The sequence below is a fragment of the Eumetopias jubatus genome, unplaced genomic scaffold, assembly GCF_037043125.1.
Source record: "Eumetopias jubatus isolate StellerSeaLion01/CBP00866 unplaced genomic scaffold, mEumJub1_p1.0 scaffold_10, whole genome shotgun sequence".
NCBI lineage: Eukaryota > Metazoa > Chordata > Mammalia > Carnivora > Otariidae > Eumetopias > Eumetopias jubatus.
The window spans coordinates 114,575,999-114,647,891 of NW_028274816.1; the positions used below are offsets into that span (position 1 = coordinate 114,575,999).

General features: G+C 41.6%; 2 protein-coding genes across 13 annotated transcripts; both read right to left on the reverse strand.

The window, feature by feature from the left end:
- Positions 1-672: 672 nt before the first annotated feature.
- Positions 673-16,247, reverse strand: VEZF1 (vascular endothelial zinc finger 1). Of its 5 annotated transcripts, none has more exons than XM_028092992.2 (8): positions 16,079-16,247; positions 14,017-14,139; positions 13,233-13,453; positions 10,697-11,391; positions 9,863-9,926; positions 8,599-8,800; positions 7,214-7,333; positions 673-4,060 (listed from the first exon to the last, which is right to left on the reverse strand). In XM_028092992.2, exons 3-8 carry the CDS (start codon positions 13,236-13,238, stop codon positions 3,633-3,635), a joined length of 1,515 nt encoding a protein of 504 aa, XP_027948793.1. In that variant the 5' UTR covers positions 13,239-13,453; positions 14,017-14,139; positions 16,079-16,247; the 3' UTR covers positions 673-3,632. The 5 variants fall into 5 exon arrangements, with proteins under 5 accessions (XP_027948793.1, XP_027948794.1, XP_027948795.1 ...); XM_028092993.2 differs by lacking the exon at positions 16,079-16,247 and adding an exon at positions 14,917-15,259; XM_028092994.2 differs by lacking the exon at positions 14,017-14,139.
- A 796-nt stretch (positions 16,248-17,043) lies between these two features.
- On the reverse strand, positions 17,044-36,077 carry SRSF1 (serine and arginine rich splicing factor 1). Of its 8 annotated transcripts, none has more exons than XM_088028342.1 (6): positions 35,748-36,077; positions 35,161-35,345; positions 34,614-34,786; positions 33,734-34,414; positions 21,904-32,802; positions 17,044-17,797 (listed from the first exon to the last, which is right to left on the reverse strand). In XM_088028342.1, the coding sequence occupies exons 1-4, from the start codon at positions 35,939-35,941 to the stop codon at positions 34,220-34,222; spliced, it is 747 nt and encodes a 248-aa protein (XP_087884468.1). In that variant the 5' UTR covers positions 35,942-36,077; the 3' UTR covers positions 17,044-17,797; positions 21,904-32,802; positions 33,734-34,219. The 8 variants fall into 8 exon arrangements, with proteins under 8 accessions (XP_087884468.1, XP_027948779.1, XP_087884466.1 ...); XM_028092978.2 differs by having other exon boundaries at positions 21,904-30,693; positions 31,473-34,414; XM_088028340.1 differs by having other exon boundaries at positions 21,904-21,972; positions 30,644-34,414.
- Between the last annotated feature and the right edge of the window lie 35,816 nt (positions 36,078-71,893).

The following is a 71,893-nucleotide window of genomic DNA, read 5'->3' on the forward strand; positions in this document are numbered from 1 at the left end:
CCGTTTCCAGGCAAAAGCAACACTAGAAACTTTTCCTCCAGCTGTTTTCACTGAGTCAATAGAGACTAAAGCAATTATCAGAAAAAGTTTGGGAAGTCTCGATTCTATAGAAAACAGATGTAGGTATCCAAACTTTTTCACGAAATGAAGCGTCAGATTCATCTTGATCTGCTGTCACTTGAGTACTCATCGTGTTTCTCCTAACAGCCTCCTTGGAGTTAGCAACCACACCGGAATCGCCTTTACGGGCCCCTTAGTGCCCAACAGTGCCCAGCACATTGCTGGTACCCAAAGGACATCTGATGAATCTAGCTGAACACAAATGGGTAGGAGATCTAGGCTAAAGCCCTTTACGAGTAAAGAAACTGGGTTCTAGAGCATGAGAAATATTCTAAACCCATTTTCTCTTTTGGGTAGAACAGGGGCTTATGCCTGTGGCCACTACCCAAGGCCTGGCTTCCTGGCTTTTCCTCAAGCTGACAGGCAGGAGTCTCCTGCAGTCAGTCTGGTGTGTTTCCACCCCTCTGGGTAGGGGCTCAATACCAACCAGCCTGACAGCATCCCTCCCCCTTTCTCCAGCCCCATACCGAGACGGGTACACCTGGAGAAGCAGTGCGTTCTCTACCATCAGAGTGAACTGGTGAAGCTTCTGAGATATTAAGCAATCCATCATAACATTTGTGACCGGTTAACTTTAATTTGTCAAAATAAATCTGCAGTATTTTGCATGTTAGTAATACAGTGCTGGTATTGACAGGAAAAATCATCATCTGCTTACATAGAAACCTTCATTTAGGAGCACACCTTAGGAGGGAAGTGGATACACAATAAAAGGCAAATGCAGGCCAAGCAGCAAGCCTTAGAGCATAACAGGCTGGATGTCAGACTTGAGGATTATCTAATACAACTGTTTAGCTGCCCATCTGATAAAGGGAAGCTCTCAACCAGGTTACAACCAGAAAGGGAGAAACCAACTCTGCTTTTTCGTAGCGCGGTGGCCGTCGTGCCTTCAACACTTGGTTGAATCAGTTCATCAGCATCAAAACTCAATTCCAGTTCCAAGACACAGGAGAATCTCACCATACAACCTATTCGGCCCCCCTTTCAGTGGCCTGCTACCACCCCCTTCCTGCCAATTCTCTCCCTCCCAAAAGAAGACACGACGTGGCTTTATTATTGCAGACAAGCTTCTTAAGTGAATAAAGAATGCATACAAAATAGCATTTTAACTGAAGTCATACAATGAAGTCTCACTCCTGTTTATTATACAATGAATTGATAAAACAATCATTTCTAGTATATATATATATATATTTTTTTTTAAGAACTAATACTTTCAGGGTTCTGACGACCACACTCTAGCCTGGGGGTAAGGTCCACACCTGCCCCCACTGAGGACTGCTCCTTAGGCCACTGTGGAGGAAGCCTGGGCTGTCTGAATCATGGTGGATGGTGACTGCCAGCCCAGCCAGAGAGATGACAGGTCCCAGCAGGCAGAGCCAGAACCCAGTCCTGGGGCTGCATGCCAGGAAATGTGGGCTTCCTTCAAATGTGGCCACTACCTGCTCAATCCAGGCCTCAGCAGGGCCATGTATGGGCCTTCCCTACACAAGTCCTTCCAGTAGTCCACACATAATGCTCTACAGATTAAAAACAAACCATCTTTGTACTGTGGATAGGAACAGTTGTAACAAAGTCATAGCTACATATTTTTCTCTACATTTTGTTTATTGAGACAAACTAATTAAAAGGCACAAACATAGGGCATGTTTACATGGACATTATAACAAACATATACATTAAAAGTGTAGGAATGTGTTGCCTTCCTGCTAAACAGAAAGTTCCTAAGCTTTTATATATACAAAAGTTGTACAATTTAATGTCCTAAAGTACAAAAGATCATTTATAAAATTATTTTACACTAAGTACTATTTTATTTTTTACTATGTAGTTCAACCCCCTCGAACTGTTTTGTATAATGACACACAGATACCTGTCCCTGATGTAGGAAGTCTGCCTCGGATGTAAGGTATTTGATGCTTGAACTGACACAGTGGGGTATAAACGGAAGTCATCCAGTTTGATAGTCAGTCCTGCAAACATTCTGCAAGATTAATACAACTAAATTCCATTTCTCTTAACTGCAAGATTAAAAAAGAAAAAAAAAAACCCAAAAACATATTGCAACTTAAAAAAAAATCACAGCGTCTTGGTTTTAGTAACCTTTTTTTAAAAAAACCACAATGCTTTAAAAACATTAATGTGTGGCATGATGGTGTAAAGAGTATCTGTTTCCCTAACTTTTGGTTTCTACTTTATGTACAGAGATAAAACATCCTGCTAAGAAATAAAAAGCACATGTCTTAACGTGCACAATCATTGCTGGGTTTCTACAGGGAGTACAGAGAGCGTCTCCCTGAAAACACCACAAAGCTGATACAAGTGTTTTCTCAAAGAAAAAGAAAAAGTGATGTCCATATTTACAAAGTTGAAAAAATCTGCACAATACTTGATTAAGAAACGGAAGGAAAAATTAAAAAAAAAAAGATACACTCTGCTTGTTCTGAAGGGGCATACTACCTAGTTAGTGGTTAGAATAAAAACTGTATACAATTTAATATAAGACATAAACTCTAGTGAGCAACTAACACATATTTCCCTGTTGTAACATCAACAGGCTCTGATTGGGAGAGAGAGGGGCATATCACATCCCAGTGCCTCCAGCATCTTCCAATTTAAAGCAATATATTTTAACTGTTCCAAGTACTCCTTGGCTCCTGAATAGGAGGTCCCACTGGCCTCTATTTGTTAGGAGTCTGCCTGTCCACACGCTTGACTTCTCCTCCGTCAGTTGAGGCCTTTTCTTACCAAAACACAATTTGTATATTTTGGTTTTTTTTATTTATTTTTTATTTTTTTAAAAAGTCAACTACAATGCTATATTCCATCAGGATTAATATGCTGAGCAATATTTACATCTCCAAATATCAGGTCACAATCCCTATTATATGTTGAAGTTAGAATGATAAATTATCATATGCTTTGCATATCAGAGCTGGTATCACCTTTCCCATAGGGAATGCTGCCTGAAATTAACATATTCCCAAAGGTAAAATGCATATTCTCTGAAATGCATTTTATTATGACAATGCATGTATTTACTCATAAAAACAATAAACACAGACAATGCTACACTAGCTCTCTGTGGATTTAGAACTTCAGGTTAAAATCAGCCATCCACCTTTTATAGGGAGAAGAGTTCTGCTAGTGTTTAGAATAAAATGATTTCTTGGGATTAGAAACAGTAATGCCGTTTTTTTATTTTGAAATGGGTTTTGCTTTTTTATGATTGGTTTTAATTCTGGCATTTTACCTTGCCAACTACTATCTTGTTTAAGCAATGCTGTCAGCTAAAAGGAATTTCTGATTAAACTAAAGTGGTCCAGTGATAAGTTACATACACACCCTACTTTGAACAATCCCAGCCAAATTGGAGAAAAATGCTACTACACTATTATTAACTAATGTAATAAAATCTCCCAATTTCATGGTTTACTTTTTGCTTTAATAAACTAAAAGTAAGTTGCTGGTAAATATTTACTTTAACCCATATTTTGATTTTATAATACTGTTTACCAAGGTGGTGATGTAGGCAAAGCTTGGGGTAAGAAAGGCATGCTCTCTACAGGCCTCATTGCTATATTGAGAGGGGCAGCTAACGTCATAGGTGTGGGCAGGTTCATGGGAGACGTGATGGTGACGGGGTGTGCTATATTCACTGGAGCAGTCACAGGGGTGGGGAGGTTGACTGGGGTAGTAAGTGTTAAAGGAGAGGTCATGGATAATGGACTGGTTATAGTTACAGGGTGCCCTATGTTCATTGGGCTGGTTATGTTAACTGCACTTGAAACATTGACTGGACTTCTCATGCTCATTGCAGCTGCCACTGTGACTGGGTTTGACATCGTCCCAGACGACACAGAGGACGTGATATTGAATGGAGTAGTGAGAGTCACGGGTGTCGTAGCAGCCGTGGAGGTTTGGCACAGGTTAGCAGCTTCTAAAATAAGAAGACAAAATGGCCTTTAGACTCCCCAAACAATGAACAAAATTCACAAACAGCTTCTGAATCAACTTTTTTTTAATTAAAAAGGACAAACATTTAATGAATGAAATTATAGTTCTCTACCAAGCGGTCAACAGGAAGGGAGGCTCTTTCTGAGCACAGGACTGGGGGTATGTGAATCTCTTTTCTGACACTATACCTCCCACAAGGCCTTGGGCAACTTGTTTAGCCTGGCACTTTTGGTTTCAAATTTAGATTTACTTACCTACCTCACAGTGATGCTGGAAGACCAGTTAACTTCCGCAAGGCACTCTGGGGGGCAGAGATATCAAGCAGGGCTTAGTATTCTCACTACCACTTCATGCAGGCAGAGCCAACCATCGGCAGACCAGGAGAAAGAGCTTGTTTACAAAGAGCTGGGCCGATGGTCACACAAGAACAGATAATCAGAAAAATCTTCTGGTAAGGCACACTGTAACTAGCGGAGAGAGTTGTGTGTCCTCAATGCTATGTACTCTAAAGCCTCAAAGGTAAAGCTACATTCTGTTAAGGTGTTACAGATCTGTTAAGTAGGGACTGACAAGCTATTTTCATATCTGTTTATTTCAGTCTTAGAAAAGTCGTTTAAACAATCCTGTTGTGGGGCGCCTGGGTGGCTCAGTTGTTAAGCATCTGCCTTCGGCTCAGGTCATGATCCCAGGGTCCTGGGATCAAGCCCCGCATCGGGCTCCCTGCTCCGTGGGAAGCCTGCTTCTCCCTCTCCCACTCCCCCTGCTCGTGTTCCCTCTCCTACTGTGTCTCTTTCTGTCAAATAAATAAAATCTTTAAAACAAAACAAAACAAAACAATCCTGTTGTTTCTGGTTAGGTTTCCTAAGTTAAGAAAGACAAAATCTCTCTCAGTGGGTTTGTATTCTCCTCTCCATTCCCATTTCTTCTTCACTTTCTGATGCTGACAGAATCACCTACTCTATGCCTAGTGTCATCTAACTGCACATATTATACACATCACCAACCATACCAAGGAGGACTAATTAAGCAAGAAGACCCTGCAGTGATGTGGGGGACCCTGGTCCTTGTTACCCAGCAAAGCCTGGGCACTTCTTTAAGAAAACTTCCCTCAGAGGTGACACCCCCACCCCACCCCTCAACAAAATTCAGCACCACCTGCTGGTGTGTCAGGAAACAGCAGTAAGAAGACAGATGAGTGGGCTAGTTGTGTGTAACTTGGCTGTCAAAATGGAGAAATACATTTGAGACTAAACAAAGATAAAGGTCTGCACACATCCCACACATATGGGTCAAATCACCTCATGCTGACCCTGGAGTCAATAAGCAGCTCTCCCTTGATCAATATGATGAAACTCTGGCAAACTCTATGTCAGGAATTCCCAAACCTGGCTGATGATCAAAATAATTTAACTAGGGAGCTTTTTTTTTTTTTTTTTTTTTTAAATGGCTTCCCAGGAAATTCAATAGTGAGATTTAGATGAACTTTGGAAATGTGTATTTTTAAAAAGTTCCCGAGATGGCGATCTGAATGTCACTCAGGTTTGGGAACTTACATTACCTTATTTAAAAAAAGAGACCTGCTGACTCAAGTTTAGGTTTTCAGGGCAGAAGTCTCCTTTCCCCCGAAATGTGACATTTTACTAACATGAATACAGAAGTTTCTAACATCAGTGGTCGTTTCCAGAGAGATTCATGCTACAAATGGGAATACAAAAGCATTTTGTTTCATGGAGGTCAGAAGATGAGCTAAACAATTGAGTCTTATTGTGCAAGCAAAATGAAATACAACACCAAATAGAAAAGTGCAGAAAGAAAGAGAAAACCAACTCACTTTTGAGGTGATGGTAGCACTGTTAAGGGTATTCTTTTTTACACCAAAGAAGGGGCTTTGACTCTCACATGTGCCATCACCACCCCTGCCGCCGTCCTGCACTTTTTCCTTTCAGTCTAACATCATCCTTTTCTAGGACTTAAATAATTTTACTCTTACTCCTTCTCTACTGAAACATCCTTCGTAACATGCTTTCACCCACTATGCGACTGTCCTAGCATATATACGTCTTCCTGCCCGCCCCCCCCCACCCTTACCTCTTCTCCTAACGATAAAACATTTTATTAAATAATGACAAATCTTCATTTGGAAGAGAGGAGGAAGCAGCCGTTGAGGAAAGATAGAAGGCCTATCTGGCTGCAATGCCAGTAGATGTATGAAAACAGACGCTATTCCTTTTATCTTTATCCAAGTACAGGGTGTTTAGAAGGGATCTGTGGAAGGGAATAGCCGTACTACATGAAAGCAAAGGAGTGAAGAAACTACACAGCAAAGGAATTACAGAGGAGCCTACAGGCAGAGGGTTCCTTATGAATTTAAAATAAAACAGTAAGACAAAGAGGTCTGGAAGGGAAGAAGGAATTTAAGAATCTCTCCCGTGGCTGATGGTACGCTGACAAAATCATTGATTTGAAATGCCCGCACAACAGTCCAGAAGCCAAAGCTCTAAGTATTAAGTTAAAAAGCTGTGTGGAAGACGGATACTCCAACAGATTCTTTATACGATATATGAGAGAAAAGCCAACCATTCTCAATTTTAGTAAGAATTACAGTAAAGTCCCTAACAACTTAAGTACATACTTAAGCAAATGCCAGCCCCAGTGACAGACTGAATGAGATTAAGGGTGAGACCAAAAGATACCATGCTTGTAGAGCCAGAAACATGTAATAAATAATACACTGAAGAGCAGAAAGTAGCAAAGTTGTAAGAAAATAAACTTATGTACCATAAGAATATTTCATCCACCCCCAAAAGTGGGAATGTTTTAGAAAGGAAAAAGAGGAGCCCATAATGCATGGAGGTTGACATAAAAATGAGCTCTAAACATACAGAGGGAAGGACCAAATCTGGCTCCAAATTTGTAACAAAAGGAAAATCAAAAGAACACGAAAAGAAGTACTAAGGATTTTTATCTGTTAAAGTAAAAAGACTTATCTGGAAGCTTGGAAATTTGTTGCCGACATAGTGTTTCCAAGTTTCCACAAAGCTAGACCCCCTAAGCTGTGGCTGCCTCACTCAGAGCCGGGCACACTCATGAGCACCCCGGTCCAGCCGTCCTGGGAGCTCTGGCCACCTCCCCTTACCTTTCTTTCTTGCCTTGACAGCTTCTTCCCACAGTCTCAGCGTCTCCACCTGCTTCCCTGGCCAGCTTGTTACATGCTGCTGCTGCTGCTTCTGGCTGCCGGCCTCCTCGCTCATGCACGCTGCCCCAAAGACAAACCACACACGCTACGTTACCTTGAAAACGTGCAGCCAGGTGCTCAAAATCTGAAACTTAGATACTCTGGCTCCTCGTGCTTCTCTGAACTTTATCATTTGTCTTGACACAGTTTTTACTACAGAGCATCTTCCTTTGCTGCTTCTGTCTATACTGGTCAAAATAGACAAATTAATAAAAGAAAAATCGAGAGAGCTGGGGAAAACCAATATAAAAGAGAAAAGAATTCTTTGCTATATTAAAAAGCAGGTGTCTTTTAGAACGGAACTTGGGTAAAATCAGCATGGACTCATTTCTGCTCATCAAAATATGATAAAGTTGGTCACTTGACCACAACAAGGTACACTAAAAGGAAATTTTTGTAAAGTTAACAAAGTTTGGCGTGCTAGATAATAAACCCAATGTACTGACAAAGAAGCAAAACTGGATGAGATTAGAACACTTTAAACGTTCTTTCCCCACTCACTTTTGGCCACCTATTCTGAGAATTTGATGTTTCTGCTGCATATAGTACATATAGAATAGAATACAGAATTAGGAATAGACTTTCTTCTGGTGGCTAGGGCAATCTCAAAGACAAAGCTGGGGTAAATGTGAGTACTGAATTCCGTCCACGAGTCCCTGAAACAGTCTATCTTCAATTCTGAATTTAAAGTAAGTAGAGCACTTACATCTTCGGATGGATATGATATCCCAACTCCACAGATTTGGGTTTGAAAAGCAAACTTAATGATGCCGCTTTCATCTTTAAGGTTATTAAGGGCATGCTATTAACTCAAACAGGAGTTAGGAGACACCAATGCTTAAGAATCTTCTTAACGTTAAATAAAAACAATGAAAATTGCCTCGCAGCAGCTGCAGCTTCCTAGTGCGGCTCCTGCTGCCACAATTCTGAAATACTAGAGCTTTTTATTGGAACTCCATAGAAGAAGGGACACGTTGAAAAATAGTTACAGGGAAATTCTGCTTTTCTAACTTGGGTGTTATTAGTAGACAAGCACAGGACTGAAAGCAAAATTCGTGGAGGGCTTGTCAGTCTGTTTGTATCCACGCAGGTGAGGTATATTTCCAACACCAGTATATACTCTCCACTGACGTGTGTTTACACGCTTTAGTGATAGGAGAAAACATGTAAGATGAATATGAATACAGTGCCGAGAGCATACTGAAAATACCTTCAGTACATTATAAAAACATCCAGATTTCATTAATCTGAAATGCAACAGAAATACAATCTGAAGTGTCACCTACTTTTACTGATGCCTTGTTTACATGTATTACAGTTGATACTTTGGCTCTGCCCATGTGTCTTTAAGTGGCTGGTGATGTACGCTGCACTCAGAAGCTTCCCACAGATGTTACACGATACCTTGCCTTCGTGGCGCACCATGTGTGTCCGCAGTCTGTCTTTGGTGGCAAAGGCAGCAGTGCACGTCTGCATGAGGGAGGAAAACTTTTTTTAAATATAGACTATCCTGTTCTACTCATTTTAAAGTACGTTATATTCTAGGCATTACCCTATCCGTGTCCACAAGCAGACTGAGTTAGTTGAATTTTAATTGCATGTGTTACCTAGAATCATAATCATAACAAAACATTTGGTGAATTTTAGACCCTTACATTTTGGGGGAAGAATAAATATCAACACAGAGTACTGAAAAGATGTGAGGTATAGAGTCAGTTAAACCTGGATTTAAATCCAGCTCCTTGATTCATGAAAACAGTGTAACACTGAGCAAATTAACCTATCTGAATTTGTTTCTTCATCTGTAAAATGAGGATAAAAATACCTACCTCCCAAAATTATTGGTGGGATTAAGAGTCTGGCCCAAGGCCTCGCACATAGCAGGCACTCGCTCAAATGACCCTAGCTTCCTTCCTCAGATTGGATTTTTCTTAGGATTCAAATCACTTACTTAATAAAGTCAGTCATTAACACATTTAACTGAAAGGAGCACAGAAAGACTTCCAGCAATAAACTAAAATTACTGATGTCTAAAAAAGTCATTTGATTTAGCAAAATTCTTAACCTTTTCGTTATCACAACTTAGGTCAAATAAAATCAACAGATTTTCAAACAACTAGAAAATGCTCCAATTTGGCAGACAAACATCCAATAAGTGGTAACATTTGGGAGAAAATTCCTATTTTCTTCTATTACAGTTAAAATCATCAACCCAGAAAATAATTTAAAGCATTTTATTCATTTATTCATTTCAAATACATAATGACCTTTGCAAGACTCTAAATCTTTTTCCTGTAACGATAAATACTGTTGCCTAAGGAAAGGGAAATGTAGCTTAACAAAAACAACACATTTATATTTTTAAATGCTCTTGCCTCACAGAAATAGAAGCTGTCATTTATATTGTATAAAACCAGAATTCAAATGGACCACATTTACTCAAGTCAGTGATTTTAAGACTATTCAAGAACGGTGAGATTTGACTGGCTCAGACCTTCTGGATAATGTGCATTAAGTGCTACACTAAGGATAAGTCATTTTAACTCTTACTTGGCATTTGAAGGGTCTTTCTGTTGAATGGACATGTTTTACGTGACAGCTTAAGTGGTCAGGCCTGTGAAAGAGAGAGTTTCAACAGAAGATGTAATGGAACACACATTGAGAAATGCTACTCACGGTGATGTTTACATGCTTGGCAGCTTTGGGTGGAGGGCATTTTAAAGAAAGCTAGCAGAACTACCAACTCCCCCTCCCCCCAGTGCAAGCCTCCTTACCTCTCTTACCATAAACAAAAATCTTAGTCGTTTACCTGCTAATTTTTCTCTCCTGGTCAACATCAAATCATGTTAGGCCTTGGTTCTTTAAATTATAAAATACCCAAAGTTTTAGTCCTAACACCTGCCAGAGAAAGCTACTACTATATTAACTTTTCTTTAAAAGCCTTTAAAAATGAAAATTAGTGAAATGTTAGTAACCACAGAAAAATAGAAAAGCGTCCTCCTAAGTTATACTAACAGTATTCAAGGTCATCCCAACTTCCAAGTAAGTTTCTTTGATTTGCACAGTGAACCTCATGTCTAGTCACCCGACTAAATTGGAAACCGGTGGTTTTGCAGTGGTAAGAATTATAAATGTGCCAAATGAAGGCCTGAGTACACCAAGGCACTTCTTAACTGAAATATTAGGCGAATCACTGTCACCACTTGTCAACCACACCAAACTGGAATTAGACCTGGAAGTGTAATACTTTATCTATCAGCAATCTCCTCTAATAACGCAGGCCTGCCCACAGCTATTCTCCTATAAACCTTCTAGGTCACAAAGAGACAAAACTGAAGTTCACTGATACCTAATGAAAACAAAAAGCAAAGCAAAATGCAGTACCTCGAGAAGCCCTTCCCACAAACACTGCAAGTATAGGGTTTGGTGATGCCTCCTTCATGAGACCTCACATGGTAAGTCATCCGGTCCTTCCTCTTGAAACGCTGATTACAAACAGGACACTCGAAGGGCTTTTCGTCCGAATGGGAGAGCTTGTGCCGATTGAGGTGGTACACATCTCGGAAAGCCTTCCCACACATCTCACAAGCATGGTTCTTCTTGACAGGCTTACTGGGTTTCTTGACAGACTGGGTCACGGGCATAGCTGTGGTGCTGGCACTGCTGCTGGGGTTGGTGCCCGAGGAAGATGTAGTGACTGTTGATAAGATGCCAGCAATGGTCGAGACCAACGAAGTTCTGCTGCTGTCCCCAGCGATGGTGGAGATGAGGGGAACCACCGTGGTGGGGGTTTTCTTTGACCGGGACACCAACTTGATCCCTGTGTGGCAGGACTCGTGGCGCCTCAGGTGATAGCTGTCCCTGAAAGCTTTACTGCAGTAAGTGCACACAAATGAAGTTTTGGGTTTTTCTTTTTTAATCCCAATGGCATCTTTTAATGTTTCTGGCGCTGCTTGAGGTTTCTGAGTTATTGGTATTGGGAGCAATGGTTTCTGATCAGGGGGCTCCACAGCAGAGCTCAGGAGGGGCAGCAAGCTGTTCTGTGCTGCCTGCTGTTGGTGATGGGAGGCTTCATGGGCCTAAAACCAAACATTTACACTTCAGAAACTCAGCCTCGCAAAACGGCCTTCAAAATTCAACATGCTCCAGACAACAGAGACCAGAAGAAACAATCAAAGAGCCCATAAGCTACTCCCTGCAGTAGAAATCCAGCAACCACCTAGTTACCCTCAGAGCTCCCAATACAAATAAAATCACTGTGCACACAACAAAACTTTTATGACTAAGTTGCTCACAGTGATCTTGCTTTCAAACAGCTGACTACACACCATCCTGGTTCAGAAGGGACATACCAGCTGATGAAGTCAGTTTGCATTAGTCTGTGAGTGCTGAAACCAAGTTTAAATAACTTGTCAAAAAAATTACACTCCAGACTTAAGTATTTGCCAGTACCTTACTGCAGTAATGCACACACTATACACTCACACACATACACGTAATCATCGTCCCTTTCCATTAGAAAGGTCACTTAGTGACTAAGGAAGGAGGCTGTTGCTAGGTGATAAAAGAAACTTAGCTCTCTGAATATATGCACTATTTGTTAAGTTTACTTTTAAAGTTTTCACTTAACTTTCCTACTAAAAGATTTGATTGAAATGAAACCTGCTATTAATCAGCCTGGAAGGCATCTGTGAAGGTAGCCTACAGCAAAACACCTGTCAGTTGTTTCTCAGTTCATTTAATCTTACACTAGAAATCTGCATCCTTTTAAAACAACACTAGTTGTTCAAACCCTAAACTCTCAAAGACAGACTAGCAAGAGAAAACAAACTGTAAATAATTAAAATTCCTTTCATCTTCATCTTCTTCCAGCACTTATATGTTTCATTAAAGTATTAGACATTTGCTGTTATAATGTCCTTCTCCACTCCAGAACTGGACACTGTCTGGAAATTTTCTTTAGCTGCACTGAAACCAAAATTTCATTGTGGATCAGGTTCTTGGTATTTATGAATAGTTACTCTCTTGATTTTGATTCTTTCAAAATTCTCCAGACTGATAAAACATTTAGGAAATGATGGAAAAAATTCCTGAAATAGTTCTTCCTGATACGTTGTACTTTACCAACGTTATTTTTGAAACTTTTTTGACAGTGAGCCCAAGCCCCTATGCTTGAGTTCTGTAATCCTAAAAGGATACATGCACCCAGATGTAAGAGTTCCAAATATTTTAAGCACACAACATCCTAGGAGGGTCCCATCCTATCATCTTAAAGACACTCTAGTCACTTATTTAGCCTTCTCATTCTATAATCACAAGTCCTACAGTTAACTTGATTAAAACAAGGAGACAGACACACACATTCACACAGAGCTTCTTCTCCCCTAATGGATAAGAATATCTACCACACAGCTCCATATTTACTTGATGGCAGTACAACAGCTAAGCCTGGAACCAAGTCTCCTCCAAATCTTTAGGAGGTGTAGTATTCAAAGTTACCAGTTCCAATTTAATAATTTTGGTTGAATCCCCCTTTGAGTCCTGGAAGTACTCACAGAAATTGTGTGCTTGCCTATGAGTATCTTTCTGGACTCAGGGATTATACCGAATTACAGTCCACTTTTAATTTAATTTATGGAGCTCCTGTAAATCTGTCTGCCCGTGAGACATGAGTGGAAACTTCACAGAATTTGGATGCAAATCTTACCCCCTTTCCAACCTGGCTGTAGGATACCCAAGTTTCCATACAGTATACAAACAGTTAATAGCTGAAGATAGCTCAAGATATACAATTTCAAAGGCTAACAGATCAGATAATAGGGAATGCAAATCTTCTGGACAAAGTTCAGACTTATAGTGTTTAGAGGCATTTTTCAATTCTAAACAACCATTAGTTCGATGGAGTACTAAAAGCACTTACTGCCATTTTACCAATTCAGATGTCTGTGGCAACATAAAGTATTTTTACAGCATTGCTGAAGCTCACTCTCACACGAGGGTCACACCAGGTCCCTGCTTCTTGGGTGAAATGCTGTAGAATGCCTCGACCACTACGGGAATCACTCTCTGAGGATTCCTAGGATCCCCACACTTCTACATGAAGCCTTCTAAGAGGGGAACTGGGTTTCCCCAACTTGTTCTCTGAGGGAGAGACAGAGTAAAATAACAACCATGGCCTGCCTTCAGTTAAGTGATTAAAAAAAAAAAAAAAAAGAACTTCTGGGTAGACTTTTATTTGACTAGTATCATCAAACCAAAGCTTTTATTTTATCTCCCATCTCTTTCAACTTTAAGGCTTTTTTAACCCTGCCCAAGCTTTCCTTATTCTGGGGTTGGCAAAAAAACAAAACAGAAATGTTATTTCATCACCCAGGGTAGTAGGATATAGCACCATGAAATCTCCAGTGCCAGAGGGCAAAAAATTTTGTACTGAAACAAATTAGCATCAGTGAGTCATATCTTGAATGTCCTGTTAGGAGAATCATCCATCAAACATCTTAACAGCTATGGCTTTCACTTTCCACCAGGTTATCTGGAAAGCAAGCAGGTATTAAATTGTTTTAAAATATAAATTCAATAGTATGCTCTAGGAAACAAACAAGAGAGTTTAACTCTCCCATTTCCCCAGTAAAAATTACTTAAAACTGAAACTGAGTAAGTCTATTCATACCTTTCCATAGAAAAGACTGAAATATTCTCTTTACCCATTCAACTGTCCTCGGCTCTAAATTATTTTTCCAACAATTTTCACTGCACACATTGCCAAGCCCAGGATCAATTATTAGCTTTCACACTTCTCCATCAGGTGGAAAAAAAGATTTTAATTGCTGAAAAAAATTAAATAATATAAAATCGAATTAACAAGTTGATCAATAAATGCTTGGCATTTGTCTTATCCAGAAAAAGAATAAAAGTATTCCAAAAGATTGTTCAACTAACTTTCCAAAAATTAGTTATAGGTTTTTTTTTCTTTACATAAAGAACTCTCTTTTTTTCAATCTCCACGAAGTTTACGGACAGCAGGTTTAACATGGTAACTAATACGGTAAATCTAAATCATTCCTCACATGAAAATCACTTAGGTGGCCCGTTAATCCCATTTTTAAATGACCATTTGAAAGCTTTTTCTAGAGAGGGCATTTGCCACCTTTACACCAATCTGGATGCCAACTAGTTATATATCGTATCTTTCCCAATGCATTTTTAAGTTGACTTAAAGCATGATAAAACAATACCAGATCAGAATGACAAAAAGAAGTTTGTGAGTTCCATAATTTTGCGTATTTTCAATTTTAAGAAGCCAGAATATTTCAATTAACTACTTAAAAATCAAATTACTCACATTTGAAAGAAAATATGTCTTAAAACAATAAATCAGCTCTACACAATAGGTAATGTTTGAATTATCCAATTCCTGTATTAACTCCACTGGGATGGGTCCAGTGACTGGGAGGATTTTTTGAAAATTCTGCATCCATTTCTGGTTAGTTTCAAAAGGTCTCAAGCGCCCAAGCAACGCGTCTGGGATTTCACGAAGTTATTCAAAGAAGGAAAATAACCCAGAGAGGCGGGAAGAACGCATTTAAAGTGACAAGCTTCCTAACCTCCTCCGGTTCCGAAGTTTCCCCGTGAGCTCATCACTACTGCCTACTAAGTGCTTCCTTTGCAAATAGAAATGAAGCAGGGAAAAAATAAGCCTCGGTCTTCCCAACAGGGGTCCCCCACCTAAAACGGGCGGGCAAGAAGACTGCCAACGTATCGGCTACAGGCACTTTCAAGTTTCTTGCAAAAAGTGTAGACCAACACCCCAACGAATGACTCATCTGGGGGCTTTGTAAGCCGACTTTGTTTGCTCTCTCCACTTTCCGTCTCCCCCACTTGGCTGGAGGAAACGTTCGAGGTGGGACGAGAGGGAAAAGCGCTCCGGGAGAAGGTCGGGCCTCCTGGAGTCCCGGCCCCCACCGCTCCCCCCGGCCCGGCCCGGCTGGGGGATTCCCCGGGCTGAATGGGACGGCGGGAGAGCTGGACAGAGGGAGAGGGTGTCAGCTGCCAAAGCTCGGCAAAGGCTTACGAGAGAAAAAATGTAAATCCAGTAAAAAAGTTTGGGAGGGGATACTCACTCACAACACCCCCCAACAGGGTAAACACACGGGGGGGCGGCGGGAAGGGGGAGTGGCGGGGAACCCAGGGATACCCGCTATTCGCAGGGATGGGGGGGGTCAGAAAGTCAACACACACACACACACACACACACACACACACAAAAGGGGAGAGGGAGGTGAAAAGGAAGGAGAGCGAGCGAAAGATGGATGAAGTGCGTCTGTGTGTGGGGGGGGTCTCAGAGTAGGACCTGGAGACCCCCCTCGCCCCACGATGCGGGCCCGGGGCGGGCGCGCTGTGGCCAAGCGGCCCGCGCTATCCAGCGGCCCGGCGCCCTCCTTTCTCTGGGCCGCGGGTGGTGACAGCGACCGGCCTCCTCCCTTCCCCTTCAGGGCGGGAGGGAAGGGTGTGTGCGTGAGTGTGCTGGGGGGGCCCGGGGTTCACCCTGAGGCCTGCTTTCTCCCCCGCACCCCGTGAGGCCGCCTCCTTTCACCTCAGCAGCCCCGCTCCGCCGGGGCGGGCGGGCGGAAAAACAAAGGGGGATTAAGGCCGGGCCGGAGAGCGGAGCCGGGAGGGAGGGGAGGAGGAGCGCCCGCCCGCCCGCCCGCCAGCCCGGGGCCCGGCCCCCCTGTCCCCCCGTGCCCCCCCGGGGGGGGCCCCCAGTACCTGGAACAGGAACGCGGTCCAGTTGGCCTCCATGGCTGCGGCGGCCGACCCCCCTCCTCCCCACTCCCCCCGCTCGGGGAGCCTCCTCAGCCGGAGGAGGCGACAACAAAGCGGCGGCGGCGGCGGCGGCAGCGGCAGCGGCGGCTCAACATGGCAGCGCCGAGCGCGGCCACTTCCGGTAACCTCCGGGACGCACCACCGCCGCGGCGAGCGCGGGCGGGGGGGGAGCCCCGACCCGGCCGCCGCCGCCCCCAGCCGCCCGGACCCCTTCTGGGCGTCCCCGCCGCAGGTTCGCCGCCTCGGAGCTCAGCCAGTGCCCGCCGGCGGTGGGGTCAGGGCCCCCGCGGGGGGGCTGGGGTGGGGCCGGGGGCGGGGATGGGGCGCGGCGTCCCCCCCCGCGGGGGTGTGTGGTGCTGCGGTCCGCGGCTCAGGCAGCTGGAGCAGGGGGAGCGCAGGAGAGAAGATGGAGGACGCCAGGGTCTGGCGCGGGCTCGCTGGGCATGGCTGGGCCCTCTCCCGGGACTCAAACGCGGTGCCCAGCAGCGTCGCGTTCCTGTCAGACCCTCGGCGGAAGGCACAGGCCACGGCGGTCACCCGGCTCCTCAGTCCCATATGCACAGCACAGCCCGCGCCTCCAAATTGGGGGAAGCCCCTAGGACTTCGCATGTCCCTCCCCTCTGATATTTCATCCCCAGCCAGCCAAACTCTCCGCACTCCTGCTACAATATGCGTCTACCTCTGAGTGGCCTTCCAACTCTAGCAAGGAATCCCACTGGGGTGCAGCCTCAGATCCTCCCAGCTGAGGGAAACACTTCCCACGCGTCGAGATGTCATTACTGGCTTATTCTTGGGTGAAGGGCTGAGCTTTCCCATCCTCCCCTTAACTCCAGATAGGATATGAAATTTTACCCGAACATCCCTCTCTCCCGCCAAAAAAATTTAAAAAATAAAAACAAGCGAGAAAGTATAGACAAGAAATCATTTTAGTCCTTTAGTACAGTCTGCTCCCTCACCCCACAAAACAAAAATCAAACTTGTGGTTGGACGGCGTCAGATGTCACTGAGGTGACCCCAGCCTCTGTTTGCAGTTCCAAGTCTTCCGCGTAGGTGTCACTGCTACTGGAACTTTGTATGATGATGTCCTGAACGTTTGCTATCCTTTCCTCACAGGGAGGTAGCTACTGGGAATATCAGAGACAAGCTATTATTAAACAAGTGTCTCAAGTCCAAGAAGTCTCCTGTGGCGGGAAATGAGGGGGCAGGCTGTATCAGTGATATTTTTATAAACCCTGGCTTAAAAAAATTCCTCAGATGGTCACATTATTTCAAGACTTCAACATCTTTCATAACCAACTGTCTCTTATCTCAGACACTCCATTTATTCCTCTCCGGACACATTCTAATCAAGGTCACCATCTTGAACTTCCCCTATACTTACACAATAGAAATAATACGGTTGCAGAATTCTATTCGTAAAAGAAACTAAAGAGATATAGTAATCTGACAGTCTGTGTTTCCCTTCTATCCACTACACATGTATAACCCCTCCCACTGTTTCCTTCCCTCAGTCACCAGAATGAAGGGGCTGGAAACGTTGGTCTGGTTCCTTTTAGAGTCGATTCCCTATTGGACATTGCTTGGAGGCCTTGGGGATGAATGAGAAGTTCTGCAGTATGGATCAGTAGCAGAAGCAGGTAGCACATCAAGGACCAGGTCAGCCTAAGACAGGAGGGGACAGAAAATGATGAAATGTGTTTCTCACACATCCCTCAGCTAAGCTGCTACAGTGGCCCCTAGGTCTCCGATAAAAATGTCCATTCCTCTCTTTGGGGAGAAAAAATGTTTTAGGTTTATATGCACATGCAAGATAAGGAGTGAACTAAGATGTAAAACTAAGGAATTAACTAGGTAAACTAAAACCTTTGTTCCGACCTTGGACACTGCCTGTTATTTCATTTTCATTCAGTGAATCCAAGTCTCTGCTTCTTGCACACACATTCACTTCAAGGTCTATGTAATTCAACTACCAAGTTTTCTTCCTCCCCAGTTTAGCCTCTCCTACTTTGCTGCCTTTCAAATTGTGTTGAAAATGAAGCTTAAGGATAATGAAAACTAGTACTTATGAAGACCATTATCCTAATGACAATTGGACTCTCTTGAACTTCTTATTCTGGGATCTAGAAACCCTTCTCCAGCAATCTTCTCCCAGCACCTCTGGAGAGGGGTTTTCCCACTAACAGGAAGTAGAGGTCAAGTGAAAACAGTCCAGAGCTGGGATTCAGAAGTGTCACTTTTCTTGAGGAAAATGGCTAATTTTCTCTCTATCCATGAAAGGAAACCAGAATTCCTGATTGTTCCCCAAACTCTCTCTTAAAAAGAAAATTTAGTAACTTTTAAATTTAGATGGAATTTTAAACCTTAGGATACTTTCCAATGGGAAAATATCTAAAAGTTTGGAACAATTACTCAAAAATAATCAGCTCCAAATGTTCTGAGGAATATAATGAAACCAGTAAGATCAAAGACTCCAGCCTTAGAAGGGGCATTTCTACCCTTAGGACAGTCAATATCCTTAACTACAAACAAATGAGTCCCTTCACAAGCCAGCTTCCATAGACCATACTGGGGTCCAGTCAAAAGACTAGTGATGTCTAAAGACAGTAAATTCATCCTGATTATTGTAAACAACTTTCAGTGGTTGAATCAATGGTGTTACCTTCGGATATGAGAACTGAAAATCTGGTGCCTAAGAAAAAAAAAAGTGTGCCTATATCCACCCAAATAAAACTCAGATCCCCTCCCCATCTTGTTCAGGTTCCTCTTTCCCATCTCCTCTGCCCCAGCTTGTATAACCTGTCACTTAACCTCAGGGTCTCATTTCCTCATCTGGAAAATGAGGACAAAATAAGTACCTATCTCACAGGGGTGACTTGTGAATTAAATGAGTAATGTATGTAAAATGCTTAGAACATTTCCTGTAATATAACAAGTGCTAAGTAAATATTTTTTGGTGCTATTTAGTGGTTCTAGATTAACTTTGGGGCTGGGAACGGCGCATAACTGAGCCAGTTAATTATTCCTCTCTCTTTCAAAGTGACCAGTATTTTTTACCATGCCTCATCCCCCCCCCCGCTTTTTTTTTTTTTTTAAAGATTTAGAGAGTCACCGTGTGCAGGAGCCCTGTGTGGGGGTTGGTGGGGGGTGGGGTTGGGGAGATGGAGAATCCTGAGCATACTCCCCTCTGAGAAGGGAGCTGATGGGGCTCTATCCCAAGACCTGGAAACAATGACCTGAGCAGAAACCAAGAGTCAAACAACCCACTGAGCCACCAAAGCATCCCCCACCCCCACACCTCTTCCAAAGAGCCCTAAGGTAAATGGTCAGAAGGTTAATAAGACAAAGGACGATGCCTGTTAAGATCAGCTCTTCTAGGGGTGCCTGGCAGACTCAGTCCAAGAACATGCGACTCTTATTAATCTTGGGGTCGTGAGTTCAAGCCCCACATTGTGTGTAGAGATTACTTAAATACTTAAAAAAAAAATGATCAGCTCTTCAAAGGCAAGTTTTAGCAAACATTAGAAAGCAACAGGATATTTCCTTCCTATTTTGGAGAGGATTTTAAAATCTGTGAGTACTAAGGATTATAATTAGATTTAGAATCCTAGGAACAGAAAACATCTCTGCTGTTGTCAATTACCTGTCCCCAAGCAAGACTCCTCAACAAACTGAAAACAAATCAAATCCAAAACTTTCAGCAGGGAAGATCTACTTCAAAGAAGTTAGAAGAGCCTTCAAATCTGGCAAGTTAATGGACTAAATCTTCATGCAAAAAAAGCTAGAACTGACAATGAACCAATCTACTAGTAAAAACCAAGAATGCAATATTTGCAAATACAAAAAAAAAAAAAAAGGAAAAAAAAAACAACGACCAGAGAGAAATGTTACCCTTCATTACCAGCCTCAATGCAATCAGGGAGGAAAGGAAGTACATTTTACCAAAGGGAACACCCCCCTGTCCCCCCAATCAAAACAAAAACACCACCACCCAGGGAAGCTTCTGGGAGGAAAGCAGAAGTAATCTCCTCACCCCCCCTGCAGTCCACCCCAACTTCATAACCACACTAAGGGCTTAAACCAATTACCTGTGGCCCATGTGGTCAGATGTTGGGTTTGTGTTTCAATTCTACCACCTAAAGTGTCATCACTAGTTATTTCTGCTTTAACTGGTAAGGTGAGGAAGGGGAAACAATGGAGAATTTTTTTTCTGAATACCTATTTAAGTTCCTTGACAGCTGGACAGTCACAGAGAACAAAAGTACAGGAAGCAAATCTACCCATCTTCCTGGTAGACATTTAGTTCAACTAGTAGTTGAGGGTTTAAAACACAATTCTTTCCCTTTTTCTCTTTCTTTCAAGTAGGTTCAACCAACTGAGCTACCCAGGCACCCCTAAAACAGCTTCTAAGAAGGGTCACATACCTAAGGTGCCAAAAACAAGTCCAAAGCCATGGAAACGCATTTATCACTTTAACTCCTCTACTAGAAAGAAGCTACCAGAAATCAATGCTAAACCTATCGGTTCTATCCACAAAGCATTTGAGTAGAAATACTAACTTCCATTTTATAACTCCTGAATGGCTGACAGAGGACATCTAACAAATAGCAAGCAAAATAGCATAGGACACAGAAGGAAAGAAACTAAGACAGGTCAAAAATACACCAAGTAAGAAATTCAATACAACTGGAAAACGTACTCTCAGGCACCAACATTTCTCCTTTAGCCACCTGTTCCTCCCTGCCCTCAGATGCCCCAAGCTCAGGGTAATGGCTAAGCTTGAAAAAAAATTGATACCTAACAAGTCACACAAACTTGGTGGGCCTGAACCAGACTAAAAAGCTTAGCTCAGTTACATCATGCTAATATTAAAAACATAAATTAAATCCTTACGTGAAGTTATTCTGGTACAGAGATAAACCTCTTTTTCAGTGGCTCTAGCCTCCACCCCAAGCACATTCCTCTGGTTGAAAGGATGTAATGACACTGAACAGAATTGTGCTACCCATCTGCATTATCAGAAAAACCATTCATTTGCAAAGATTACTACTTGTTAGTGCCCATCCAAATGTTGTGAAGAGGAGGGGCAGAGCAAAAACATAAATCAAGTGAATATTCTCTACCCAAACCCCAATAGATACACCTCTTTAGTAATTTCTTCACACCAGATTTAGGGGTAGTCCAGAGTTCAGGAAGGATTTTGTTTCTTAAAATCTAAGAGTTGGCGTATTAGTATATGCGGATTTTATGGTTCCCTCTTTCTGAGTTATTAATCCTCCCTCTCCCTTTCATGGGCCTAGAATTAAGGAAAAGGCTCATCAGGTCAATTTGATGTTCTGCTGAGGATCCCTCCATTCCTAGTAAGAAAGGGAACAGAATAACGAAACAGGTGTTGAGGAACTGATGCATTATGTTCCCCGTGTGATGGAAGTGAGCAGTGATGACCGAAGACACAGATAAGACATCACAAGACTATCTAGACTAAGCTTTAGGAAGGCTGCTCTGTTCTAGAAAGCAATGCCAAAAGATGGCAACACAAGGCCAGAACCGCATAAAATCTGACTAAGGCTACACAGGGGAGGGAATTCACTCCTTTAAAGATGTTTCTTGACCCTGAGAAGTCTCTGAACTAGACACTGCCTAAAGTTCAGTCACTGGGCCCAGGCATAAAAGCAGGTGCAGGAACCTGACAAGCTGTTAAAGCTCAACATAGGGACAACAGCTGTACTCAGCATTTACCCCTGAAGCTGTGAATAAAACATCAAGCTTACCAGCTATCCACAAACACTACTGGAAGCATCGCACCCTTGACTGCGGGAGCAGCGGCAGGAAGCTCTTTCCTAGAATTGAAGAACAAAGACCAGAATTCCTAGAGGACAGTGTTGATTTTGACTTGAATGATTTACTATGGTAAACAGGGACGATGGGTCAGATTCTAGACTTTTCTTCTGAAGTAACTTTAGTCTTTTAAACAAAGCATACAAGGCTCTCCTCAACTAGTTCACAGAAATACATTAGCCCTCTACCCCCAAAGCCTGACCCTGTCCTCTGCTTTTTGTTTTACTGACCTAACATTAAGTGGCCCCCCTCAGCTCCCAGTTGTTTCCTCTTATTTTTCCAGCTTCCTCTCCCACTGCACCTTTCCTTTCACTTTCTCTCCTGTCATTCAGCAGTGAATACTCAGGGGAGCAGATGGCAAGTAGTCAATCCAAACCGTGAAAATGCTGCCTGAGCACTGGGTGTAAGGTAATCCCAGAAACAGGCATTCTAAGATACACATTATTTCTGCCTTTAGTAGTTTGCACTTTAGATAGTAAAGGCATAATATACTTACTCTTCACATATGGAAGAGGGTCTTCAGACCAATCTATTAGAACTAGATTCATAATATGGGATGAAAAAATCCCTCAGTGATGCTTCGCAAGGACATTAGAACCATCTGCATTGGAACTGATAACCTTTATTCCTACTGTCATTCATCCAGTCCCTTACATAGTACACTCAGCAAAATTCATGAAGGCTGAGAAAGCCCCCGTTTGATAGATTTAATTTAGCTCAGATAGTTACTCTAATCACTTAAGCAAAGCACATGGAAGGGTCTAAATTGGTACTATAATCTGTGATTAGCTCTCTCACTAAAGAGATGAGAAAATTGAAAAGGATGCTGGACTACTATAGGTAGGTTTAGGATTTATTCCAGTTACTTCCTGAAAAACCACGGGAATTTGAGAAGGGCAACACACCTGTGTAGGCAGGGAGCAGAAAGGGGAAAGGGCACCACCAATCCAACATCTCCCATCAGTAACATTTACTCTAATTTAGGAAGTCTATCCTGGTGGCTCTTAAGAGCCCTGGTGAACACCCAGTCTTAGATATTGCATGGGTAAAGTCAAATTCAGGCTGTGCTAATTCCAACCCAGAAAAACGTATTTCAGATTTCGAAAGGCCAGTCAGGACACCCCAGGGACTACTTCCCCAGTTCATAATGGCTTCTAATCATCTTAAGGACAAATCAAAGACCTCCCTATCCCTAATGTAGACTCTCTTCCTTACAGAAATGCTTCATATGTTTAACTATCCTGTAACTATTGTGCAGGCTTCGCTATTTCAGTATGCAAGTATTTATTGAACACCTGTATTAAAATGCCTGGAACCGTACTAGTCACTGGGGATACTTTAAGGATCTCTTCAAGTAGAGAAACCAAAACTTGAGAATTATAGACTAGTTAAGACAAAGTGCTTAAAGAGCGCTGGAAGAAAAAAAAAAATTAAGAGGGTATTGTGCTCTTTAATACTAAGTAGGAGACTTCACCTCATTAGTTCCCACGTGACAGTTTTGACACCAAAGATTATCATGTAGGATTGCTGAGTATCAAAACTCAAGCCTAAGGGGTTGTACACTCAGGACTAAGTGTAACGCAGATTTTTACTGCAAACTGAAGAGTGGGAATTCACACATTGTCTTTTAAAATTCTTCTACCTAGAGTGGTAAGTAAAAACAATTCAATCTTTCTCGTGGATCTATTTTACTACTATAAATTTGTGTGTACTCAGCTACTGGAACAAATGCATATGTTTATAGACATTTACCCGTATATGGGGTCTTTTCTAAGCTACTCTCCTTTGTGGGGCTGTTGCCTACTTAAGAGTTGCTAGCCAGGCCCTGCTGTCCTGTGAGGCCAGCCTGGCTGGAGGGGTTAAAAGAGGGCAAGGGCATCTCTGATGCTGGCTCAGTACTGCATACTAGAAAGTCAGGGAGCTGAACACCCCACTTTCTTGCTGCTGAGCTCTGGGCCTCAGCCACTGAGTCTAAATGAACTCCTTCAGAACAGCCCCCAACAACCGGGGTAGGAACACGATAAAAGACAGCACCATGGGACACCCTGGTGGCATCAGGTGGATATTACAGGTGATGTTCACGAGTCAAAGATTTAACTTGCCCCTATAAACCGCCCTGCTGTAAAAGGTTGGCTTTTAAAAAAGAACAGTAATAAATCTGTCACAAGGATTCAAGTTCTGGGCCCGTCACCTTCACATCTTTGAACCTATTTCCTCAAACTGCAAAGTGAGGCTAATACCAGCCGAGCATTAAAATGAATGTTATTTCATGGACGTTGGCTACCACTTTCCTTGAGAATAAGGTATTTGTCTTATGCCCTTGCGTTTTTCCCTTAAAACTTTCCATAAAAAGAAGTAGCAAGGGCATGAACCCTTGAAGCCACGACTTTGGAAATAAGCCCAATGTTTGGAGGACCATATTATTTTATCTAGGCTATGCAATGCACCTAAGATTTCATGAACATATTTATTCATAAACATTAAGGTATACATTAGCATACCAGCCATCTTGGAATAAGTGTCATAAAGTTAACACAGTGCTTGTTCTCAGAGTTTACCATGTACCCAGGGGAAGCAAAACACATATACATGAAAACTATACAATATGCAAATACATACATTATACACGACCCTATATAAACATGAAGAAAAGCAAATCAGAAATATAGTGCAATTAGTCCAAGAATGTTTAAGCCTTTAGCTGACCATGAAGGGGTGGAAGAATTAGAGACAAAAGAAATGGGGATGCTTGTAGGGTATGTGTGTGGGGGAAGGTCTGTTGAGTCTCTTGGCTTTGAGACAATTAAGTAACCAGGGTCAGAGTCCTGGAGTCACATTCACTGACTCCCAAACCAAGGAAATACACTACCCCTTTTCTAAACTCTGTATTAATCTTCACCTATCAATGCCTTCACCTATGATGCCACCAGAGTGTCCCATGTCTTCACTAACAAAGAACCAAAATAATCCAATCCCCAAATCTGCAGGAATTCTCAGAGGTATGACCACTAGATTTGGAAGTAATTTAAGGATTCTTCTGTTGAGAATCATGCTTAAGAATGATGTAAATAGGACACAGAGGAGGAAGCAAGAGGGAACCACTCTACTCTTAGACCTAACAGCACCAATTCTTGGTGATCAATACTCAAAAAGTATGCACAGCTTGCAAAAGACCAACTTTCTTCTTGACTTTCCAAGACTGATCTTTGGGACATTTACTTCCCCCATTATACATGGCTTATGCTAGCATTTCTTTTGAGAGGGCAGCGGAGGAGGGGGAAAGAATCCCAAGTGGACTCTGGGCTGAGCACAGAGCCCAACCTCACAACCCAGGTATCACGACCTGAGCTGAAACCAAGAGTCGGATGCTCAACCACTCAACCAGACTTAAGCCACCCAGGCACCCTTAGGCTGGCATTTAAACTTGATTTCCTAGCATCACATCTGAGGAGGGATTATTTGATGCAGTATTAAGATTACCATTGTTTTCTCCAATAATCCACCCAGTTACCCAGAAGTTTGTGGAACAGGGTCCTATTGTGATGCTTTTAAGGAGTAAAAGTTCTTTCCATCTCTTCACATTTATTAAACTGTCAGCGCTGCATTTGGCTGAATGGGAGATACAAATACTACACAAACCTCACTGGGCAGGAAAAACTAACACAAAACTTTCAACAGTAATAAAGATTCTGAAATTAAATGCCTCAGAGAAGAGAGCTGTTATACGGGCTTAGAAGTTTACTTTTTAGTTTCAGGAATTAAGCTTAACTGAAGTTGATCAGGATTTGAAGCTTCAGGGTAACTGCTAAGTGAGAGGACAGAAAGAGAAATGTCTATAAACACACAGAAGCAAAAACAAGCATGGTCAGTATTTACCAGACCAACCAGAGCAAGGTTAGATGTGATTGAGAATAGTGGTAAGTTGGAAAGGCAGACTATAACCCATTGTTGATTTGTATTAGGGGAGTTGACATGTTTTAGGAAGATCAGACTTGATGGCCAGGATGGATATTAGAGTCTGTGAAACCACTTCAGTAATGAATCTGGGTACACAGGTAAGTATGCTGGTATGGCAAATGGAGATGGAACACAAAACTAAACAGCATTTCGATGTGGCAAATAAAACTATAGTTCAAGTCATAGATACAATGTATGGTACTGTGGCTAAGAACTGGTTACAGAAAATCATAGAACTTAGGGGGTGCCTGGGTGGTTCAGTTATTAAGCATCTGCCTTCGGCTCGGGTCATGATCCCGGGATCCTGGGATCGAGCTCCGCATTGGACTCCCTGCTCCGCGGGAAGCCTGCTTCTCCCTCTCCCACTCCCCCTGCTTGCATTCCCTCTCTGTGTCTGTCAAATAAAGTCTTAAAAAAATAAAGTCATAGAACTTAACTATGACCTTGGTGCAAGTTCAGTACCTAGTTTTAGAGGACAAAGGAGCCATTTTTAGTTTTCTTTGTTGTAGTGTGCTTGCTGTACTGCTAATCAACATTTCACGTCTTAAAAGGTGGACGTCACTCGATTTATTAATTCAAATTCCTTTAAAAAAAAAAAAGTCTCCAAAAATAACTAGAAACACTCCAGGAGGTCAGAGAATGGAAAATGATATTTTAATGTTACATACAAATATTTAACTTCTACTACTACACAACAAATATCAATTAAAGATTTATTCCCAACTTAGACACAAAAGAAATTTAGACCTATATTTACTGGTTACTTATTCAAGATATTCAGAACGGGAAATAATTCAAATCTCTAGGTTTCTCTTCCATAGCAATTGAATAATTATCTTGAGTGTCTATTCAGTGCATAGCTATTTTGTGCTATGTACCTGGAAGGGGGAGGAAGAAAGATTACGACCTGTTAGAAAAGACAGATACATAACAACTCACTGGTAATCAAGGCAGAATGGCAGTTTTAAAATACAGTAGCAATACTCTGCGAACAGAGGAAGAACCAATAGTGCTTTTTCTCTTAAGTGAGTTCTTATAGTGACTATTGTGCCAGACACTGTTTTGGTTCCTCAGAAAATAAAAATTCATGATGCAAGAAAGTTGAAGTAGATGGCTGGATAGTGTAAGCAAGCTAAGTGACATGGCTATACTAGAGGAAAATACACGAGTCTATGTCCACACACAAAGTAATGATTCTGTCTGTATGATAGGTATTAAGTTTCCAGGAGGTGATTTTTGAGGTACTATCCAGTGTTCAAGTTATACTTCTCTAAATGAGCAGACAGAAGCATTGCAGGAGAAACAGTAGGACCAAATATAAGAAATGCTGGAGAATGTCAAGTCCTGGGATATGAAGTTTATCAGGGGGAGGGCTAGAAATGAGATTACAGAAGTAGGCTAGGGGCTAGGTTTCTAAAGGGCTCAGCTGCCATATTTTTAAGAATAACCTCCAAGCATTGAGGTTTCAAGTAACTATAGTAGAAAGTGAGAACGTAATTTTTCATTAAAAAAAAAAAATTACCCTAGCCAACAGTTAGCTGGTGGACAGCTGGGGTTTGGGATGAAGATATTAATGAATTTCTAACCACACTTGGCATTCACTGACCATATAGTAGATGGTAGAAGTCCCATTTCTAAGCCAGCCACTTTAAGGGCAGAAGAGATTCAGCCCAGGACTTCCAAGTCGTATTTAGAGGCTGTAGGTTTTCTGTTTACCAGATGCAGCAGTCTCTTCCTGTTTTAAACCATTATTGCTGCAATTTGAAAGCTTATCCCAAACTTCAGTTGTTAAGGCTCCCCTAATATTCAGCAACTCAGGACACAATTCTGCCATGCCCCTGGCACTTTACATCTCCAAGTTTAGCCTTTTTCTCTTACAAAGGGAATGCTGGATTTTCAATTGTCCAATTTTGGTTTTAGAGTGTCTCTTCACAAGTTAAATTAAGGAGACCTCATAGCTAACATTCTTAGGATTAAGGATAGGAAATTACCAGTCTAGAGCATTCTCAATCCAACTTGCACCAAGCCTGCTAGTCAGCAACCACCTTCTGTGGCCTCACTTGCCACAGAAAATGTCAAGCGGGCCGACAAGCTCTACTGTGTGACCTTGATTTTCTTCTCCCGGAAAATACTTTTATTTGCTTTTAGTATCTTATTCTTCAAAGCAGCCAAGTTTCTAACATTAATGTTTTAGGGAGAACACTACCATACCATTTTCTTGATGAAATTAGATCAAGTGGGCCTAAGAAACTTCAATGGTATTCTTAAACAGGAGGGAAGTTTCTGTCCTTTACATTTTTTGCCAATGTAAGGTCATAGGGAAGGGGATGATGGAAGTGACAAATGCTCGTGTTAATTCCCCCAAAATTTCAGTCTTAATATAAAATGACATTAACATGACAAGAAAACTATGCGCATGGGCTTTCTGATCACAAGATACTGTGCCTAGTTATGCAAGGCCTAGAAAACAAAAATACAAACACAGTCAACTTAAGCAGGGTTTTAACTAACACTCATTAAGTATTTTAGTAATGCTGAGAAGATTCCAGAAATGTTTCATGCCATAAAAATGACAAAGATCTCTGAAAGTATGTTTGTTTTTCCTGAGATCAATTTTATGCCTAGATTGCCATTTGCAGCACACATGTACTCCTGTACCCAATTCTTACACTTCTGGCCTCACTGATCCATACCTGTAGGTGTACAGGGGAGGCAGAAAAACAAGCAGATTCACGTCTTCAGTATTTTCTCCTATGTCCCTGAACTTATTTTTCTTTAGAGGTTCAGTGCTAATAAAGCTCTGTTCAAGACCTAAATGGATCCTTACTCAACAGATGAGAAGGCACAGGTTAAATTACAGGAAGAAAACTTACCCACCCTAAAAACCCCACCTAACTTTGGAGCTGACAGAACTAGGATAGTTGGTTTCCACCTTCCTTTTAGGGATTCTTTGCAATAGAGATACTCTCCTGGTTTACTTTATATAATAGCTCCCTCTAGTGGCTACAAGGTTTTCCCTAGCATTTAATCCAACAGGGGAGAACAGACCATGGTTGAAAAAGCAAAAACAAAACTTACTAGCCATTTGGCATCCCTTTAAGTTGTCTTGCTTGTATTTGGTGAAGAGTACAGCATTCTAGAGGTTCTCAATTTCTACTACCTTCACGTTGATAGTTCTATCAACAGTTGATAGACTAAGTCACAAGGTAGCAGGAGTTAAGACATTTAACTTGGTTCAACGTTAACTCCTTTGTACTTACGAGATAAAGACACCCAGAATCTGAACTCAAGATCTTAAGTATTATTTCATCTGTTGTTTTGTACACCTGTCTAAAACAGCAACTCCTTATGCAAAGGCTATGCATAAATTTTCTCTCCCCAATAATCCAGCTGAAGGAACTTATTAAAATGTTTACTATGAGGTTATTTCTGCCTATTAACTTCTACATGAAAAGGCTATTTTTTGGGGGGTACTACAGAAGCACCAAGTGATTTAATAGAAAAATTCCCTGATTCCTACAGAAATCACCACCACCTTCAGGTATAGCTTTTGAAGTTATCAAGATGCATCCCCAAAGTCCTCAATCACAGGAATAAGTGCTGGTTTAAGTATAACTGCAACTTCTTGGGCCTCTATTTAAAAAGCAAATTTTTGCCAGGATTATTTACTCGGGATGTTCCCTTATAATTGCATCAATTCATGCCAATCTCAGCTTCTCTTATATTGATCAATATTCCTGTATTGAAAAAAAATTACCCCCAAGAATTGAATATACCACTACATACACTAGAATGGTAAGAGTATTTCCTTCAGTGGAGTACAACTGTGAGTCCACTATAGCAACAGAATATAAAGAAATGTGGGTCATACCTTTTTTCTCGTGGCTGCTTCAGCCTAAAAAGACCGGAAACTTAGATCTCCATTAAGAAAAGATCCACACTTAACAGGTTTTCACTCACATGAACCTTAGCCCTATATTCTGTAAGAGTTCTATAATCTCTTATCCAAACTCAAGGGGGCAGGTGTATTTGAAATTCAGAGCCATTCACACTTCATATAATAAAATAAAGTATGGTGTATATATATAGACTCTATCATCTAACACCCCCAGCAAAGCCTATGGCAAGGGGGTAACGAAACCTCAGTATTTCTGCAGAAGACTGTGCAGTCCCAATAAGTGCAAAATGAGGGCATCAATTCTGGTCAGGTTTCACATTCAACAACAAAGTTCTCAGAATTTTTTGGATAAGAGATTGTGAACCGGTTTTCTGCCTTTGAAATCTTCATACTGGGATGGAACTAAATGAAACCAGACTGGTTGTTACAACAGAACTTCAGCCTAATAGTCTCTTTTTAATACTATTTACGGTAAATACATACATAGAACTTAATTTATATTTCAGTACAACTTCATATACAAAGTGAAAAGACACATTGAGAAATTCATCTGCACAGAAACTTGAAAACACACATCAGTCCTAATGAGCAAGAGGTTTCAAAGATAAAATGGAGAAAGCTGAAATTCTAGAATCATACCAAACTTAAAACACTACAATAAGTGGACACAGGAGCAATTTATGAAGATATTAAACTTAAGGGGAAAAACATTTTTAACAAGGAAAATCTGTTCATACAGTATTTTAAAAAAATTAAACAAATTTTAAAAATAAAATTCAGATCCCAAACAATTAGGAATCAGAAAATGGGTTTCTTACCTTTTGTTTCCAGAAGGATGTGGGCTGAACAGCAAGATGGGTTATTCAATCTGACGTTATGAAAAATAATTGCTTCTTAAAAGTTTTTCCTTGGTTAGAAAATAACAAGCTAATTATAGGCTCCCTACACTATTCTAAGGGGACATAAATAGGGAGAAAAAGGGAACAATTCAGGGCTACTTTTTTGGTTCCAAAACAGTGCAACACCCTTCTAACAGCTGCCAAAATGGATAGAGGTTTAAGGCCCATTTCCTAAGACTGAAAAAAGTCTGCATCTGCCCTCACAGCTTTTTGCTGTCTGGTCCAGTGCCCATCTACCTTCTATAAATATGTAGCCAAGTCCTCTAATCTTCAGACAGCCTATTATCAGATATTTTCTAACTCACTTCAATTCTGAGATTTGGACTACTAAGTTTTTAGTAGAACACAGCTTTCAACTTAGCTTAAATGCTCTCAATCTTCAGTGAAGGCAAAATGAACACAAGCTTAAGTCTAGCTCACATTAACCTTTCCAAAATTAGTTTAAAAAGTACTTATATTCTATACATGAAATGGCTTTAATTAGTAAAAATCTTTCCACTTCTTGAACATTGTATTTTCAATTCTTGCATAAAAACTACAAACTTCCTTATCTAAACCAGTTCTTTACTTGTAAGTGGAATCTTAGTTTTGAACTTAAATGTCCCTTCTCTTCCTCCTTACATTCCACAAGGTCCATCAAAATGTTTTGATTGGGTGCCCTTATGCAAATGTGCCCTTATCTACTGGGGCCCATTTCTTCTATTCCCAAGATTATGTCTAGTTTTCCCTAGGTTTCAAATTATGTCACCTGCATAGTGGTCTTAAATTCAGCTTCCAGCTCTGATTAGCATCCAAGGCAAATGTTAAGACTTAGTTATTTCTTTTGAGTGCAGAAAAAAGTGTTTTGATGGTTTTGACTAGCTATGAGGAAATCAAAAGAAAAAGATTAGGGATTTTAAGTAAAAATCTCCTCCCCCAACTCATTGAAAATTTAGCACCGAGGGGCTATCAAATAAAAAGATACAAGAACTAGCAGACTAAGATATAAATCACTGCTTTGGTATGTTTTGGACACAGAATAATCTTATGGTTGAGGATTTGCAAGGCAAAATTCTAAAGAAAGCCCAGCTTTTTATTAACAATAAGCAGTTAAAATTCTAGTGTATTATTCACATTTCAGAAAAAATGTCATTTGTGTTAAGAGCTCTAATCTGTGAATTTAACATTTAATACTTACCAATTTTTGAGAAAAGCTTGAAAATCTCAAAGGCTATCCCCAAGTTAACATTAACTGGTCACTACCCAATTCTGCACAAAAGCCTATGTTGTCTAGATGATCACCAAAAAATAAACATCTATAAAATTTAATCACTTTTATCAAAGTACGGGAGATTATCTTTCAGAACTAGACCACCCCCCATTTACCATATTATATACACAATTGCCTTATTCTTACCTTATCTCCCCCAAAAGACTTATAATTAATAAGATGGCCATTTATTAGAAATTACCTTTCAAGAACCTTTAATTTACTAACACGTAACAGAATCTTATCAAAGTATTAACTGATAAACTAGTCACCCAATTAAAATTTTACATGAAGAGGAAAAAGGACAACCATGCATAGTTTTTTAAAAAATGTTTATTTTTTTCAAAGAAAAACGGCAATAGCCAATTGGAAACCTACTTATTCTTCAACTCCAATTTTGTTCTTTAAATTTAGAAGTGACTTACTGATTTACTATTTTAAACAAACCCCCCCTTTCCCCTTTAAATGTTTACCATCTACTCGTGCTGAATCCTTCCAAGGAGATTGCTCCAGCGTATTATCTCCAGGTCCTCGCTTTGCTCCTTTTACCAAAAAATGCAAAACACAATTCCATCGTGCATCTTAAGGGCTCCAATCGTCAAAAATAGGAAAAAAAAAAATCTTTGGAATAGCCAATTAAGTTGAATAAAAAAAAAATCCACACGAATGCGGTTTGGTTGGGGCAGGAATCCACTCCTATGTTCCTGGTAATCTGATCCCGCTCCATGAATCCTTGTAATTCATCCTCCCTATCCTATCCACATTATGATTTGAATCCAATGATCCAGCTCCAAGGATTGGGATCCAGTGAGCCCTCTCCAATCCAAACCTTTATAACCAGCAAAACCAAAAAAGAGGAGGCAAAATGTTAGATACTGTAATCAAAAAAGGTTTCTGGGGAATGATGAGTTATGTCTGTCATCAGTTTAACAGATGTACATCAATAACTATCAAATTCCCCAAAACAAGTTTCTGAATGGTGTTCAGATAAATTTTAGAAACTTAATCATCATAGAGACTAATTGGAAGAAGCATTTTATATTTACAGTTCAACTGATAATGCCAACACTTGTTACTGTACAGCGTATTACAGGTTTTGTGGTTGCAAAAAGTTATGTAGTTGAGAAGTTTACTGGTATTGCTACCCACCCTAAGTCTAAACTAAACCTAGTGCTCCCATCTGCAATTTAATTTGTAAATTAAAGTGTTTTAAACATGAGTCAATTATGAGTATTAGTTTAAAGGGGAAGGTGAGACTTAAAAGTATTCCCAACTAGATTATCTACACCAATACACTGGAATTCTATTTTGCTTTCATTTTGTCTTAAAAAAATGAAATAGCAACGCTATATCAGTCACACAGAGGACATGCAGATTTAGCAGTATTGATATTATACTCTATCTGGTTGGAATTAAAGACACCCTGTACCCACATGTACACCAACAGCAGGTCACACATTAACAGTTGTAACTAAGCACTGTGACAAATTAGCCAGTTCTTCCCACATTAGTCCCTATTAAAACAAAAAAGGGGGGAAGGGAGCAAAATAAATTGTTACAAAATGGGCAATGTAATTTTGCCACAATTGCCAAGGTTTAAAGAGCAAAGCAATTGCAGCTAAAGATAACTGCATAAGATGTTTGCAAGTGTTTTAAGGTAGATGTATATATATATATATATAATCACTTTTAACCCTTGCCTTTTAGTATAAGGTCAATACTGCCAATTTCATCTGTGACAATAGCACTTGGAGTCATACCATTGCCTCCATTATTGATCTGATCCTCCTCAATCCTCCTTTTGACAATCCTAAAATGATTGAAATGTGCTCCACAATCCTTAATCCAAAGCATTCTTAATCCATCTCTTCAGATATGTCTACAGAAAGACACATGAAAAGCAAGATAAACATAAGAACTTCCCCAGGTAAGATAACCACAAACACCCCCAACATCCCAGTTCACACAAACCAGAGCAGAATAGACATTTACACAATATCACAGTCTGAAGAGCATGGAGAGTTAACTAAATTTAAACAATCCTGTCTATGACATCACTTAAAATACAATTTATCAGACATGAGGGGAATGTAGATGTTAGGAGCAAGGGGATATTACACAAGAATGCAATTCAACACTTTAGCCCATTCTGAACAAAACAGTTTGAATTAAAAAATGAAAAGATTGTACTGAGTAAAGGAAAACTGTATACAACATGGGTTCTACAAAAAGTGTCACCAATCATCTTATGTACGAGAGCGAGATCTGCTATGACGGGGAGAATAGCGTGGTGATCCTCTGCTTCTCCTTGGGGAGTAACTGCGACTCCTGCTGTTGCTTCTGCTACGGCTTCTGCTACGACTACGGCTTCGAGATCGTGATCTTCCATAACTTGGACTTCTGGGCCCATCAACTTTAACCCGGATGTAGGCAGTTTCTCCCTATTGAATAGACAGAACTTTCGATTGAAAGATCTAAGCTTTCACCTGTCTTCAGGCATGCTGAACGAATACAACGTAACTAAAACCAGGAATCTGGTACTTTACTTGGACACCCTTGCCTGAATCTTACCTTCAAATTCCACTGTTAAGACCACTGTATCCAATTCTGGCCAAAGAAAAGAGTAAGTGTAAAACCTACCTCATGAGATCTAAACTTAGTGTTATCCAGTTTTCGAACTGCATAGGTCATATCTTCTTTCCGTACAAACTCCACGACACCAGTGCCATCTCGGTAAACATCAGCATAACATACATCACCTGCTTCACGCATGTGATCCTTTAAATCCTGCCAGCTTCCACTTGGAGGCAGTCCTAAAAAAGTATTTTTTCAATACCAATCACCCTAAATTTCACATTAAACTTAAAATTTACACTAGAACAAAGACTACTTTGAAATAAATGATTAGATTCAAGACCCTAGGTAAAGAGCCGTTCATTAAAATTCTGGAATCCAAAGTCCAAAATTATCTGCAAAGATCTTCATGTTCTAGGTACCCAACTTAACGGTAAGTAGTGTATTGGTATACCTCCACTACATTAATCCTTGTTTACTAGACTCACCCAAGAAACTTAAGTAATTTAAGACCTACCGCAAAAACTTGCATTTGTCACAACTGGTCACTCAAGGAAAAACTTAAAAGTGGTTCCTGTCCCTTCTCAACAACCCTCACGAACAGTAAACTCACCGGAGACAACCACTCTGTTTTCAGAACGTCTGGATGGGGGGCCATAGCGGCCTCGGGGAGCCCCGCCACCTCCACCCCCGCCGCCGCCTCGGCCTGTACCACGGCCGCTTCGAGGAAACTCCACCCGCAGACGGTATCCATCGTAATCATAGCCGTCGCGACCATATACCGCGTCTTCCGCGTCTCTGCGTGATCACAGAAAGCAAAAAGTGTAAGAATAAGGCCGGGGAGGGGCAGCTAACTCAGTCAGGAACTAACGGCCCCCGCACATGCGCAACCAGCGTGGAAGAGCCCACATGCGCCGCATAATAGGAACGGCCCCTCCCCCACCCAGAAGCACGCCAGGCTCCCGACCACTACACCAGCCCTCGGCGCCTCAGTTTCCCGCTCGGAGAGAGTCCACTCTGGGGACGTCCGTGGGCCCAACCACCAGAGAAGCCACAGCGACTCGGCTCCTTACTCGGTTCCTGCATGGGCGATAGCGTCTTACCCCCAACCTAAGAGCCCACCTCCCCATTCTCTGTATCAAGGCCTTCCCCAACTACTACAACTTATTGCCTCAAGGCGGCAAGCCCCGGGCCCCTCACCGAGGGTCCTCGAACTCAACGAAGGCGAAGGGCGGTCCTCCGCGGCGATTCTTGAGATCGATGTCGCGGATAGCACCGTATTTGTAGAACACGTCCTCAATGTCCTTGGTTCGGATGTCTGGAGGTAAGTTACCCACGTAGATGCGGCAATCGTTGTTCCCTGCCGGGCCACGAATCACACCACCTCCCGACATGGCGGCGACGAAAAGCGCGGACTCGAGAACAGGCCTTCCCACCAAGCCTAGCGCACGGCAGAGCGAGCCCGCAGCGACACCACGTCTCCCGCGGCCCCTCCAAAATGGCGCCTTTATCAGCTCGGCGCACGGATATGGGGGGAGGGAGGAAGAGAAGCGGGAGGAAGCGGCTATTCGATCTCAGTACGCACGCGCAAGAGCGTAACGGGTGCTGCGAAAGGTACGCTCACGCATGCGCGACGTGACCCTCCGCGAGAAGGGAGAAAAAAAGTTCCTCGCGTTCCCGATTTACGGAGTGGTTTGCAAGTGAAATGACCAGCCGTTTGGTAAAAATTAAACACAGATTCCTCGTTAAAGGGGTTACTAATCCCTGACGAGTCTTAAGAGATAGTCGATTTTTCCAGGAATGAGTCTCTTAGAACAAGTCCGCGCCTTGAAAGCATTGGGTGAAACCTAGCCTTGAGCCTTGTCCCACAATGCTCTGCGGCTTAACGGCCTTTGGCGGGAAAGACTGCTGGGGGCGGAGCTGAGGGGGGGAGGGACCTGGCGGTTGCTCCGGAAACGCGAACATCCTCGGAGAGTGCAGCTGGTCTGGGAGCGCCGCTGCTTATGATTCAAGTCAGAGCTCAGGCGTGACTTTGTCTTCCTGCCCTTTCTCCTCTGCGCAGGCCGTGGTTTGCTTAGACAAGTGTTTAATTTAGAGCAACCTAGCTTAGATTCCTTAGTAAATACTCTACACCAAGTACCGTTCCACCGTCGGTTCAAAACTTAACTTTGTATAGTTCAGTTGAGGTTGTGGCTTGATTTAGTGGCGGTGGTTCGAGCCCTGATGAGTCAGCCAGGACTGACCTCAGCTTCTCTTTAATCGCCTACCACTAGGCCTAGCGCAGAGGCGAGGTCCAGTGATTCATAGATAAAGAAAAAGTGTGTGTGTGTTTGCAGAATCCTGAGGTTTGTTTTTCTTTCTGAACTCATCCCCAGGCCTCTCAGGTAATAGACGAGCAAAGTGGTTGTGTGAGAACTGTGACCCTTGGAGAACACAGTTGCTGCTCAGGACTGATCCCACTTGCATGCTGGCCCAGGGAGATAAGAACTTGTTACATTTTTTCCAGAGACATAAGAAATCTGGATTTTTATGTGAAATGTTGGGATGTTAAAATATTAGTAATGAGGGGTGCGTGGGTGGCTCAGTCAAGCGGCTGCCTTCTCAGGTCATGATCCCAGGGTTCTGGGATCAAGCCCCGTGTTGGGCTCCCTGCTCCGCGGAGAGCTTGCTTCTCCCTCTCCCTTTACCTGCTACTCTGCCTACTTGTGCTCTCTCTCTCTGTCAAATAAATAAAATCTTTAAAAAAATAATAAAAATAAAATATTAGTAATGCATTCAATTTTAAGAAAACCCTGCAATCATAAATATGCTAAAACATCTGTACCCTGAGCTTAAGGAGGATTTTTTTCGTATTATGTATGTGTTTGTTTGCAACAGTCCCCAAGGAAGTGAGGCAGAGATACCCTAAAACATTAAAACTGGACTAAGATCTCAGGGAAAATGGGAAAATAAGGGGAGAGGAATTAAGATGAAGTCATGGGTAAGATTACTATACAAAATGCCTGCAGTAATTGCCTGGCCAATTACTAAAGATGGACTGCAAATTTGACTCCAGTCATCCCAGAAGTCATAGTAAAGAAGGGAACACAAGTATATTCAAAATTCTAAGTTCCCCGGGCGCCTGGGTGGCTCAGTTGGTTGAGCGTCTGCCTTTGGCTCAGGTCATGATCTCAGGTCCTGGTATCAAGCCCCTCCGATACCTGCTCAGCAGGGAGACCGCTTCTCCCTCTGCCTCTCCCCTGCCCCCTCTCCTGCTCTCTCGCTCTCCTCTCAAATAAATAAATAAAAATTAAAAAAAAAAACAAAATCCTAAGTGCCTTTGAGATTAAAAAAATAAATAGGTTGTTTAGGAGAAGGCCATGTTTTCTTAGTTCTGAAAGTTGATTGAGTGCATTTTACAAATGTCTCTGCGTGATCCCACAATAACAAATTCAGTTTGATCCTGAACAGATTCATAGAGGATCTTTGGTAGTCCTTGAACTCTCTGTGATGGTTTCCAAAATTATGCATATATGTGCATGTACTTTTTCTGCAAAGAGGATTTGAAATTTTAATCAGATTCTTGGGCGCCTGGGTGGCTCAGTTGGTTAAAGCTACTGCCTTCGGCTCAGGTCATGATCCTGGAGTCCCCGGATCAAGTCCCACATCAGGCTCCCTGCTCAGCAGGGAGTCTGCTTCTCCCTCTGACCCTCTTCCCTCTCATGCTCTCTATCTCTCTCATTTTCTGTCTCTCAAATACATAAATGAAATCTTTAAAAAAAAAAGAAATTTTAATCAGATTCTTAAAGGGGTCTGTAGATTCCCAAAGGGAAGAGAACCTCTGAAAATTTTAGAGGGGAGACCAGATTGTCTATCTTTTAGACCATCCTTCATTGGTTATCCTTCAGTGATATTTTTGAAACAGAGCTTTTAATAAAAAAAAGCTGATAATTTTTAAAATGGGAAGCTGACCAAAAAAGACACTATTTCAACAAATTTATTCAGTTTCTCTCACTGTCCTATTCAGTTAGCAGGAGAAAAGTAGGAGGTTTTTTTTTTTTAATTGCATGCATATCATGTATTGATTCTTTCATTTGACAGTTGTTCAGTGAGCACAGTTTATTTTATCCATCCACTTAAGAGTTATTTAGGCTCATCTTCTGTTGATTAATGTTAAGCTAATGATAACTGAAGTGATTTAAACATAGGTGCTTTTAATTTCAAGACATTCTCGTTCTGGAAAAAGAAGAAACTTGTGATTTTGCTTTGATTTTTATTCCTGTCCAATTTCATGCAATCACTACATTCTGATGTTCAGTTCAGAGGAATACAAGTAGAATTTAATATGGAATGAATAGGACATTCTTGTTCCTCTATTGACTGATTGTATTTGAATGTAACCAAATTATAGATTCTGGGGTCCATGATGAGGTCAGGCTGTAGCAGGAAAAGTCTGAATGGCTGTTTATCACGGTCTCCCAGGATGACATTAGTTTGGTGATTATTACAGTTAAGGTTGTGATTTTTTTGTTTTATTTATTTGAGAGAGAAGAGCGAGAGTGTAGGGGTGAGGGGCAGAGGAAGGAGAGGGAGAGTCTCAAGCAGACTCCCCGCTGAGCACGGAGCTCATCACAGGCCTTGATCTCTGGACCCTGAGGTCATGACCTGAGCTGAAACCAGGAGTCGGAAGCTTAACCAGACTTACCCACCCAGATGTCCTGAGGGTGTGATCTTAATATCATTATCCTAGAGTCGATTAACATATTTTAGTCACAAGAGTCAAAAAACAGAAAGCAAGTAAACCAAACCATTTGTTCATTTATTGGGTTGTGGGGATCAGATTCATTTTTGGTAACCAGGATGCTCAGATTGTGCACGCCAAAATAACTGTTTTGGCAGGTCTGGAAAACAAATCAGGCAGTTGCTTAGTAAATGAGGAATCGAAGCAAAATGAGGCAAATTGTTTTGAGAGATCTCATTCAGACAGTGGTGAGACCTGAAAAAATGACCCCCACCCTGCCTCAGAGTGTACCTATTCGAAGACAGGAAAATTCATAACCCCCTGGATTTTGTGTGTCTGTTCCCTGGATAATGATACTGGGTAAAGATTGGCAATTCTTTTTTTTTTTAAAGTAGGCTCAATGTCCAGCAAGGAGCCCAGCACAGGGCCTGAACTCAGGACCCCGAGATCAAGACCTGAGATGAGATCAAGAGTCAGATGCTCAACCCAATGAGCCCTGGCAATTCTCTTTCTGTAGGCTGATCTTCACATAAACAGCATACTAGGCAATTGATTAGATTTCTGCTAACTGATTTCCAGCCCCTTCCAGTTTGCCTCCTGAGATTACATTCTCATCTTAATTAGGGGTTCAGAGTGTCGGTCAACTCCTCAGTTACACAATCACTGGCAGTTTTAGGGATTTTTCCCACAGCCAGATAATTTATGAAGTATATATTTTACTAGCTTAATCCTCAAAAGTTGCCTTATTTTCAACACTTGTTGCTGTTTATAAAAAGTTACTTCCTCAAAAAATTGTAAATGCTTTCAATTTAATCTAGTAAGTATATACTAGTGTCAGCACTATATTTTACCCTGGAAATATTTACTTGAGGAAGAAAAAAGGGTTGAAGTCACACAACCCAGTTTTTCAGTTATTTGCCAAACACTTAAATTCTCTAAACCTGTGGTGATAGTTATGGAACTCTGTAAATATACTGAAAAATCATTGAATTGTACACAAAGCGAGTGAACTGTATAGTATGTAAATTATAACTCAATAAAATTATTTTTCAAAATGACTGGGGAAAATTATTTATAAAATCAGCAAAATCACTCTCCAGTACCATTTCTCTAAAGGCATTATTGTGGATAGGGAATATTGTAGATTAATTTGCACTGAAATATGACTTTCCAAATCTGGAAATTCTGTTTTCCATATAAATGTGTAATTCAATCCCTACTGTCTTCCTTGGGGATAACTGTTATTTTTACTGGGTGAAGAGTCACAAAGATTAGGAGTACTTGATTCTACTGTGTACAGTAGTTCCCTCCGGGAACAGTTGGTTTGCATGACTCTGTTCCCTTGTTCTGCTTGTTTTAGTGCTAAACAGTCTCTGAAAAAGGAAGAAACAGTATATATCTTTTTATTTCATTTCTATTTGTCTCATCTCTAGTAAACTATATGGAGGACATATTTCTGCTGTAACTTCTTTATTACCGGTAAAATCTCTGTTAAAATGAATATTATTGACAATTTACTGACTGCTTTTTGCAAGAGGTGGGCCGTTAGATGAGCAGAATGTTGTTTCTATGGAAACCTCATCATGTTGCTACCAGTGGATAGACACAATGGGTGCAAGGAATGTTTTCATTTCACAATATAAAAATGATGGCCACTTTACAGGCCCAAGTAAGTCCTCTAATAATATAGTCTTGGTAATCTTATTGGAGGACTGGCTTCCCTTATTCTTTGACTGATCTTGTTTTGTTTTTGGCTAATTCTTCCCATCATTAATAACAATAGGATATGATTTTGCCAGAAACCAGCTCTTAAAATGATCTGTTACAAAGAGATGTATTTTCACCACATCTTCCTCTTCCTATTAATATTATGACTCCCTCTTTCTGCTTAGTTCTTCCCCTTAAAAATTAGAAACTGCAGGGGCACCTGGGTGGCTCATTCGTTAAGCATCTGCCTTCCGCTCAGGTCATGATCCCAGGGTGGTGGGATCGAGCCCTGCATCGGGCTCCCTGCTCAACGGGAAGCCTGCTTCTCTCTCTCCCACTCCCCCTGCTTGTGTTCCCTCTCTCACTGTCTCTCTCTGTCAGAAAATAAATAAAATCTTTAAAAAAAAAATTAAAACTGCAATTCATGTTGTACATTTCCTAATTGGAGTAAATGGCTCTTTAAGGAATTTTATAAAAAACATGGCAGATGTTTTATTTGCCAAAAATGCTAACCATTTTTGACAAATCTTATAGCATGAATCCTATATAAGTGTTAGCTAGGTTTATTAGTAGTAATACTGGTATTAGAGGTTAATAATGCTACCAAGTATGTTAGAAATGATTTCAATAAAATTTTTTATTTGAGGTTTTGAAAGCATCACTGTTTTTTTCTCTATTGCTTTAAAAGGTATCCCAGATTAGCTGAAAACTCTCAGAATTACTTTTCTAGATTTACTTGCAGAGCAGAGTCATTGCAACATAGACTACATGGCCCACAAGCCTAAAATATTTACTTACTTACTTTACGGAAGAAGTTTACCAATCTCTGACCAAGAGGAAAATGATGGGCTTTTGTGAGTTTTACTTAAACTGAATTCAAAAATTCAGTTGTTGTCATGGCCTCTCTCTCTCCCTCTCTCCCATTCCCCCCCCCCCAGGTGTTTTTTGTCATAGGTAATATTCTACATTGTTAATATTTATCACCATAAGTAATACACTTTTAAAAATTAATACCTTTTTTTTTTACACATGCTTCATCAGCCATTACTACAATTTAGCGATAGGGTACCAAGGACTGGTGGAAACCAACTGCCCTACCAGTGGGAACAGCTTTGAAGAGGAGGTGTTCCTCAGCTCTGCTCCGTTGGGTTGCATTCTTTCATAGTCTAGTTGACTCAGAATTGCCAGTCAAGAGTGCAGGTTTGTGACTGTTCTTGCATTGAAGTAATTGTGGCATGCAGAGTTCATAACAGGTTTTGTTCTAAGTAAATATCTATTACTGCCCATTCACTGTGGAATTTGCTGATGAAATTTCCAAAATTTGCAGATTATATTCTACCGTTCTGGATCCCACCAGCCTTCAGGCTGGTGCTGGCACCACCATGCTGGCCCCAGAGGTGATGGCTGTGTAGTTGACAATCTAGACCCATGCCCCTGGGTGGGCTTGCACCTGCTTCCATGTGGCTAGGAGCCGTTCTGCCTCACCAGCCGTAATTCCTTCCAAGTTATTTTCTACTCTTTGTGGACTCCAGCCTCCAGGGGAGAAAAAATTCTTTCCTTTGCCTCAAAGTCTCCATTTCCCATCTTGGGATCTATCTTTATATAAGATGATTGAGAGTGAGAATGTTTGCCTTTAGAGGAACTTCCTCTCTTTTCTGCAGGAATATAACCTCTCCCTCCACCTCCATCAGAACAATTTCATCAGGTCTTAATGAGCCAACGTGGATATATTTTCTGAAGTCTGGATTGTTCACAATTAGCACCACATGTAGAACATTCTCAGTACATAGTCAAGGATGAACCTTGCCAGCCAAACATAGTCCAGTACATTTTTCCTTTTCCAGTTCCAGTTCCTCTAGTAAGAGATGAAAAACAAGTCTGGAGGGGCGCCTGGGTGGCTCAGATGGTTAAGCATCTGCCTTCGGCTCAGGTCATGATCCCAGGGTCCTGGGATCGAGCCCCACATCGGGCTCCCGGCTCAGCGAGGAGCCTGCTTTTCCCTCTCCCTCTGCCTCTTTCCCTGCTCATGCTCTCTCTCTCTGTATCTCTGCGTCTCAGATGAATAAATAAAATCTTTTAAAAAAATTAAAAAAAAAACAAGTCTGGATATCCTTTATGTAGTCTTTGGATCTCAGTTTCTGATACAGTGGAAGCCACCTCTTAAATAACATACTCATTCCCACAAAAACATATCTACATCAGTAATGAGATAAGAAATATTTCTATCTGTACATTCCTAAGTCCCCTTAATAATTTTACAGTGCTGGGGGGCCTGGGTGGCTCAGTTGGTTACGCATTGGCTCAGGTCATGATCCCAGGGGCCTGGGATCAGAGCGTCGCGAGAACCTTGCATGAGCCTCGCTTTAGGCTCTCTGCTCTTCGGGGGAATCGGGGAATCATTTCTCCTTTTGTCCCTCCCCCTGACCCTCCTCCCTGCCCATCCCCCCTGCTCATGCTGCCTTTCCCTCTCTCGCTCAAATAAATAAATAAAATCTTGAAAAAAAAATTTTTTACAGTGGCATAGCATGTATTCACCAAGCACAATTTATATGCCTAAGTAATATATTCAGCTTCTCAGTCTAAAATATCTGCAGTTAGAAAAAAGCTTTATAGTTTTTCTCAGAATGAGCAAGTGGGTGTTGCTTTAAATTTGTGCAACTAGAAAGCCCCATTAGGTAGGCTTCTTAACACAAAAGAAACAGTCTAAAGGATTATTCAGATCTTTTACCTTTATGGATACAATAACTGGTTATCACTCAACATTTTTTTTTAGATTCAACTAAATACAGATTTAAAACAAATTATAGGCATGTCTTTTAATAATGATTCAAGTCACAGTTCCAGAAAGTTTCTTATAAACTCTTAGTTTGCAAGTATACATACAAATATCTGGGGCTGTAGTTACAATTCCATCTGACAACGTACTCTTCAAATACTCTGATGGCCCCTTAAGAAAATCTCTCTCTCTAGATGTTTTTGTTGTTGTTGTTGTTAAAGATTTATTTATTTGACATAGAGAGAGAGAGCACAGCAGGGGGAGCGGCAGGCAGAGGGAGAGGGAGAAGCAGGCTCTCCGCTGAGCAGGGAGCCCGATGCGGGGCTGGAGCCCAATGCTGGGCTTGATCCCAGGACACTGGGATCATGACCTGAGCTGAGGGCAGCCGCTTAACTGACTGAGGCACCCAGGCATCCCTCTCTCTCTAGATGTTGATGCAGCAATTTGTATTCAACTATCTGAATGCCAAAGCCACACCCCCACAGATTCAGTCTTGTCTGCAGAGTGATTATCATTTTTGAGCCTTTGTCCTAAATCAGAGGAAGGACTTGGTTGGGGATAAAGCAATAGAGGCTCTCACTAAGCATGATTTGCATTGTCCCAAGTTATTAAAGTGGTTTCCAAAGTTTACACCGCTATAAACAGTAAAAAACTCCCTATATCAACCAACTTCTCTTAGGTAAGCCTACAATAATAAAACAAACCCACAAATTTCAGTGGCTTCACAAAAGGTTTACTTGTTACCTGTTATCTAATGGCAACCACGGGTGGGGCGAGACACTCCTCTCCATATCTGATTCTGGAATCCAGAACTCTGGTCTGGTGTGATGGGCTTTTGTTTAAATCCCCTATACCACTTACTAGCTGTGTGATTTTGCACAAGTTCCTTAACTTGCTTAAGCCTCTGTTTCTTCATCTATAAAATGGGGATAAGAATGGTGCTTTTAGGGCTGTTGTAAAGATTATATGCGTTAACATGTAGAAATCAACTAGTAGTAGAGTGCCCTGCACACAGAAGTTCTCAGTAATTTCACACTGCTTCTTATTCAGGCTCTGAGCACCTGTGCCCTTGGATTATCAACATTTGTGCTTCAGATGTGGGTCCACTTTACTATTCTTTGGAGGGAGGAATAAATGAAACTCAACTTTGTCTTAGGACTAACTTGATATTGTGGGGTTATAGCTTAGTAGAAAGTAGGTTGAAGTTCTTAATTTTTTTTGTTCATTTTCAGGGGGGAGATGTGGCCTATGCTGAAGAAAAAAAGAAAAGAAGTTGAGAAATTCCCTCCACGGATCACATAGAGAAAGAAAAATGTCCCTGGCCTCTAGGAGGATGCAGGACGCATCCTCTAGTGCCACCCAAATATATAATTGGAGGAAATGTGATGTAGCTCTTTTACCTTTCTATGTTTCTGAAGAATGTCTTCCTTGTGGAAAGGCTGACAGGATGATAAAAACCCCCTGATTAATGTAATGCTTTTCTCTGTTGCTCAGGGCTTATCTCTGTGTGTGTGTGTTTAAAAAACTTGGTAAAACATCTCAGGTTCCTCATTGCTGATCTGTCTCATGTGCTCTTGTGCTGTGCAACAACCTTTGTTATTTTAACAGTACAGACTTTGGAGGTAAGCAGATCTGAATTTGAATCCTGACACCTTCACATGCTCATTATATTATCCGGGACATCTAAATGAATGTCTTTGTATTCATCGACTCATCTGTTGGTCTATTCATTCTCATTCTGAACATTTAGCGAACAGTCTTGCTATGCCAAGCTGTAGGCTGGACTTCAGGTGTACAAACATAAGGAAACATGACACCCACCGAGGACAGTTTGCCTTTGGTCCACCACGGTAACGTACAAAGTTTCCTGACCACTCATACCATCATTAAAACATTTTTGAACACAAACCTCTCATGTGTGTACATTTTTATATATTATGTACGTGACTTGTACACTATTATATTGTGTACATAATAAGATATTTGATTAAAAAGCATGGTATTTTAGGGGTGACTGGGTGGCTCAGTCTGTTAAGCATCTGACTCTTGATTTCAGCTCAAGTCATGATCTCAGGGTTGTGGGATTAAGCCCCATGTTGGGCCCCATGTTGGGCTCCCCGCTGAGCGTGGAGCCTGCTTAAGATTCTCTGTCTCTTTCTCCTTCTGCCCCTCCCCACCCACTCTCTCTCTCTCAAAAAAAACCAACCAAGAAACAAACAAAAACATACGGTATTTTATCACATACTCCCTGGGGGCATACACCCAATTTTAAAGGCCACTGATCTAGTGGTAAGTTGTTTTGAACTTCACTTTCTTTCTGTTTTGTTGTTGTTGTTACATGACAACCCATTTACTATAGGCTAGCAGTGTTTCAAATGGTGGAGCTTCTACTGGTCTTTCAACTCCTTTAGTCTTCTGGTGGCTGACTTTGCTGTAAGGGTAGAAGTGGTGTTGTGGGTCCAGGCACCACAATGCCAGATCCCCGTAGCTCATCTTTTCATCTTGGTTTTGCCACAGAAGGAGCAAGTGTACTTGGCATGGTGGCTTATTTCAATCTTCTTCACCATTTTTCTGAGGGAGGCACCAGAACGTGTCCCCTATTTACCAATGATTCCAACCTTCTTGGTGTGTTTAGCCATGGCCCTGCAAACTAGGTCTGAGCCCAGAGAGGAAGAGACGCAGTTGAACTTCACTTTCTTCATCATTAAAATTGTTATGATAAATCTTTCTCATGGTATTGTTGCTCATTTATCCACTCAACAAATTTCATTGAGTATTCTCCAATATTAGATTCTGTCTGAGGGACTGAAGAGATAGTGCTAAATTCCAGTTGTATTTTTTTAATGTCTAGGGGGAGATTTCTGTTGGAGGGGGTTACTATTTATACTTACTTATGTTTTAATTGATATTCAATATATTAAAATTCTTAAGTTTTTAAAATCTGGTTTCTCTTAAGTCTTTAAGATCAACTTAAACATCTTCATAATTATTAATCCTATCGTATATTGTATAAAGATAAGATCCATTACTTTTACTTATTCTATGATTAATGTTCAATTAATACTTACATTTAAAAGATTAAATCCTCAACATTTGGCATATTAAGTAGTTCAAGTTCCACTAAACATTTAAAGTAATTACATATTTAATATAACTGGTTCTCTCAAACCCTTCAAATTCCTAACTTTAGTCCTATATTAGGCAGGGTTCAATGTAGGAAACTGACATACTCTAGGTGTCTTAAGCAGAAAGGGGGATTAAATATAGGAGATTAGATACTTTAACAACTGTTGGAAGCAATGGAGGTGTGAACTCAAGGCATACCTCTTGGTGTGACTTCCAGAACATTGCAGAACTGATCTATCAGGAATGTTGCTTCCTCTGCCACAATCAGGAAAGTGGAGATCAGGAAGCCAGAACCTGAACTACTGAGACAAAAAAATTCCAGCATACTGCCTAAGCTGCCATTCAGGGGTCACAGAACTGGGACTGGGAAGTCATAGTAGCCACGACCACAATTGCCTTGTCACTGAATTGTGGTATTGGGCTGCCACTGCTGCAATTGTTTCTCAACACTCAAGAAGCTAGAGACTGGATACTGGCAACCCCAAATTTTGCCAGCACTACACACTGCAAAGTGTCAAGAAGATGCACTTTGCCACACTTCTGTCTTCTGTCTTATTTGATCATTGTGGCTCATGTGTATGTTGTGGTTCTTCTAAGTGAATGGAAACCTCCAGGAGAAAATGTGTCATGCCTTCTTTTTTTTTCAACTGGTAGCACAGGCACAGAGATTGCTCAGTAAATACACACTGATGATTGCATATTCAATATATTGACATTTGATACTGTCATTTTGATGTCCTCGTTTTGATTATCCTAATCTTCCATCTCCTTCAGCTTAATTTCCAGTATGCCAATCATAAGTAACTGAGCATGCCCAGCAAGTACTATTGAAATGGGAAAGAAGAACTGGATCATCTCCATTGGCAATTGGTCAGAGACATTCATTGTGGACATTACTCTGTAGCTATTTTGCTGCTGATAATAGATGTTTAGGAGTGGTTGTCTATAGCAGAAAGTTTTATAGTTTGTTTTATTAGGCCATCAGTACATTTAATTGGTATAAGTTCATTTATACCCTGAACCCTCGCTGTATAAGTGTGTTGGGAATGGTACCCATATATGGCACTTACGGCCATCATGCAAATTTAATATGAAGCAAAATTTCCTGACATAACACTCCTTGCCAACCCAATAATTATAAAATTCTATTTAGAAATTAACCAAATTGTCTTCAACTTTTCAGATTAAAATCACAAATATTCATCAAACCTTTCCAAACAAGCATGGTTCTAGAAGACTTCTGGTTTTCAGATGGCAGTGTATAGACATTTCTGTCCCATTGTCATCTCAAAAAACACAAGAACGAAGACCCCATACAAAATCAATCGTTGATAAAACTTAGGAGACATCTGAGGCATATACAGTGAAGTAGAAAGTGGGAAAAGTAGAAGAGAGAAAGTGGAAGTGAGAAGTCAACGAATGACTTGGCAGACTCGCAGAGTCCCAGAAGGGCACCCAAAACAAGCTGAATTCCTTCACACAACCTATGAAAGACTCTGAAACAGGGTACTAGGTACCTGAGTGGTGGAGGCTGACACAGAAGGTAGAAGCTCTGGAAAATTTTGATTTGACAAAAAGCAAAAGAATTGTAGCCAGTTCTCTCTACAGTCAAGTCCTGCCCTTCTATAGGCTGCTTCCAATCAGCTTTTTAGTACCTACTCATAAATATGAATGGACGGTCAAGGACTGCCAGATGTTTAAGGAAAATGTCCAAAAAGAAAGAGGGAGACTGGGGCGCCTGGGTGGCTCAGTAGTTAAGCGTCTGCCTTTGGCTCAGGTCATGATCCCAGGACCCTGGGATCGAGCCCCGCATCGGGCTCCCTGCTCAGCGGGAAGCCTGCTTCTCCCTCTCCCACTCTCCCTACTTGAGTTCCCTCTCTCGCTGTGTCTCTCTCTGTCAAATAAATAAATAAAATCTTTAAAAAAAGAAGAAAAAGAAAGAGGGAGACTGGGGCGCCTGAGTGGCTCAGTCATTAAGCGTCTGCCTTCGGCTCAGGTCATGATCCCAGGGTCGAGCCCCACATGGGGCTCCCTGCTCAGTGGGGAGCCTGCTTCTCCCTCTCCCACTCCCCCTCCTTGTGTTCCCTCTCTCGCTGTGTCTCTCTCTGTCAAATAAATAAATAAAATCTTAAAAAAAAAAAGAGGGAGACTGAAACAAGTAAATAGGAAAAAAGGAGAGCCGACATCTGTGCACGGTGTATATATAAAACAATATGGAGGCAAGATGGCGGAGGAGTAGGAGACCTGGATTTCGTCTGGTCTCAGGAATTCAGCTGAATAGGGATCAAACCATTCTGAACACCTACGAACTCAACAGGAGATCGAAGATAAGAATAGCAACAACTCTGAACAGAGAAGCGACCACTTACTGGAAGGTAGGACGTGCGGAGAAGTGAATCCGAGGGGATATTCGGGAGGATAGACGGCGGGGGAGGGGGCCTCCGTCGGCCGCTTCTGGCAAGTGCTAGAGCCGCGGAGCACAAAGTCGGAACTTTTAGAAGTCGGCTCCGCGGAGGGACGTCGCTCCAGTGGCTAAGCGGGGGGTGGAACCCTCACGGGACAGTGTGGTCTCAGGACCCTCGGGGTCACAGAAAGACTGGGGGTGCCTGAGTGTGGCAGAGCTCCCAGGTATCGGAGCGGGGAAGCCGGCTGCAGAGACGGAGCCGAGGCGCGGGCTCTCAGCTCGGGGTTGCCATAAACCGTGATCCGCGGCCCAGTCAGGCTACTGCTCCTCCAGCAGGGACCCAACAAGCGGCAGAGCCGGGGAGACTCCCCTTCCTCCCCCGGGAGGAGCGGCGCGGAAGCGCACCGCAGGGATCTGCTGGGTTTGGAGACTCCACACGGGGTCGGGTGCCAGAGATGGAAACGCCCCGTCACAGGCCGGGTGAGCACGGAGTGCGGCCGGAGACCAGGGAGACGGGAGTGATTGACTGCTTTTCTCTGGGGGCGCACTGAGGAGCAGAGCCCCAAGTTCTTGCCTCCTCTGGGGCAGAGATTGGGAGGCCGCCATTTTCACTGTCGTCCTCCAAAGCCATACGGAAAGCTTACAGGGAACGAAAGCTCCTGAGAGCAAACCCGAGCAGCTTGCTTAGCCCCTACGAACAAGGGCGGGGCAATTCCGCCTCCGGCAAAGATATTTGGGAACCACAGCAACAGGCCCCTCCCCCAGAAGATCAGCACGAACAGCCGGCAAGCCAAGACCAAGTTTACCGATCAAGGAGAACGGGAGAACTCCAGCGCTGGGGGAATACTGCACATAGAATTCATGGCTTTTTTTTACCATGATTCATTAGTTTTTTCAAAGTTAATTTTTTTAACTGTTTTTTTAATTTCTCTTTTTCCCTTTTTCAACCAACATCTTATCAATCCCTTTTTTTAAAAAAACATTTTTTATTTTTCATTTTTAAAGTCATATTTTATCCCTTCGTAGTAGTTACCCTTATTTTTGGCATATATATATAAGTTGTTCTCTCTTTAAAATTTTGAGATACAGTTTCTTCTAACAGATCAAAATACACCCTAAATCACTAGTGTATGGCTTTGTTCTAGTCTCCTGCCTGATCACATTCTCTCCCTTTTTTTTTAATCTTCTTCTTTATTTTTTCAAACAACTTCTTATCGTATCAATTCCTTTTATAAAATCTTTTATAATTTTCATCTCTACAGTCATCTTCCATCCCTTCATTATATCAACCCTTATTTTGTACATATATAAGTCTTTCTTCCTTTAAAATTTTAGGAGGCACTTTTTTCTAACAGACTAAAATACGCCCAAAATCTAGTGTGTGGCACTGATCTATGCACTAGCCTGATCATATTTGATCATATTCGGGGTTTTTTTGTATTGTTCTGTTTTTGTTTTTAATCTTTTTTTTTTCTTTCTTTCTTTTCTCTTTCTTTCCCTTTCTTTCCCCCTGGTTTCAGGTCTTTTCTGATTTGTATAGAGTATATTTGCTGGGGACGTTGTTAACCTATTAGCATTCTGTTCTCTCATTCATCTATTCTCCTCTGGACAAAATGACAAGACGAAAAAAATCACCTCAGCAGAAAGAACAAGAGATAGTACCGTCAGCCAGGGACCTACTCAATACAGACATTAGTACGATGTGGGACCTAGAGTTCAGAATCATGACTTTAAAGATACTAGCTGGGCTTCAAAAAAGCGTGGAAGTTATTAGAGAAACCCTTTCTGGAGAAATAAAAGAACTAAAATCTAACCAAGTCGAAATCAAAAAGGCTATTAATGAGGTGCAATCAAAAATGGGGGCACTAACTGCTAGGATAAATAATGCAGAAGAAAGAATCAGTGATATAGAAGACCAAATGATGGAAAATAAAGAGGCTGAGAAAAAGAGAGAGAAACAACTACAAGATCACGAGGGCAGAATTTGAGAGATAAGCGATACGATAAGACAAAACAACATTAGAATAATTGGGATCCCAGAAGAAGAAGAAAGAGAGAGAGGGGCAGAAGGTATATTGGAGCAAATAATAGCAGAGAACTTCCCTAATGTGAGGAAGGAAACAGGCATCAAAATCCAGGAGGCACAGAGAACCCCTCTCAAAATCAATAAAAATAGGTCAACACCCCGACATCTAATAGTAAAACTTACAAGTCTCAGAGACAAAGAGAAAATCCTGAAAGCAGCTCGGGAGAAGAGATATGTAACCTACAATGGTAGAAATATTAGATTGGCAACAGACCTATCCACAGAGACCTGGCAGGCCAGAAAGGACTGGCATGATATCTTCAGAGCACTAAACGAGAAAAATATGCAGCCAAGAATACTATATCCAGTTAGGCTCTCATTGAAAATTGAAGGAGAGATAAAAAGCTTCCAGGACAAACAAAAACTAAAGGAGTTTGCAAACACAAAACCAGCCCTCCAAGAAATATTGAAAGGGGTCCTCTAAGCAAAGAGAGAGCCTAAAAGCAGCACAGATCAGAAAGGAACAGAGACAATATACAGTAACAGTCACCTTACAGGCAATACAATGGCACTAAATTCATGCCTTTCAATAGTTACCCTGAATGTAAATGGGATAAATGCCCCAATCAAAAGACACAGGCTATCAGATTGGATTAAAAAACAAGACCCATCCATATGCTGTCTGCAAGAGACTCATTTTAGACCCAAAGACACCCCCAGATTGAAAGTGAGGGGGTGGAAAACCATTTACCATGCTAATGGACACCAAAAGAAAGCTGGGGTGGCAATCCTTATATCAGACAAATTAGATTTTAAACCAAAGACTGTAATAAGAGATGAGGAAGGACACTATATCCTGCTTAAAGGGTCTATCCACCAAGAAGATCTAACAATTGTAAATATCTATGCCCCGAACATGGGAGCAGCCAATTACATAAGGCAATTAATAACAAAAGCGAAGAAACACATTGACAGCAATACAATAATAGTGGGGGACTTTAACATCCCCCTGACTGAAATGGACAGATCATCTAAGCAAAAGATCAACAAGGAAATAAAGACTTTAAATGATACACTGGACCAAATGGACTTCACAGACATATTCAGAACATTCCATCCCAAAGCAACAGAATACACATTCTTCTCTAGTGCCCATGGAACATTCTCCAGAATTGATCACATCCTAGGTCACAAATCAGGTCTCAACCGGTACCAAAAGATTGGGATTATTCCCTGCATATTTTCAGACCACAATGCTTTGAAACTAGAACTCAATCACAAGAGGAAAGTTGGAAAGAACTCAAATACATGGAGGCTAAAGAGCATCCTACTAAGGAATGAATGGGTCAACCAGGAAATTAAAGAAGAATTAAAAAAATTCATGGAAACCAATGAAAATGAAAACACAACTGTTCAAAATCTTTGGGATACAGCAAAGGCAGTCCTGAGAGGAAAGTATATAGCAATACAAGCCTTTCTCAAGAAACAAGAAAGGTCTCAAATACACAACCTAACCCTACACCTAAAGGAGCTGGAGAAAGAACAGCAAACAAAGCCTAAACCCAGCAGGAGAAGAGAAATAATAAAGATCAGAGCAGAAATCAATGAACTAGAAACCCAAAGAACAGTAGAACAGATCAATGAAACTAGGAGCTGGTTCTTTGAAAGAATTAACAAGATTGATAAACCCCTGGCCAGACTGATCAAAAAGAAAAGAGAAATGACCCAAATCAACAAAATCATGAATGAAAGAGGAGAGATCACAACCAACACCAAAGAACCACAAACAATTATAAGAACATATTATGAGCAACTCTATGCCAGCAAATTAGATAACCTGGAAGAAATGGGTGCATTCCTAGAGATGTATCAACTACCAAAATTGAACCAGGAAGAAATAGAAAACCTGAACAGACCTATAACCACTAAGGAAATTGAAGCAGTCATCAAAAACCTCCCAAGAAACAAAAGCCCAGGGCCAGATGGCTTCCCAGGGGAATTCTATCAGACATTTAAAGAAGAATTAATACCTATTCTCCTGAAACTGTTCCAAAAAATAGAAATGGAAGGAAAACTTCCAAACTCATTTTATGAGGCCACCATTACCTTGATCCCAAAACCAGACAAAGACCCCATCAAAAAGGAGAATTACAGACCAATATCCTTGATGAACATGGATGCAAAAATTCTCACCAAAATACTAGCCAACAGGGTCCAACAGTACATTAAAAGGATTATTCACCATGACCAAGTGGGATTTATCCCTGGGCTGCAAGGCTGGTTCAACATCTGCAAATCAATCAACGTGATACAATATATTAACAAAAGAAAGAACAAGAATCATATGATCCTCTCCATAGATGCAGAAAAAGCATTTGACAAAGTACAGCATCCTTTCTTGATCAAAACTCTTCAGAGTAGAGGGATAGAGGGTACATACCTCAATATCATAAAAGCCATCTATGAAAAACCTACAGCCAATATCATTCTCAATGGGGAAAAGCTGAGAGCTTTTCCCCTAAGGTCAGGAACGCGGCAGGGATGTCCACTCTCACCACTGCTATTCAACATAGTATTAGAAGTCCTAGCCACAGCAATCAGACAACAAAAAGAAATCGAAGGCATCCAAATCGGCAAAGAGGAAGTCAAACCCTCACTCTTTGCAGATGGTATGATACTGTATGTGGAAAACCCAAAAGACTCCACCCCAAAACTGCTAGAACTCATACAGGAATTCAGTAAAGTAGCAGGATAGAAAATCAATGCACAGAAATCAGTGGCATTCCTATACACCAACAACAAGACAGAAGAGAGAGAAATTAAGGAGTCGATCCCATTTACAATTGCACCCAAAACCATAAAATACCTAGGAATAAATTTAACCAAAGAGGCAAAGGATCTGTACTCAGAAAACTATAAAATACTCATGGAACAAATTGAAGAAGACACAAAGAAATGGAAAAACGTTCCATGCTCATGGATTGGAAGAACAAACATTGTGAAGACGTCAATGCTACCTAGAACAATCTACACATTCAATGCAATCCCCATCAAAACACCATCCACTTTTTTCAAAGAAATGGAACAAATAATCCTAAAATTTGTATGGAACCAGAAGAGACCCTGAATAGCCAGAGGAATATTGAAAAAGAAAAGCAAAGCTGACGGCATCACAGTTCCAGACTTCCAGCTCTATTACAAAGCTGTCATCATCAAGACAGTATGGTACTGGCACAAAAACAGACACATAGATCAATGGAACAGAATCGAGAGCCCAGAAATGGACCCTCAACTCTATGGTCAACTCATCTCTGACAAAGCAGGAAAGAATGTCCAGTGGAAAAAAGACAGTCTCTTCAACAAATGGTGTTGGGAAAATTGGACAGCCACATGCAGAAGAATGAAACTGAACCATTTCCTTACACCACACACAAAAATAGACTCCAAATGGTTGAAAGACCTAAACGTGAGACAGGAGTCCATCAAAATCCTAAAGGAGAACACAGGTAGCAACCTCTTCGACCTCAGCCGCAGCAACTTCTTCCTAGAAACATCGCCAAAAGCAAGGGAAGCAAGGGCAAAAATGAACTATTGGGATTTCATCAAGATAAAAAGCTTTTGCACAGCAAAAGAAACAGTCCACAAAACCAAAAGACAACCGACAGAATGGGAGAAAATATTTGCAAATGACATGTCAGATAAAGGGCTAGTATCCAAAATCTATAAAGAACTTATCAAACTCAACACCCAAAGAACAAATAATCCAATCAAGAAATGGGCAGAAGACATGAACAGACATTTTTCCAAAGAAGACATCCAAATGGCCAACAGACACATGAAAAAGTGCTCAACATCGCTTGGCATCAGGGAAATCCAAATCAAAACCTCAATGAGATACCACCTCACACCAGTCAGAATGGCTAAAATTAACAAGTTAGGAAACGACAGATGTTGGCGGGGATGCGGAGAAAGGGGAACCCTCCGACACTGTTGGTGGGAATGCAAGCTGGTGCAACCACTCTGGAAAACAGTATGGAGGTTCCTCAAACAGTTGAAAACAGAGCTACCATACGATCCAGCAATTGCACTACTGGGTATTTACCACAAAGATACAAATGTAGGGATCCGAAGGGGTACGTGCACCCCAATGTTTATAGCAGCAATGTCCACAATAGCCAAACTGTGGAAAGAGCCAAGATGTCCTTTGGCAGAGGAATGGAATAAGAAGATGTGGTATATATACACAATGGAATATTATGCAGCCATCAAAGGGAATGAGATCTTGCCATTTGCAACGACGTGGATGGAACTGGAGGGTGTTATGCTTAGTGAAATAAGTCAATCAGAGAAAGACATGTATCATATGACCTCACTGATATGAGGAATTCTTAATCTCAGGAAACAAACTGAGTGTTGCTGAGTGGTGGGGGGTGGGAGGGATGGGGTGGCTGGGTGATAGACATTGGGGAGGGTATGTGCTATGGTGAGCACTGTGAATTGTGCAAGTCTGTTGAATCACAGATCTGTACTTCTGAAACAAATAATGCAAGATATGTTAAGAAAAAAAAAAGAAAAAGAAGAAGATAGCAGGAGGGGAAGAATGAAGGGGAGTAAGTCGGAGGGGGAGACGAACCATGAGAGACGATGGACTCTGAAAAACAAACTGAGGGTTCTAGAGGGGAAGGGGGTGGGGGGATGGGTTATCCTGGTGATGGGTATTAAGGAGGGCACGTTCTGTGTGGAGCACTGGGTGTTATGCACAAACAATGAATCATGGAACACTACATCAAGAACTAATGATGTAATGTATGGTGATTAACATAACAATAAAAAATAAAAAAAAACAATTTGGAGTAAGAAAGGAACACTCTTGAAACTCTAAAGTTTGATCGTAAGAATTCAAGAAATCAAACAAAAGAATTGAAGGATAAAACCAAGGAGACTTCTCAGAAACTAGAAAAACAGATGACAATAAGGAGAGAAAAGATAAGAAAATTAGAGAATTCAAGAAGTTCAAAAAGTAATGAGTGTTCCAGAAGATAGGCAGAAGGGTAGGGAAGAATATTATCAAAGACATAGTACAAAAATATTTTCCAGAACGAAAAGATGTGAGTCTTCAAATGGATAGAGATCACTAAATGCCCAGCACCATGAACAAAAATGAAACTCTTACCAAATTATATCATTGTGAAATTTTAGAAAACCATAGGTAAAATATCCTAAAATCTTTTAATGAAAACAAAATAGATCACCTACCACACCCTTCCTCTTAGCCCTGAATCAAAATATCATTTGATTTCTCAATAACAACACTGGAACATTAAACAATACTAAACAACTAAAACAACAATAACAAGAATGGAACAATTCCCTGACATTTCTGAGTAAAAATGTATTTTCAATGTTCAATTCTATACCCATCTAAACTCTCAATCATGAGTGAAGACAGAATTTTCAGTGATGTATCTTCCAGTCCTTATTTCTCAGGAAGGTGCTGAAGGATATGTTCCACTGAAGGAAAGAAGTAAACCAAGAAAAAAGAAGACATTGGATGCATAGAACAAAAAGTTTATGTAGAGAGAGACAAAGGAATTTCCAGCATGATATCAGAGAGCAAACCCAGAAGGACAATTCTGCAGCTCCTTCTGAGGACAGCTTGTCTAGATTGGAGCAGGACACTAACAAACTGCAGGTGTGGTGTCTCTAGCAGGGGAAAAAAGTAACGGATAGATCATCTGACAAAAATGACCATGTAAAACTTGTATTGAAACATTGTGGTATTGAGGAGTACTGCAAAATTTAATGGTAAGTTCAAAGAAAGTGCATGAAAAATGAGGTTGTTGTATCCATACAATGGGATATTACTCAGCAATTAAATGAGCTATGAGAAGACATGGATGAATCTTAAATGCATACTGATAAGGGAAATAAACCAGTCTGAAAAAACCATATACTGTATGATTTCAATTATATGACTTTTTGGAAAAGACAAAACTATGGAAATGATAAACAAAACAAATCAGTGGTTGTCAGGGGCTCAGGAGGAGGGGAGTGAAACACATGGGTTTCTTAGGGTGGTGGAACTATTCTGTGTGATACTCTAATGGTGAATATAAGACATTAAAACCTATAAAACTTTTTCAAAAACCCATAGAACTTTAGAGCACTGACCTGGAGCTATTGTTTTTTGTTGTCTCAAGTCAATTATTTTACTTTTTAAACTATGTTGAAGAGTATGGTTTACATGCATGCAAATTTTAAATATAATCTAGGAGGTTGAGGGAACCCAGTATAAAATGCATAGTGTGACAAACGAATCTAAAGATATTGCGAATATATGAAGCAACTTCTCTGGAGGGAGTGGGAGAATAAAAGTCTGACCTAAGTAACTTTGGAAATGAGTGTAGTCTGTAAAACTAAAGGCAAAAGAAACTATACATAAACACTTTATATAGACTGATAAAAAACTAGTTGCTTCCTGGGTTAATAATTCTGAAAAAACTGTGTGTGTATATTGGAATTGAACCAGTAAGTATGTGAGCTATGTTCTCGTTGGAATGGGAGCTTATAGATAAGGAAGGGGAAGATGCAAGGATGGTCCATGTAGTAATTGGAATAGAGCTGGAGATGGTATGAACTCATGTTTATATGGAGAGACTCAGCTACGTTATAAATATGTGGGTATTCATGGATCAGTACACTGTGTATATCTCCTATCTCTGTCAGCCGGGAGGGCCTAGAAGCAAGACACCCTAGTAGCAATGAGCACACTAGCACCCAGATCTTGGCTTCTAATACCATTCTCTAACAGAAGGAACCAGTGTTCCTTGGAGAAATGACTGATTCTAAAACCGGAGCAGGAAAAATACAATATGAGTCTGTAGCATTCTGTAGTACCAGAAAGTAAAGAGAATGCTTTAAAAAAATTTGGGGGCTCCTGGGTGGCTCAGTCATTTCGGCATCCGACTCTTGATTTCAGCTCACGTCATGATCTCAGGGTTGTGGGGTTGAGCCCTATGTTGGACTCTGCTTAGTGGGAAGCCTGCTTGAGATTCTCTCTCCCTCTCCCTCTGTGCCACTGCTCTCTCTCAAATAAATAAATATTTTAAAAATTAAATTTAAAAATCCCACCACAATGATGGAGATATGTGAAAAGGATACAGGAGCCACCTGACAGAACTCCCAATGGCCAAGCTGGAACAATTTAAAAATAATGAAAAAAAAGTTGTATTGGATGATAACCCACCGTATAAAAAATAGATATCCATGAGTCCATACTGTATAAATAAATGGTTGAATAAATGGGGAGAATAGACAAATCTCCCATATAGAAGAATTCCAGGGGCACCTGGGTGGCTCAGTCGTTAAGCGTCTGCCTTCGGCTCAGGTCATGATCCCAGGGTCCTGGGATCGAGCCCCACATCTGGCTCCCTGCTCAGCGGGAAGCCTGCTTCTCCCTCTCCCACTCCCCCTGCTTGTGTTCTGCTCTCGCTGTGTGTCTCTCTGTCAAATAAATAAATAAAATCTTTAAAAAAAAAAAAAGAAGAATTCCAAGTAATTTATGTAGAGCTAACTCCCCATTCATTAAGTGTGGGCTGAACATAGTGACTTCCTTCCAAGGAGTATAGTATAGAAATGGGGCACGAGGGTGGGGAGAGAGTTAACACTTCCTTAAGCCAGAAGATCAAGGTTAATGCCAACAGTGATAAGTCATATCAATAATAGGTACTCTTACTATGATCTGATGAGAATGGTCTTCCTCCCAATAAATTACCCCACTCTAACCATGATAAAAAACATAAGACAAATCCTAATTGACAGTAATCCTACAAAATACCTGACTAGCATTCCTCAAAACTGTCAAAAGTCATAAAAACTCTCAGAACCAGGAGTCCAAGGAGACAGGATCCTGGAACAGAAACAAAACAAAACGAAACAAAATGTTAGGGAAAAACTGAGGAAATGTGAATAGAGTATTGACTTTAGTTAATAATGCATCATTATTGATTCACTGATTGTGACAACTATACCCCAGTGTAATAATAAGGGAAACTAGGTGGAGGCTTTGTGGGATCTCTCTGTTGTATCTTTGCAATAGTTCTGTAAGTCTAAAGCTGTTCTAAAATAGAAATGTTTATTTTAAAACTGAGTTAATTATTAATTCAAGGAAAACTAGATAGGTTTACAAGAGATGAAGTAAAATCATAGTATACTGTTGGATCAGTCTTGAACAATATTTACATAGTCATGGTAACTAAAATGTGAAACGTGGATCCAAGAAAAAATTGTGATAGAATTATATTCGGGAGCGCCTGGGTGGCTCAGTTGGTTAAGCGACTGCCTTCGGCTCAGGTCATGATCCCGGGGTCCTGGGATCGAGTCCCACATCGGACTCCCCCTGCTCTTTGAGGAGCCTGCTTCTCCCTCTCCCTCTACCTGCCACTTCCCCTGCTTGTGCTCTCTCTCTCTCTCTCTGATAAAGAAATAAGTAAAATCTTTAAAAAAAAAGAATTATATTCGGAAGTTGGATGGGGGTGTAAGAAAGTTAAACACTCTCATATCATTAGAAGTCACTGGGTACCATCTGCAATTGATAAATCAAAAGAACAGTATATCACAGAAGTGTGGAGGTTATTACAAGAAGAGCTAAAAGAACGGAAAGTGTTTACTACTGGAACTGACCTGGAGCTATTGTTTTTTGTTGTCTCAAGTCAATTATTTTACTTTTTAAACTATGTTGAAGAGTATAGTTTACATTGCAAAGCATGGAGTACTTGGATAAAAATTTTAAAATATCCTGTCTAATGACAATAAACATTTCAAATTAAAATCACACATTTGATAGGTTAAATTCTCTAATGTGTTGACCTTTCTAAAACATTTTTTTTTAAGATTTTATTTTATTTTTTTAAAGAGAGAGACAATGAGAGAGGGAACACAAGCAGGAGTGTGAGAGGGAGAGGCAGGCTTCCCACGGAGCAGGGAGCCCGATTCGAGGCTCGATCCCAGGACCCTGGGATCATGACCTGAGCCGAAGGCAGACACTTAATGACTGAGCCACCCAGGCGCCCCCCTAAAACATTTCAAACATCTACATCATCTGTACCTTTATCAGATGGTAAAAATCTCTTACCTAAGAGAAGCCAACCAACAGGACTTATTTAAAGACTCAGGACCGCAATATAGTTCTAGATTTGAATTACAGTAAGATATTCTGTACTGAGACCCTGGGTCTTAGTTACTAATTCCACAATGATTCTACCTAAACTCCAGGTTTTCACGCCAGTCTCTTCTTAGAGCTCCAGAAATACCACCTGCAGATGCAGGCAAGAGAGGCTCCTGCTCAAGTTTCAGCACATAGCACAAATACACATTTATTTTAAAAACACAGACACCCCAGGGTGCCTGGGTGGCTCAGTCGTTAAGCGTCTGCCTTCGGCTCTGGTCATGATCCCAGGGTCCTGGGATCGAGCCCTGCATTGGGCTCCCTGCTCCATGGGAAGCCTGCTTCTCCCTCTCCCACTCCCCCTGCTTGTGTTCCCTCTCTCACTGTGTCTCTCTCTGTCAAATAAATAAATAAAATCTTAAAAAAAAAATAAAAATAAAAACACAGGCACCTGGCCAGCTCAGTCAGTAGAGATGTGACTCTTGATCTTGGGGTTGTGGGTTCGAGCCCATGGTAGATGTTACTTAAAAAAAAATAAATTATTAAAAAACAACAACAACACACAGGTGCCTTAATTTTGTTAGTATATCTTACCAAATATTAAAAAAAATCCTTTTTCCTCTTATGAAAAAATGGCAATCTTAGGCATAAATAGGCCTCTGAACGTGGTAACCTTTTTTTTCCCCACATAAATGATAGTACTTGCTACATGTAGAAGAGGAAAAAACAAAAAACAGAACCAACCCCCCCCATCCAGCCCCCTGCACAGGTGCCTCTGTCATTCTGGATTCTATGCTCAGTGTGGAACCAGCATGATTTCTCCTAAACATCTACTCTCTTGAGGAATGCTCTTCAGGCCCCAGAGCTCACGCCCAGTGTCTGAAACAGAATGGGTTATGCTGCTGTCTGTGTCGGGGACAGAATGCTATGGATTTGAGTGGCAGATGGTTTAGGTAAGAGAAAAGACTAACTTGTTAAATCCCTTCCCTCAGATAGCATAAATGCAATAGATTCTTACATAGTGTATTATTTCCCAGTAGTGCCAAGCATCCATTTTTCTTGCTTCTCTTTCTGTTCCATTTGTGGTTCACACTAATTAGGGCACTATTTGCAAAAGTTACACAGAGGGACTGAGAAATGTGTTGCAATACTAAACAAGTCCTGTTACTCTTCCGTGTGCATATATGTAGATAATATGATGTGTGCAGCATGATACAGATAATTTACATGAGTCACTAGACAGACATTGAGTGCTAGAATTGAGAACAGTTTTATTTTTATTTTTATTATTTTTTAAAAGATTTTATTTATTTATTTGACAAAGAGATAGCAAGAGCAGGAACACAAGCAGGGGGAGTGGGAGAGGGAGAAGCTGGTTTCCCGCCGAGCAGGGAGCCCGATGCGGGGCTCGACTCCAGGACCCTGGGATCATGACCCGAGCCAAAGGCAGACGCTTAGTGACTGAGCCATCCAGGAGCCCCAAGAACAGTTTTATTTTTATAAAGATATTAAGATTTAATTAAAAATTTCCCCCAATTTAAATTAAAACATCCATTTTATTTAGAGTATTTTAATTGAAATGTTGGTATTTGTTTATTATAATTTGAATTTTCTTTTAATTTTTAGAGGAAACCTGAACACATGAATATAACTTTACATTTTAAATATTTGACATTTAGGGGCACCTGGGTGGCTCAGTCGTTAAGCGTCTGCCTTCGGCTCACGTCATGATCCCAGGGTCCTGGGATCGAGCCCCACATCGGGCTCCCTGCTCCACGGGAAGCCTGCTTCTCCCTCTCCCTCTCCCCCTGCTTGTGTTCCCTCTCTCGCTGTCTCTCTCTGTCAAATAAATAAAATCTTTAAAAAAAAAATTTGACATTTACTTTAACATTTTTGATGAAATTATTTAAATTGTATATATTTTGAATAAAATGACATTTTACTTTTTAATGTTTTTTTTTAAGATTTATTTGAGAGAGAGAGAGAGCAAGCATGCAAGTGAGCATGTGAGTGAGGGGAGGGGCAGAGGAAGAGGGAGAGAGAATCCTTAAGCCGACTCCCTGCTGAGCATGGAGCCCTAATAGGGGCTTGATCCCAGAACCCTGAGATCATGACCTGAGCTGAAATCAAGAGTCAGCCGCTCAACCAACTGAGCCACCCAGAAGCACCTTAATGTTTTAAATTGGAGGTTGGCAGGCCCTTTCCATAAAAAGCCAGATAGTAAATATATTAGGGATAGGGGCCTGTGATCCCTGTTGCAACTATCCAACTGTGGTGTTGTGGGGGAAAGCTGCCATAGACAATAAGGAAATGAATGAGTATGATCAAGTGACAGTAAATATTTACTTACAAGACATGTGGTGGGCTGCATTTTCCCAATTGGCCTAATTTGCTGACCCTTGCTTTAGACCATTACTATCAATAGAATGCAAATTATGTGAAAAATATGGATTATAACAGCATAACTCGTGATTTCGCTGAAATAAAGGCAAGAAAAATTAATTTTACAGAATAAAGATGTAATTTATTAATTAAATATGTGTCTATTTTATAATTTTTCCAAAGTTACCGTACATCAACAGCATGCCCAGAGAAGCAAATAATCATCTTCATGACTTTGGGTTGGTTGGGCAATGATTTCTTAGATATGACATCAAAAGCACAAAGGACAAAAGAAAAAAATTAACTAAATTGGACTTCACTGAAAGTCAAAACATTTGCTTCCAAGGACAGCATCAGGAAGGTGACAAAACTCTACAGAATGGGAGAAAATGTTTGCAAATCTTATCTCTGATAAAGGAGACTGTATCTGGAATATATAAAGAACTCTTACAACTCAGTAATAAAATGACAAATAACCTAATTTTTAAATGGACAAAGGATCCAAATAGACATTTCTCCAAAGAAGATATAAATAGCAATAAGCACATTAAAAAAGATGCTCAACATTATTAGCATCAGGGAAAGCAAATTAAAACCACAATGAGAGAGGCACCTGGGTGGCTCAGTTGGTTGAGTGTCTGACTCTTGTTTTCGGCTCAGATTGTGATCTTGAGGTCCTGGGATCAAGCCTCTAGTCAGGCTCCATGCTCAGTGGGGAGCCTGCTTGGGATTCTCTCTCTCCCCCTGCCTCTCCCCTTGCGCTCGCACACATACATGCACTCTCTCTCTAAAATAAATAAATACATCTTTAAAAAAAACCACAATGAGATACCACTCCACACCTCTAGGATGGATGCAATAAAAAGGTCAGATATAAAGTGTTGGCAAGGATGTGGAGAATTAGAACCCTCCTATACTGCTGGTAGGAATGTAGAATGGTGCAGCTGCTTTGGAAAACAGTCTGGCACTTCACCATATGGTTAGACACGAGTTACCATAGGACCCAGCACTTCCATTCCTGTCTATGTATCTACTCTAGGACATAGGAAGACATATGACCACACGAAAACCTGTACATGAATGTTCATAGCAGCACATTACTCATAATAGCCGAAAGGTGGAATAATCCAAATGTCCATCAACTGGTGAATTGACAAACAAAATGTATATCCAGATAATGGAATATTACCCGGCAATCAAGAGAAATGAAGTAGTGCAACGTGCTACAGCATGGATGAAACTTGAAAACATTATGCTAAGTGAAAAAAGTCAGTCATAAAAGACCACTTATTTTATAATTTCACTTCTAAGAGCTGTCTAGAATAGACAAATGACACAAAGTAGGTTAGTGGTTGCCTAGGGTGGGGGTTGGGAGAAAATGATGGTGGGGAGGTGATTGCCTATGGGTACGGGATTTCTTTTTAGGGTGATGAACATATTCTGGAATTAGACAGTGCTGATGGTTGCACAATCCTGAATATACTAAAAACCACTGAATTGTATATTTTATTATTTTATTTTATTTTTTAAGTTTATTTTTTTAGTAATCTCCATACCCAACATGGGGCTTGAACTCACAACCCTGAGATCAAGAGTCACACGCTCTTCCGACTTAGCCAGCTAGGCACCCCTGAATTGTATTATTTCAAATGGGTGAATTGTATGGCATGTGAATTATATGTTATTAAAATTGCTATTTAAAAAAATGCAATCTACGGGGCACCTGGCTGGCTCAATCAGTAGAGCATGTGACTCTTGATCTCAGGGTCATTAGTTCAAGCCCCAGTTTGGGGATAGAGTTTACTTAAAAAAAAAAAAAAGCCATCTTGCACTGTGCCTAGCCTATGGTAGAGGTTGAAATAAAAGTTCTTTTTCTCTTTCCTTGTCCCCAAACTTCCCGACCTAGGACACCCCTGAAAGACTTGCTAGATTATTTTATTTACAGGATTTTTACCCACCACCATCTAGGTGATCAGGTTTTCTCTCTCTACACAAACACCACACTCTTTAGACTTTATCCTTCCTTTTTTGCTTCCCACGGGTCACCAGCAGAGGAATTTCCTAGGATAGGACAGGCTCCACTAACACTCATTTGATTGCTGAGGAAGTAGCGACACAGACCAGCTGGAAAGAGCTTTATCACCCACGCTCTGCACAGCCTTCTTCTGTGGGCCCTTCTCCCGAGGGTCATTTCACAGCTTGAGCTGGAACCTTCCATGACTCATACCTGCCTCACCTCCACCTCTCTTTCTCTGGTCCAAGCCAGACCATTTCTCCCTGCCCTGCCTCCCCTCCCGGCTCCCTTAATGACAAAATGCTCTTTCTGTCTGGGCATCAGGTCTTACTCCCCCCCCCCACCATTAGTAAAAACTTACTTAAAGTTAATACAACAACTACCAGTAGATATTAATTTCTTCACAACTCCCTAAAACTTGATTGAACAATATTTCCCTGAGTCTCTAATATACCAAGATCTCCCTGAATCGGTTCTATTGTTGGCTTGGTGTTAGACTTTGGACTTCGTTTGCTCATCTGTAGAGAGAGTTGAGTGGAGGGTGAATGGAGTCCAGATTCTCTGAGGCTCCTCCGGTTCTTACATTTTATCTTCACCCACTTGTAAGCCTTTTCTAACAGCCACTCGTAATAACTGATCATAGTACTGCCTGTATGTTACTTCCAATTTTTACAGCATTGGTGTTGGCTGGGAATGCCCCAGAACTCATGCTGAAATCAAGGAGATGAGGGCAAGGATTAGAACCTGGGCCTCTGTGTTCTCTCTGTAGGTGTCCTGTTACCCAAATGCACACCGGAACATAAAGCCAGGTGACCATGAGCCCTCAGTGTGCTTATTCGTCTTATTGTAATATGAACCACCAGGGCCAAGCATAGTGCTAAGAGCTTCACATGCATTATTTTATTTAATCCTCAGTGTAACCTGATTGTTACTTCTCATTTTATAGATAATAAACTGAGGCACAGAGAGAATAAGACCCTAGCTCACAGGCAACCAACTGGTAAAATAGTTGTCTAGGATTGGTATCCAGAGATGCTAAATCCTTAGCAAATGTTTGCGTATCTGAGGATTAATGTCCATTCTGATGATCCTATGTCCATCTGAATGGGGTTCTCAAACGGGCTTATGATTGGGAAGAAGAAAAGGCCTAGAACCCTTGATACTCAGAGTGGGACCTAAACAGTCACCCAGTAGGAGTTAAGCAGGCAATCCTAACATCTGTTGGCAAGAGTCTTGGAATGTAGGAGTCTCCAGCCTTTCTTGAGTGATGAAATTTCAGTCCAGTTTTGATTTTGAAAATATCATTGCAACCAACTAACTAACATACTCTCCTTTAGAATCCTGTTCTGGTGGCCCCGAATGAACCCAGAGGCTTTTGTGTCCAGTTAAAGCTTGGAAAGCAGAACCTTTAAAATACTTGAACCATTTGAAGCAGGGCCTCAAGTCAAGTTGTTGTCATAAAAACACAAATATTGGGACCCAGTAGATACTAAGAAAAGAAAAAAAAAAAAGACAAAGTTTCGTGTGCTGTAGAGATGTTCATAAAAGCAAAGCAAGCCCATCTCTGTCCAGGGCCAAAGGAGATTCAAATGTACATAAAGGGTCACAGAAGAAAGGTAGTGACATATCATCAGATTTAGGTCACTTGGGCCTGGGAATTACCTAGAGGCAGAGGTTCGAGTAAAAGCAGAGTTAATGGGAGAATCACTGAAATTTGAGCTAGGAAAAAAACTCTTCAAAGTCATTCACTCTAATAATTTTTTTAAAAATTTTATTTATTTATTTATTTATTTATTTATGAGAGAGAGAGAGAGAGAGAGAGAGAGAGAGGGCGAGTGAGGGAGGGGCAGAGGGAGAAGCCGACTCCCCATGGAGCAGGGAGTCCGATGCAGGACTCGATCCCAGGTCCCTGGGATCATGACCTGAGCTGAAGGCAGACACTTAACTCACTGAGCCACCCAGGCACCCCAACTCTAATAATTTTATGACAGAAGAAAGGAGGCTTAGAAAGTGAGGCGGTTTTCGGCAGGTCAGCAGTCTGAAGAGTGGCAGTGACAGAGCCAGAGGCAGTGGCCAGGTCTCCATTCAGTTTCACTGCTAGCAGCTCTGGTCCCATCTGGCTGAGCCAGGGGAAGCGAGTGAACAAGTAAGGAGGAAAGTGCAAAGCATCCCGGTGGCGGGGGGGGGGGGGGGGGGGGGGCGAAGAGGAGCCACAGAAGGAGAAGGGTTGTGTGGAAGGAAACTGCCATAGGAGGTTGAAAGTCGTCCTAGGTCTTGGACTGGAGCCAGAGGGTATTGGGGGGAACCTGGGAGAGTCATGCTTGTTGAGGGGGTGAGGTCAAAAGGGGGACAAAAGATATCCATCTGGCGGTGATGTGCCGGCTGCATTTGAGGAGGGATGTTTTAAGGCAAGGAGGCCAGTAAGGACACTATTGAGGAAGGCATGTGCTAGAAGTCCTTTTACTTCTTTTTTTTTTTTTTTTTTTTAAAGATTTATTTATTTATTTGAGAGAGCGAGAATGAGAGAGAGAGTACACGAGAGGGGTGAGGGCCAGAGGGAGAAGCAGGCTCCTCGCCGAGCAGGGAGCCCGATGTGGGACTCGATCCCGGGACTCCAGGATCATGACCTGAGCCGAAGGCAGTTGCTCAACCAACTGAGCCACCCAGGCGCCCGAAGTCCTTTTACTTCTTAAATATATGAGAGAGACAGAGAGGGGTGTCAGCCTCGTGCTCGTGCTCAGCTAGAATTCAGACTTGTTGGGACATATCTGATGAACAGGTTGGACTGCCTTCCAGGAGTGTGACTTCTAAACCCCTAGAGTAGTTTCCAGAGGGTCCACTTCCATCCTCCCTTGCCCACCTGCCTGCCTCAGCTGAAGTGAGTTGGCTTTACCCTAGGCACTCACCTGTACAAAGAGGTCTATTGATGGTACATCGTGAACCAATGCCCCCTCTCGCCCAGCCCATGGTGGGATTCCTCCCACCTGGACAAATGGGGCAGATTCTGTGCTCTTGGCTCCTCCTGCCCCGAGGCTCAGCCGTATCACCCTCCATCTCTCCTTCCAAGGACAGCTGGTGGAGTCTCGGGACTCAGAGCGTCCTCAGACAGGCTGGCGGTGTTCCATCAGCGGCAAACTGTGACCAGGGCCCTGACCTTGGGTACCAGTTCCCCCAGCTCCACCCTGTAGAGGCAGGCCTGCTCCAGACCGGACACTTGCTTCCTGCAAGTGTTTCCTGAGAGCGAGGCTGTCTCATTGGCTAATCTCCTCTCCTCTGCCACCCTGAGTAGTAGGGTCTGTTTATGAACGGCGGAACTGTTTCTAGCTTTCTTAGGGAAGCCATTTAACTAATCAGTATGGGTTTTGAACAATTGTCGTGTTAAACAAGCACAGCTCCTGAGATGTAATTATAGACTTAAGTTCTCTCTCTTGTTAGCCCTTTAAATTCAGTGGGGCTGCACATGGATAAAACTTGAGGCAGTCCCCATGATTTCCTTGTTCACCCTAAGTCTGAATATAGAGCCAACTCAGTGATTAAAATGTTTAGATAATCATTAAAATTCCAAATATGATGTTGAAAGAAGGCTTTCCCCCTCTCCTTCAGCTCAGGCTGAACATATGCAGTCGGCAACACTTGTGTCCCTCCCCTCCCATCTTTTCAGCTGTGGTTTCTGATGCTTACAGTGTTGGAATTGGAAGAAGCAGGAAAATTTCCACTTGATTGGTCCTGGTGTGGGGATCTCCGGCATTGGTGTTCTCTGAACTTGCCAGGTGTTTAAAGCGGACACTTTTGTGTGCTTTGTACCCCTCCCTGTCTTAATCAGTTAGGGGGGCTGTAACAGAGCACCACGGGGTGATTTATAAATAACAGAAACTTATTTTGTGCGGTTCTGGAGGCTGGAAGTCTGAGATCAGGGTGCCAACAGGGGTGGGTTCTGGTGAGAGCGCTCTTCTGGGTTATAGACTGCTGACCAGTCTCATTGTATCCTTATGCAGCAGAAAGACAGCAAGCTAGCTCTTTGGTTTCTTCCTAGGAGGACATTAATCCCATTCATGAGGGCTCCACCCTCATGACCCGACCACCTCTCAGAGGCCCCACCTCCTAAAGATCATCCCATTGAGGGGTAAGGATTTCAACGTAAGTATTGGGGGGGGCACATTCAGTCCATAACACCACCATTGCTGGGGACCTCTCACTTGCGGTTCTCTCACTTTGGGTGATGCATTTTCCTTTGGCTCATTGCTTACTCCTTCCTCCGTCCGTGGGAATCCAGCCATACCTCCAGGTTCTCCCTGAAATCTCTTCGCCCCTCTGGGTTGCCCTCTTGTATAGCATCTTTGACTATCCCAGGCCAACCCTCTCTCTCACTCACGGCTCTCCCTCTGTCCCAACAACTGTGAGGAGAGCTACTTTCCAAGTGTAACCCCTGCTGTACCTCTTGACATTTTCGTTTCTCAGGCTTGACATCTTTGAGATGGGGGTGGAATGGAACTCAGCACAGCTTTCCCCAAAGAAACCCTCATCTAGAGTCTTACTCTCAATTCATCTGTACCTTAAATACTCTCTGCCACTTACTCTGTAAATCCTGGTCTAGCACTTCACTTTGGGATTTGGCATTTACTGTGATTCAGCTAAAGCTTCTATTTTAACATCTGATTTCATTTCATTTAAGACACATGCTGAACCAAAATTCTTCTATTATCTGACTCCTGAGCATTAATCTGACATTTACTTCTATTTTTAAAAAAATTTGGGGGAGCTCCTGGGAGGCTCATTCGGTTGAGTGGCCAACTCTTGATTTCAGCTCAGGTTATATCTCAAAGTCGTGAGATCAAGCCCTGCATAGGGCTCCATGCTCAGCGGGGAGTCTGCTTGCGATTCTCTCTCTCCCTCTGCCCCTCCCCCCATGCTCTCTCTCTCCCAAAGAAATCTTACAAAATTTTTTTCATCATGATAAGTGTACTCTTTAATCCCCGTCACCTGTTTCCCCCAGCCCCCAGCCACCGCCCCTCTGACCACCATCAGTTTGTTCTCTGTAACTAAGAGTCTGTTTCTTGGTTTCTCTTTCTTTTTACCTTTGCTCGTGCACTTACTTCTATTTCTCAAGCCTAGGATACTGTTTACCATTTGGATTTATTTCCCAGGCTCCACCCTTTGGATCTTATAGATCCCAATCTAGACTCTGGTGGGAGAGGGGGGCTCTAATTTAAAAGAGAGAGAGAGGCAGCAAAAAAGAGATATTGAGAGGCAGCTTTTCAATCCAACTCTGCAAGGCCTTGGGGCATCCCTGTATGGTCCTCTAACTCTGGAGGAGAGTTGCTCTGCCTCTCAGATTTCTAGTGTCTCTGGGATGTGGTATGAGGTGGTGGAGCAGTGGCAAAGATAGATGTCTTCAACAGCAGACTGAGACATTGCTGGGGATCCCCTGCAGGAAGAGGCAAGAGCCAACAGAATTAAAAAACTTAGGGCATACATGACCTTGAGCCTTGGTTTCCATATCTGTGGAATGAGAATAAGAATCCCTACGTTCCTGATAGCAAAGAACCTATGAAGTGCATTCTAAATTGAGAAGTGGGTTACAAGTGTCCAGAATAGGAACCTCTACTTAGACTCTATTTAGTCTCCCATCTCGGACTGTGTGGACCATGAAGTCAGGGCCCATATCATTTTGTTTTTCTTCTATCCCAGTGTGAGCACAATTTATTGGTTGGAATTGTGGCGCTGTTGGTCTGGGTCTGTTGGGAATGCTTGTGGTGTGGATTTGCTCTCCAGAGCCACATGTTTATTTCACATGTGATCTCCATCATGCCGAACTCGCAGAAAGTGAGTGAAGGACCAGTACTACCCCAACTTCATCACATCCCAGAAAACCCAAGCCAAAGCCCCTTTAATAATTGATTTGATAACTTTGTTTCATTTTCCAAGATATTTTTTGAAATGTTGAACCCAATTCTCTTTGCTTCTACTTTTGTTGCGACTCAGAGTCTTATTCCTGAAAGAGTTTCCTTCATTTCCCCTTTATTCTTTCAATAATGTCCTTTTTATCTTCACTTTCTTCTGGGTAGTGTGCTCTTTGAACTGTATTCATTCTCTCAGACAGGAGTGTGGAGGAAGCGTAGGCCAGGAAACCCCCAGCAACCTCCATAATGCACGGGAGCCTTTAGTTTGGTGATTACTACAATTGTTGCCTCGTGGAACAGTGAGCCATTAGCTGGTTCTCACCCCCCTATTAGTATTACCCTGTAATTTAATCACAATTAGACTCCTAGAAACATAGACATAGGAAACAAGTGGGCAAAGGAGGCAGATAGCAGAAAGCAACAGCATTCGGGTGTTCTAATCAAAGGCACTGTTTTCAGAGGTGCAGGGCCAAAGAAGAGGGAGGTCGGAGAGCTCAGAATAAGGTAACTGGGCAAATGATTAAAGGGACTTTGTGTTTTACTTCCTGGTATTGGGGTTGGAGTCTGCTGGGCATTGATCTCATGCGCTGGGCTGAGCTGGGCTTGTTTAATAGCAATAGGGTTTGAAAGAGGTCTTGAGAGGTGATCCCATGTCTCCTTCACCTTCTCTCCTTGAAATCTGTGGGAGGAAGGTCTCAGAGAGGACCCTCAGAGAGGAGATGTTTCCCTTGGGGCTCAAAGCAAGCTCTTGAATAAACTGTTGAAATCAAGCTCCTTTCTGAGGGGCTCACAGAGGCATGGAGATACCATTCACATTGGCTCCACATCCTTCAGGGAAGTGTGGATGTGGGCGGCGGACCCAACCAGGGCTGGAAGTAGGGGCGTTGCAAGGTAGAGGAGATTTGAGGAGGGTGTCCTTAGACCTTTCCAGAGGACTGTTGTCCTACTCAAGCCTCAGGAACCTGGACTGCAGTGAAGAAAGGAGGAACCCCAGAATCTGAGCCCCCAAATGACAAGGAAACTATTATATCACTCTCCAACATGGATTAGTCCACGAAGAAAAGAGCCGAGTGTGCAAGTTCAGCGAAACCCAGTCCCTCTTCATTCTTTAATAACAACAGCCAC

Bases quoted from the DNA above. Each gene is read 5' to 3' on its own strand.
- VEZF1 (XM_028092990.2), bottom strand. From the start codon at position 16,111: ATGGAGGCCAACTGGACCGCGTTCCTGTTCCAG. The intron at 11,392-16,078 runs GTACTGGGGGCC...GTTTGGTTTTAG, and splicing joins GGACCGCGTTCCTGTTCCAG to GCCCATGAAGCCTCCCATCA. The intron at 9,927-10,696 runs GTACTGCATTTT...TCTCTTTCACAG, and splicing joins TGTGGGAAGGGCTTCTCGAG to GCCTGACCACTTAAGCTGTC.
- SRSF1 (XM_088028342.1), bottom strand. From the start codon at position 35,941: ATGTCGGGAGGTGGTGTGATTCGTGGCCCGGCAGGGAACAACGATTGC. The intron at 35,346-35,747 runs GTGAGGGGCCCG...GTGATCACGCAG, and splicing joins GTTGAGTTCGAGGACCCTCG to AGACGCGGAAGACGCGGTAT. The intron at 34,787-35,160 runs GTGAGTTTACTG...ATACTTTTTTAG, and splicing joins AAACAGAGTGGTTGTCTCCG to GACTGCCTCCAAGTGGAAGC.